This window comes from Cupressus sempervirens, chromosome 9 (assembly GCF_028749045.1).
Source record: "Cupressus sempervirens isolate cs-2001-9-10 chromosome 9, ASM2874904v1, whole genome shotgun sequence".
In the NCBI taxonomy this organism is placed as follows: Eukaryota; Viridiplantae; Streptophyta; class Pinopsida; order Cupressales; family Cupressaceae; genus Cupressus; species Cupressus sempervirens.
This window is the reverse complement of record NC_143126.1, coordinates 179,717,490-179,789,578: the sequence shown is the minus strand read 5'-3', so window position 1 is coordinate 179,789,578 and position 72,089 is coordinate 179,717,490.

Sequence of the window (72,089 nt, the reverse complement as noted above, 5' to 3'; positions counted from 1 at the left end):
TATCTGAAATATTTGTTGATGATATCATATTTGGAGGTCAAGATGCTTTATGTAAGGATTTTGCAAATCAGATGAAGCAAGAATTTGAAATTTCTATGTTTGGAGAGATCAATTTTTTTGTGCATTTGCAAGCCTATCAGACGAAGTATGATATATACATCACTCAATCAAAGTATGTCAAAGAAATATTGAAGATTTTTCCATTAGAGGATTCCAAACTAGTAAGTACACCTATGGTGACAGGACACAAGTTGTAAAAGAATGATGTTTCTACTGAGGTGAACCAAACATCATACAAGTCTATGATTGTAAAATTGCAATATGTAGTACATAGTAGACATGGCATTGCATTATCTATAGGTATAGTTGCAAGATTCTCTACTAATCCCAGGGAGAATCACTTAATGGTAGTAAAGAGAATAATGAGATATCTGAAAGGAATAGAAGAGTTTGGTTTACACTATAAGAAGAATGAATAGTTTGAATTGAGAACCTACACTGATGATGTAGTGCAAGGTAGGAGTATCCCTAAAGGAGATGTCCTAGCCCCCCACAATATAACCACAAAGCAGAAACACAACAACAAGAAATAACAATGCAAGATCTGATACCAACTCACAATAATTTGTTCATAAATATAACTGATTACATGCAATATGCCTAGCTATAAAGCCTTTTGGGTTAGGGCCAAATAAAAAAAACAATTAAAAAATCAGTTCTACAAGATCTAACAAGATCCAACTTACAAACCAATCTCAGCTAGCCCAGATCTATAACATAACAATAATCTGGAAGAAACCACCAAGGAAATATAAACTTGTGCTTGCAAGCCCACCAAGAAATATCCTTATTTTCTAGCCATATCCTTAGCTCTTCTCCAAGATCAAGGATCCAAGTGAATCACAATCCTACTTTAAACTACCTCAAATTTGGTGCTCTGTCCACAGACTCAAGAAAACTCGCTCTTTGGCTACTCCCCACACTCAACTAAATGAATCACTCCATCATGAAAAATGAATGAAAGAATCCACAAGACCCCTAATTATACTAATCTAAGCCAAAAGTTGGTCTAGAACAAAAATTAAATACAAATACATAAATTAAATGCCACAAGTCAACCTGCAACAACAATTAAATGTCCAAAAATTGGTATCCAAGTAAAATCATGATATCTCCTAGCTCTGATTGAATTAGAACTTGTGCTTTGAACTATAGGTATTAATTTAGGTCCTCTACAACCCCTTAAATTTGAAAATGTGGATTCCCAAAGAAAAAGTGTGCATTTGTCAAATCTGCATTTTTACTGTGTCAAATAGCGATAGGAGCCTATGTTTGCAACTAAATATTTTACACCCATAAATGTTTTGTCATTCGCCGCTTTGGGAATATATAGTGTCCATACCCAAGAACCTATGTTTCAGATTTTGAGTTTTTTTGAATCTGTTTGACTAGGTTTGGAATCCCTCAAAGTTGGTCAGTTATCAATGTCACGCTTATGAGAAATGTTCAAAATTCTAGGAAGCCCAGTTTGATGCGTTGAGATTTTGACCCAGTTGACCCAACTATTGAAATTCCTTTTGCGTTCAATTGAAAACATTAGAAAATTGTTATGTTTCAATTTTTAGCTCACATCAAATCCATTTGATATGTTTTCAAACATGATTTCAAGTGGAATTTCTATCTTTTTGTTGTGTCAGCATTTGCAGATTTGGTTAGTACCCCTATTCGTGATATTATATCTTGAGATTTGTGATTTCCTAGGCCCAATGGATTGTACAACTATGTTTATCTTAAAAAATACTTTAAGTGTGCCAAGTTTCAAGTCTTGACAAATCCATTTGCACACTTTTCCAGGTCAATTCCATTTGCAAAAATCACCTTTCTGCCATTATTTCCAGTCAGGAATTCCAAGTAGCCTACTTTAACCGCTCGCCATTTGCACCTAGTTATTCATCATGAGCCCTAATTTTAGATCCATACTCCCCTCATGAAAATGATCTAATGCCCCAATTTTTCTTTTCCCAAGTGTCCATTTTCCCAATTTTCAAAGCCAAATCCTAACCCAGTTTATTACTTTCTAACATATATTCTTGCAGACAGTTTTGAGAGGTCAACTTTGATAGTCAATATCTTTTGACAGAGAATTTTTCATGAGACAAGATTCAACATGGTAAGAGTATGTAGAGAGAGTTAGTGTGTCTGATTTCAAAGCCCGATCAGCTATTTGGATCAGTTTTTAAGGCCAGTCAAAGGACCTCCTAGCACAAACTGAACAATCTGCAAAAAGGAGTTAAAATTAGTTTTGAATTCATAGTTTAGAGGTGGATTTTGATTCAAATCAGTTTTATATAGTGAATGGATCAGTTTAGCAGTTTAGTTGTTTGAAAATGATTTTTTTTTTTAGTTGGACCCACTTTGGGGGCTAGACTAAATTCCATCAGACTGAGGAGGTGTCGAGCTAGAAAGTGTTATGAGTCAGTTAGTTTGACTAGTTTATCGTTGTATTCAAAATATGTTCAAGATAAATAATATGTGTAGAGCAACATGGAGCCAGGCAAGTATTCAATTAACAAAGTTGTCTGATGGTAAGTAGAGTTTGGATGAAGTTACCGATAAAATGGATAGATTAATAGAGTTGGCATTGAGTCATCTAAACATATGTGCTCATGAGGGTCATTTGCCGCAGGTCTACAATACACTGATACATCCATTCCAATAAAAAATTTGGAATATTCATAAGTCAAAGTTTCCTTAGTTCCTTATTTTTATCTCTACTCTCTTACCCCAATAATGTGTGGCACAATTTTAGAATCTTTGCTCTGTGATATTTTTATCACTAAATCTCAAACACCACTTCCAGCTGATCAAGTCAAGCCACTACCCGAACATGAATATGAGGGAGAGGGTTCTCTTCAAAATATGAAAGGTAGAGCTATTTATATCTGGTCTTGTAGATATGTATGCAAAATGTAGGCATTTTGAATATGTTTCAAGGTGTTTGAGAAAGCATTGGAAAGAAATATAAAAGCATGGAATTCAATGATAGGGAGCATTTGCTACCAGGTGTAGAGCCCATGGAAACTTGGAGCTTGGAAGATTGGTTGCAACATGAATCTTTACTATGTTGCATGATGTTGAGTAAATTATCCTGAAGCAATGTGTGTGAGCAAGTAATTTAGCATGAAGAAGGAAGATCCATGCAGCCAAACAGGGGAGAAGCCACATGAAAGGAAGTTGTAGTCAATGGAAGAAAACCACATGAAGAACAAGCTGCCAAAGTAAAGAGGAGCATGTTGAGGGAATTGCAGAGGAAACTTGTGTGAAAAGGCAAGAAAGCATGTGAATAAGAGGAGACCAAGCTACTGGAAAGCTCCACATTTTTCTTAGCTACGCATGTTTTAATATTTTTAGTTGAAAGTCTTTTTTGAAAAGAATAGGTTCATGATCATATCCCTACCCATGTGCTACTAGTCAAATTGGTTTCCACACGGGCCAAGAGAAAAGTAAAGTAAGGGCCCACCTAAATGCTTATCTTTCAATCTTGATGATATGGTTTCACTTTGATTCAGGTAGGTTGTTCTCATAATCGATGTCAGAGGTAGTCCACACTGAAACAGGGGGCTACATGCACCATGCTACACTAAAGCCACATATTTTGATGTTTTTCTTGTTTCACAAGGCCCTTCGATGCAAGCTCAAGAGGCTTCACATGGAAGCCACTTCAGTGAGGGAAAATGTGTGGAGAGGCATGATAGCTAAGAAGAGGAGGTAGCCCAAACATCAAAGACTAGAGGAAGCCATTTCAAAATAGGAGGAAAAAATAGTCACATGAAATAATCCCACATTGGTTGTGGGTTAGAAGATTTTATTGTTTTTATACATGAGCACCACTATAGAGAAATGTCTTCAAGACACACATTGCTTTTAAAAGTAGAGCTTGATGTAAGGAGGGGCTTTTCGGTCAAATATAATTTTGACTTTCGACCATTGGGAGAGCAGAAAGAAAAATGCAAAGCTCTATGTTCTTACATCAAGAGAGAAAGCTTCACCACGAGATCGAAGGTTGAACTTTGAAAGGGTCCCAATGCTATGGGAAAGCTTTGCATGTATGGGCATAAAATAATTTTTGAAGCTCTTTGGTGATATGTGAATGTGTAGGAGTGTAAAGGGAATTCGCTCACGTAAGAACATAAACAAATTTTAAAGGATCTATGATGGTATGCGAAGGCTTCAAGCATATGCCCATAAGTCAAATTTTGAAGCCTTATTCTACTCCACTTAGGTCCCTGAAAACATAAATGATTTTTGCCCCATATGAGCGTAAATAGAGATATGGAAGAGTTCTGATCTCACAGGAAAAGGATTGAATGAAATGATAATAAAATATTAATAAAAATCCCATCGTGGAAACATAAAGGAAAGCAAGGAGCCAAATTTGGAGGAACCAAAGGATTAATTAATTTAATTAATTAATTAATTAATTCAAATTTGGTGACCAATACATGATTAACACATGGTGTTAGAAGATTGGGGAGAGAAGGAGAAATTACAATGAATATAAAAGTGAAAATTCAGATGTTTCAATCATATGGTTTTAAATGAAAAATTTGAATAAATTTTTAAGTTTTATATATTTTAGACTATATAAAATTTTAAAATTTTGAATTTTAATGCCTATTCATAGTGCAGGAGCCTATTTTTCAAAGGACCATAATAGGGGCATTTTTTTAATCCAAATTAGGCACTTCAATATACCGTTGGAACCAAAATAAGCTGAATTTTCTAGATATGAAGTCAGATTGTGCATAGGTATTCATTGGTTCATGTTGTAAGTCAATTTTTGACTCCTAGGGCATTAGTAGCAGAATAGGCAGATTTGATCATGGAGCATTAGAGTTTGTTAAAGAGCAGATTTGAAGACCTTTTGAACCCTAAATGTGGTAAAGATAAGTTGGAAAAGATTATTTGTCATTTTGGAGGTTACATTGAACTGATTTTTTACCATGCATTTAGTTTGACATTAAAAATCAGTTACTTTCTTTCATGATCAAATTTCTAAGATATTTGATGCACTTAAAGGCCAAAATAAAGGGATTTGATTCTGGTAGTTGAAGAGAGAGACTAGAGAGAGGCTTTTTTTGCTTCTTGGGAAGGAATTCTAAAGTGACACTTGTCATCTCCTAATTAGATCTGAAAACCCTTTTTTCCTATATCTTTCTCATTCTTTCTCATTGTAAGGGTTGGCAATTTTCTCTAGGTAATACCAACAGGGTTCTAGTATTTTATTGTGAAACCATTTTCTTTAGCATATTATCTCTTGCATGAACAACATTAGGAAAGTTAATACAGATAGTTCAAATCTATTAGGTATTTTCATGTTTTCATTTTCATGGATGTGACTATATTAATTTCAAGGAAATAAATGCAAAGAGTAGAAGATGATTGAGTTTCAGCTTGAATCTTGTCTCCTTTATTAGCTAATTTTCAATGTTTTACAGTCTTTGACATAGAGCTTAGGTTGTAGTTGCAGTTCCTCAAGGCTATATGTTATTCCATTGTTGCTTATAACCCAAGAGGTTATGTAAATTCTTTAAGGAATCAATAGGGTTGCAAGTTTATTGATGGGGATATCATGTAAGTATGGGATTTAAGTTGAGAATTGATGTCTATTTACAAGTTAAATAGATAGATCAAATATCTGAAGATACACATATGTCTCTGATATCTGTATGTATGTTTGTAATTCATGGAGTTTCCTAATGGTTAAAGCACTGGTTAGTTACAAGATCATTAGGTCTTATTGCTACATATCTGAGGTTTTGTTGAAATCAACATTATTAATCAAATACTTTTCCCCTTTCATGTTGAAGGACCTAAATGTGATGCCCTCACTCAACTTATGAATTTCATTATTTTGCATTTAGCTACTATAGATCTATGTCATTGCATGAGTTATTAGGAGTGATAAGGGTCAAATCTACCTATTATAGATTTAGCAATATGTCTTTGTACTAGTATCATATCGATTGAATTTGAGGTCTATCTACCTAGGTTTGGCAGAGCCTAAAGTGAAGAAGGGTCAAAGCCTTATAGTTCGCTTAGTGTCTGAATTGATATGTTGAAAATGGGAGTTAGCTGCCCCTTGATATGTCATATTCTTATTGGGATAATTGAAAACCCTCCAATGTTTTCAAACACCGACAAAATGGTGACTCTACTAGGTAACATAAGAAAAGAACAAGAATCTTTGCAAAAAAAATTTGCTATAGCAGTAAGGTGCAGTGTTTTTCATCTCTCTACTGAATGTTCATGCACCCGAGTAAGTTTTATCCATTTGTAACAATAACTTCAAGGGTGAATCCAGATTTGTGGTTATTAAGTTTTATTTCCTGTCAATTCATGCAGTTGTTGTTTGTAAAGTACTATTGCAATTTTAGAGTCAGAAGTGATCAAAAGTTTGTCTCTCTTCAAAGTGTTGGATGATTTTCAAGTCTCATAAGTTGAAAGATTCAGTTAAGATCTATCATGTTATAAATCATGCTATAAATCTTTCTCAGAATTGTGAGTGGTGACTCTCTAAAGGATCTTTGTACCAGTGTAGATAGGTTATGTATATATGTTTTCAAGAGTTTTCAATTGAAATAGGAAGATTTGAAAGTTGTGTTGAATTTTTGACCAATAAGTTTTGAAGTTCTTTTTAATCTACTGTCATAAGAGTTTTTGAAATGATAAGAAATGAATCACGACTATGATTTCATTTAGTTCTCCTCAAGGAGATGGTGACTCTACAAAGGATTCGATCAGTGGTGTGAGGAATTGAGATCAAAACCAGGCCAAAGAGCAGATCAAGGTTTCTACAACAACACTAAAGGTATTTTATATTTTCATGTGATTCCTTTTCCATGAAAGTGAATTCTACATATGTGTTATCCATTAAGTGGTATTTCCAGCACTAAGAGGAGGAGAATAGTTTGAAATTTTTTATACATTTCATGAGAATAAGTTTTAGCTTGTTGTATTAAGTTTGTGAAGTGTATTTGAAGAGAATTTATTTGGTAGACGGCTATATAGATCTGCTGCAAGTTGTGAATCTAAGTATTAATGGTGAATGAGTTTTGAAACTTTGAAAGAATGTGAAGTTTTATTTCACCTAATATGCAGCCAATTAGTGAAGTTCCTAGATCCATTTCTACCAAGTAGTATATGCCATTAAGTTTTGATGGTGTTCATGGTTTCTCAAATGTCATTCCTAGTGATGTTAGAAAAAGATTGCCTAAGTTTAATGGGAACTTTAATGTTTTAGCTAGTCATCATATTTAGATATTCAATGATCTAATGGGTGACTATGAGATTTATCATGAGGATGTGCACATGAAACTATTTGTTCAAACCTTAGAAGGTGATGCTAGAGACTAGTTTTCTTTTTTACCAGCACATTCTATTTCATCTTGGAGTCAATTGCATTTAGCCTTTATGGAGAAATTTGGAGAGTGGGTAAGCATATCTAATACTTATGATAAGTTCTTGAAGATTCATATTCAGAGTGATGAACTTGTCCCTCAATTCAATATCAGATTTACAATATTTGTGAATGAAATCCATGAAAGTTATAGACCCAATGATCAAATATGTTTATCTATTTACTTTGATGCATTTGACAAGAAAATGAATTATCTACTAAGGGATAAAGAATCATAGATGTTATATTAGGCTTTTGTAATTGCTAGGGATATTGAGAATAATATGAAGTATGGATTGATTAGAGGTCATTTTTCTATGAATGATTGCCAGTATAATGTGTTTGAAATTAAAGAAAAATACAGTGTTGATTCTTTAGTTTCAAATAAGAATATCAGCACCCCTACGGTAGGTTTTAATCAAGTGGAAAATTCATATTAGAATATGTGTATAAGTAAGGTTATTTTGGTTGCAAATAGAAACACACATGTTCATGATGCTATAGCAGTGAATAATATTTCAAACTTTGATAAGGTTCAGCATTGTGTTGATTTTACGGATCAAATATTAGTTACAGTAGCAAGTTCTTCTCGTGATAATTATATGTATGATTATGTAACTAATGTTTCAAATTTTGAAGTTGCTGCACCTAGGTCTTAGTCTTGTGGAAGTGAGGAGGCTGAAAGTTATCTCTCTAATCATGAGTTTAATGTTGCTGATCCAACATGTCATGGAGAGATAGCACAAGAAGAAGAATGTAAGTCACATTTATCTCAGCCACAATCAGAAGAACAAATTGCATATATTTTTGATGTTTCAGTAGTAGAGGGTAAGAAGCATTTTCTTAATCAGCAAGATAGGCAAGAAATGAATTATCTTACTGAGAGCTTGCATTATGTTGAGAATAATATAAAGGTTGAAGAGGAAAGATATGCATCTCAATGTGGGTACAAAAAAGCTGAAAGTCATCTTCTAAGTGATGACAACAATGTTGCTGATCTAATGTATAATCAAGAAGCATCATATGAAGGAGATGATGAGAGTGCTTACTTGAATCACAGTGAGGAAAATGACACAATATGTTCACCTTCATATAATTCTAATGTTGATTGGGAAGAAGAAAGCTATGATGGCAATGAACATTCATCCAAAGGTGAAGGTATGACTTCTTTTTCTGAATCTAAAAAGGAAAGTGCATCTCAATTTTTGCATCATAAAAATCAGTTAGCCAATGAAGAATTTAAGAGTGATTTGTAGTCAAGGTATGAAGATAAAGAAATGTTGAGTCCAGTTAATTTTAATGATTTTGAAGACTTCAGTAAAGGGTTGTCAAGTTATTTTACGTTAGACGGTCAAATTCCAGCATGTACTGATGGATTTAGGAATGATTTAAGGCCTATTTGTAATGGTTATCCTAAACAAGCTGATGAAGAGGATGTAATTATGAACACTATATGTTTGGTAGAAAAAATAGAAAGGGAGTTTTCAAATAGTTCTAACTTTTCTTAATACGTTGAAAGTTTCCATGAGAATAAAATGGGTAGTGAATTTAAAGTATATGATAACACTTTATATGATGATTCTTGTGAGGATGAGCAACCCATGCTTTGTCCTAATGTTAAAAAAGGATCACTGCATGGAGTCATTAACCCATTGTTTGAAGAGGACATGGAGGTTTCAGGTTTAGCAGGATTAGATGCAAATGGTGATACACTGTCATACTGTTGTAATAAATCAGAATATTGTTCTTCTATTTTTGATATTGAATCTTCTAATGATGTTGCATTTTGTGAGTTTGAAGATGAAGTGTTTGATGGAGTTTTCTTTAAAGAGAAATTGACACTTCATAATAAGTTTTATGATGATTCAAATGAGGTAAAAGTCAATCAACACTTTGATTATGAAAATACATCAAAAGGTTATGAAATGTTTTCAAATTGTGATGATGATGTTATGTGTGAATACAAATTTGATTGCTCATTTGACATTGAACTAGAAACACTTGAGGAAATGTAAAGTCAAGGTGAGTTGAAAATTCATGATATATTTAGCTCTTTCCATGAATTTGAATATGAGCACTTTGTGTTTTTGGTAGACAACATGCATGAATTAGTTAGTAAAGATCAGTTTCAGTTTGATGTTGACATTCATGAGCATGCTGATGTTCTTTTTTATAGTGAGCAAGAGGTTAAATTTATGCCAAGTTTTTACATGCACTATGGAAGTGAGGGTGATGATTTTATTTTGCCAAGTGATACATTTTATGATGTGTATCTAATTGGTTTAACTGATACGAGTGATAATTTTAGTTTACCTTGTGAGAAAATGAATGAAAATCAAGTATATGATAGAGGTAAACAATTTTGTTAAAGTTTAGTGGCGTGGGGTCATCATTTGTAAATAGTAGGAGAAGTTGTTTCCCTGTTCTCAATAAAGCTATTTGAGAGAAGTTTTGTTGTTAGGTGTGTGGTCTGCTTCTCCCAGAGATCTAAATCCTTGCCATGCCTGCAAGGGATATGCATCCCTAGATAGAACCACTATTGAGACTAAAAATTGCATGGTTAATTTTGAGTACCATTGAGTGAATTGAGCTCTATAAATGCTTTTAAATACCTATGTACCCAACTGTACCTTTGAGCCTTGTGAGGTGTTTAATGTTTCTAACACCCTTAATTTAGTGTTTCCACTTTTTTTATGAAGCTAAATTGACATTTCAAATCATTTAGTGAAGTCCTATTTCGAGCATTTGTCAAATCTGAATTTTCACTTAAGTGTCAAACAGTGACAGGAGCCTATGTTTGCAAATAAATATCTTGCACCCAGAAATGTTTTATGATTTTGCCACTTTGGGACTATCTAGTGTCCATACCTAAGAACCTATGTTTTAGATTTTGAGTCATTTTCAATCCATTTGACTAGGTTTTCAATCCCTCAAAGTTGGTAAGTTATCAATGTCATGCTGATGAGAAATGTTTAGAATTCTAGGAAGCTCTGTTTGATGAGTTGTGATTTTGACCCACTTGACCCGAATATTGAAATTCCTTTTGCATTCCATTAGAGACATCAGAGACTTGTTATGTTTCAATTTTTAGCTCACAACTAATCTGTTTGATATGTTTTTGAATGTGATTCTAAATGGAATTTCTATCTTTTTACTGTGTCAGCATTTGCAGATTTGATTAGTACCCCTGTTCGTGATGTTATATCTTGAGATCTGTGATTTCCTTGACTGAATGGATTGTACTACTATGTTCACCTTGAAAAATACTTTAAGTGTTCCAAGTTTCAATTCTTGAAAAATCTATTTGCACACTTTTCTAGGTCAATTCCATTTGCAAAAATCACCTTTCTACCATAGTTTCCAGCTAACAATTCCTAGTAGCCTACTTTAACTGCTCCCCATTTGCGCCCAATTATTCATCATGAGACTAAATTGTAGATACGTACTCTCCTCATGATAGAGATCCAATGCCCCAATTTTCATTTTCCCAAGAGTCCATTTGCCCAGTTTTCAAAGCCAAATCTGAACCCAATTTATTGCTTTCTAACATATTTTCTTGTAGACAATTCTGAGAGGTCAACTTTGATAGTCAATATCTTTTGACTAAGAATTCTTTATGAGATGGGATTCAACATGGTAGAAGTATGTAGAACAGAGAGTCAATGTGTTTTATTTCAGAGCCCAGTCAGCTGTTTGGGTTAGTTTTTAAAGCTAGTCAAAGGACCTTCTGGCACAAAGTCGGTAATCTACAAAAAGGAGTTAAAATGAGTTTTGAATTGGCAGTTTAGTGGTGGATTTTGATTCAAATCAATTTTAGATAGTGAATGGTTGGGGGCCTCACTAAATTCTGTCAGATTGAGGAGGTGTCGAGCTAGAAAGTTTTATGAGTCAGTCAGTTTGACAAGTTTATCATTGTATTCGAAATATGTTAAGATAAATAATATGTGTAGAGAGACATGGACCTAGGCAAGTATTAAATTTGCAAAGTTGTCTGATGGAAGTAGAGTTTGGATGAAGTTATAGATAAAATGGATATGTTAATGGAGTTGGCATTCAATCATCTAAACATATGTGCTCATGAGGGTCGTCTACCACAGGTCTACAATACACTGATGCATCCATTCTAATCAACAATTTGGAATACTCACAAGTCAAAGTTTTCTCAGTTCCTTATTTTTATCTCTGCTCTCTTACCCCAATAATGTGTGGCACAATTTTAGAATCTTTACTCTATGATATTTTATCACTAAATCTCAAACACCACTTCCAGCTAATCAAGTCAAGCCACTACCTGTACATGAATATGAGGGAGATGGTTCTCTTCAAGATATGAAAGGTAGAGCCATTTATAACTAGTCTTGTAGATATGTATGCAAAATGTAGGCATTTTGAATATGTTTGCAAGGTGTTTGAGAAAGCATTGGAAAGAAATTTAAAAGCATGGAATTCAATGATAGGGATCATTCGCTGGTAGTTGTAGAGCCCATTGAAACTTGGAACTTGGAAGATTGGTAGAAACATGAATCTTTACTATGTTGCATGATGTTGAGTAAATTATCTTGAAGCAATGTGTGTGAGCAAGTAATTTAGCATGAAGAAAGAAGACCCACACAACAAAACATGGGAGAAGCCGCATGAAAGGAAGTTGTAGTCAATGGAAGAAGACCACGTGAAGAAGAAGCCATCAAAGTAAAGAGGAGCATGTTGAGGGAATTGCGAAGGAAACCCGCATGAGAAGGCAAGGAAGTGGGTGAACAAGAGGAGACCAACCCACTAGAAAGCTCCACATTTTGCTCAGCTGCGCATGTTTTAAGATTTTTAATTGAAAGTCTTTGTTGAAAAGAACAAGTTAATGATCATATCCCTACCCATGTGTTGCTAGTCAAATTGGTTTCCCCAAGGGCCAGAAGAAAAGTAAAGTAAGGGACCGCCTAAGTGCTTATCTCTCAATCTCCATGATATGGTTTCACTTCGACTCAGTTAGGTTGTTCTCATAATCGATGTCAAAGGTAGTCCACACTGAAATAGGAGGCTACATGTGCCATGCTGCATTGAAGTCACCTATTTTGATGTTTTTCTTCTTTCACAGTGCCCTTCAATGCAAGCTCGAGAGGCTTCACATGGAAGCCGCTTCAAAGAGGGAAAATGTGTGGAGAGGCATGATAGCTAAGAAGGGGAAGTAGTGCACACGTCAAAGACTAGAGGAAGACATTTCAAAATAGGAGGCAAAAAATAGTCATACGAAATAATCCCACATTGGTTGTGGGTTGGAAGATTTTACTTCTTTTATACATGAGTACCACTATAGACAAATGTCTTCAAGACACATGCTACTTTTAAAAGTAGAGCTCAATGTGAGGAGGGGCCCACTGGTCAAATGTAATTTTGACTTTTGAGCATTGGGAGAGTGGAAAGCAAAATGAAAAGTTGTACATTCTTACGTTAGGAGAGAAAGATTTACTATGAGATTGGAGGTTGAACTTTGAAAGGGTCCTGATGTTATGGGAAAGCTTTGCACGTATGGGCATAAAATAATTTCTGAAGCTCTTCGGTGATACACAAATGCATAGGAGCATAAAGGGAATTCACTCATGTAAGAGCATAATTTTTTTTTAAGGATCTTTGACACTATGCGAAGGCTTCAAGTGTATGCCCGTAAGTCAAATTTTGAAGCCTTACACTACTTTGCTCAAGTCCCTTAAAATGTAAAGGATTTTTGCCTTGTATGAGCATAAATAGAGATAGCATAAATAGAGATATGGAAGAATTCTAACTTCATGGGAGAAGGATTGAATGAAATGTTAATAAAATATTAATAAAAATCCCACCATGGAAATGTAAAGGAAAGGAAGGAGCCAAATTTGGAGGAATCAAAGGATTAATTAATTTAATTATTTAATTAATTAATTCAAATGTGGTGACCAATAGATGATTGACACATGCCGTTAGAAGATTGGAGAGAGAAGGAGAAATGCTAATGAATATAAAAGTGAAAATTTAGATGTTTCAATCGTATGGTTTTAAATAAAAAGTTTGAATAAATTTTTAAGTTTTATATAGTTTAGACTATATAAAATTTTAAATTTTTGAATTTTAATGCCTGTTCATAGTCCAGGAGCCTGTTTTTCAAAGGGCCATAATAGGGGCATTTTTATGTCCAAATTAGGCACTTCAATATATCGTTGGAACCAAAAGAAGCTAAGTTTTCTAGATATGAAGTTAGATTGTGCACATGTATTCACTGGTTTGTGCTGTAAGTCAATTTGTGATTCCTGGGGCATTGGCAATAGAACAAGCAGATTTGATCATGGACCATCAGAGTTTGTTAAAGAGCAGATTTGAAGGCCTTTTGAAGCTTGAATGTGGTAAAGATAAGTTGGAAAAGATTATTTTGCATTCTAGAGGTTACATTGAACTGATTTTCACTTTTTACCATGCATTTACTTTGACATTAAAAATCAGTTACTTTCTTTCACAATCAAATTTCTGAGATATTTGATGCACTTAACGGCCAAAATGAAGGGACTTGAGTCTGGCAATTGAAGAGAGAGACTAGAGAGAGGCTTATTCTACTTCTTGGGAAGGAATTCTAAAGGGACACTTGTCATCTCCTAATCATATCTGGGAATCCTTTTTTCCTATATCTTTCTCATTCTTTCTCATTGTAGGGCTTGGCAGTTTGCTCTAGGTAATACCAGCAGGGTTCCAGTGGTTTACTGTGAAACCATTTTCTTCAACATATTCTCTCTTGTATGAACAACATTAGGAAGGTTAATATAGATAGTTCAGATCTGTTAGGTATTTCTATGTTTTCATTTTCATGCATTTGAGTGTATTAATTTCAAGGAAATAAATGCAAAGAGTAGTAAATGATTGAGTTTTAGCTTGAATCTTGTCTCCTTTATCAGCTAAGTTTCAATGTTTTAAAATCTTTGACATAGAGCTTAGGTTGTAGTTGTAGTCCCTTAGGGCTATATGTTATTCCATTATTGCTTATAACCCAAGAGGTTATGTAAATGCTTCAAGGAATGAACAAGGTTGCAAGTTTACTAATGGGGATATCATGTAAGAATGGGATTTAAATTGATCATTGATGTCTATTTACAAGTGAAATAGATAGATCAAATATCTGAAGATACATATATGTCTCAGATATCCATATGTATGTTTTTGATTCATGGATTTTCCCAATGGTTAAGGCACTGATTAGTTAGAGGATCATTAGGTCTTATTGCGGCATATCTGAGGTTTTGTTGAAATCAACATTATTAATCTAACGCTTTTCCCCTTTCATGTTGAAGGACCTAAATGTGATGCCCTCACTCAACTTATGAATTTCATTATTTTGCATTTAGCTACTATAGATCTATGTCATTGCATGAGTTATTAGGTGTGATAAGGGTCAAATCTGCTTGTTATAGATTCAAGAATATGTCTTTGCACTAGTACCATATCGATTGAATCTGAGGTCTACCCACCTAGGTGGTCCAATGTTTGAATTGATATGTTGAAAATGGGAGTTAGCTGCCCCTAGATATGTCATATTCTCATTGGGATAATTGAAAACCCTCCAACATTTTCAAACACCAACAGTACTAATGTCAAACTTGCTATTTGTTGGTTTGACAACTTCTTATAAGATTCAAGTACTATCACTTAGTTGATTGATGAAGAGGAGTTCATCAATAAGAGGTAACAATAACACATAGAGGAAAGGTTGAGTTATGATTTTGTAATGAAGTACAAGGATTAGTTAAGATAGTGATGATATGATGTATTGCTAATCTACTTAAGGTTACAAAGGCTGGCTACACTTAGAAAGTTTAGAAGAACAAGTTACACAAAGTTTGTTTGTCAAGCTTGATCAAGTGTATAGTAGGTGCTAAGAAAAGTTAGTGCATGTTGAGAAAAAAGTCTATTGGATCTAAGCAAATGAAAATTCTAGTGGATGCCAAGCATCAATAAACTTTATTTGTTGCCGAGTGATTTTATAGTTGATGCCTAGCAACGTAGTATGTGCCAAGCATAAGAAGGTTGATAATACCAAGCTATTGTATCATTATAAAGATTAAATATTCACTAAATCTAAGCCAACAAGTTTGTTTTTTTGAAACTTCTAAACTAGGAGGAAGATAAGGTTGATGAGCTCATAGCACAAGTATTGATGTAAACCATTTTTAGGCGAATTCAAGTGGATTCTAGGAGAATTTTCTAGAAGAGACAAGATGTGGTTTAGATACATTGTATCCTACCTAATCCATCCAAACTATAAATTGGATGATGAAAAACGATTGGGAAAATATCCTAATTTCCTATTTATAGGAATGTCTAGTTATGAAGCAAAGTTGTCATGTGTAAGAAGCCAAGAAAGAGAAGAAGTTAAGGGTTTGGCTTCATCAATTGATGTAAGAGGAGAATCTATAATGGCATACTATGAAAGAAGGCTTAAGGGAAGAATGGAGATGAATGCTTGAAAGGTGAACAAGCTATCAGAGCTACAAAGTATGAAAGCAAAGAAAAATGGAGGACTGAACAAAGATTTGTAATTTGCAAGAGAAGTTGTAAGTTGTATTAGATCAAAGCCATACTATTACTCTCTATCAATTATATCAATCTATGGGTAAATCCTTTGGATTAAGGTTGACCTAACAATCATTTTTAAATCCTTTAATTAGATGGCATTCCAAGTGAATGGCCTAAAGTCCTCTAACAAGGCTCACTTCTAACAAGGTGATTGAAATCCCTTAACCGGGCCACATTTAATAGTGTGTATTATAACCTTTAATAGGGTTGGCCTTTCACATGAAATTACTTCAAAAGAGTGAAAAAGAGTAGCATGTTACTAGTGGTTTTTTTCCCAAATTGAGTTTCTACATAAATCATTGTGTCAAGTGTGCTGATGAATTTGTTATGTTTCATGCTTTACATTTCTGCAAGTTGATTTGATAGTAAGCTACAAGTTTTTGTCATTGAATGGGTATGAATTTTTTATGGGTTCACTAAGCTATGAAAAGTTTTATTTATACATCTAGACTTTGGATAACTGATTCAACCCCCTCTCAGTTATTCCAAAGAATTCCAACATACAATTCAGTCTAGACATGGAGAATTGTTTAAGGAGAAGGTGGCTACATATATTAATGGTTTGAGATTTAATATTTAGGATGAGGTTGGTATGTTGAATATTAATTTAGTTGAAGATTATTATTAGTATGCTTTGAGAGAAGGAGAGAGACTAAAGAGGAGACATCAAGGTAATCCTAGAGGAAAGGAGAAGTAGGAACACTTGGTGAAGAATAAACAAATTCCTACAGATGAACCAAAACCTGTTGAACAGAGGAAGAGAAAAGACAAAGGTGAATTTAAGTGTACTTGCTATAGATGTCATGAATAAGGACATAGAGCTTATGCATGTCCTAAGGCTTGTGATAAAAGAACTACTATGGTGCAAGAGGTCAAAGACTTGGTGAATGAACCTAAGAAGGATGAGGACAACTTGTTGATTTGAACAGTGTTTCTTGGAAAGAAGACATTGGAACCTTGCCAAAGGAGAATTTTTTTTTTTGAATTTTTGTAAGTTTGGTGGTAAGATCTATAATGTGATTGTAGATGGTAGTAGTACTTATAACCTAGTTGCTAAAGAGATGGTTCAGAAACTTGGTTTGAAGAGGGTAAGACATCTTTGTCCTTATAGGGTTGGCTAGTTATAAAATGAACATGCTTTAAAAGTTAGGGGGCAATGTCTTTTTGATTTTTAGATTGGGCTTGGTATAAGGATCAAGTGTTGTGTGATATTGTGGACATGAGTAGTTGTCACATATTACTTGGTAGACCTTGGAAGTATGATTGTAGGGTTGTGCATGATTGTGTCAAGAATGTATTTATGGTTGAGAAGGGTGGCAGGAAACATTCCTTGATTCCTTTACAAAATGAAGAACTCAATAGGACCCTAAGTATTGGTATCCAGGTTGAGTTGAAGGATTTTGAAAGGGCTAGAGATAGGCATGGAAAGAAAACCTATAATGTACTGAAGATAAATGTGAAGATGACAATTGCAGAAAAGAAGTTGTAGACGAAGAATACAGACAAGAGTGTACAAGTATGTGTTGAACCCTAAAAAATTCTCTTCCAGCTATTAAGAACATCTTTTCTTCTCACATGGGGTGTCTAAAACAAGAGCATCCTAGGGAAGTCAACAATCCTATATGATGGGGATTCATGCTTACTTTGTGCATTTATGGTTTTCAAGGTTAGGGATGTGTTTGATAAATGTTTTTTAACCTTTCATGATGTGCACATAGAGATTGGAGTTATCATGTTGAAGTTAGAACCATTTTACCTTGTGACTGGAGTTTTATTTCCTATTTTCTATGTGCTAGTTATAGACCATGTATCTTTTGATGCACAATGAATCAAACTTTTCATATTTAAGGGGTTAAAGAGGACCTAAAATAATACATTTATTTTAAGAACAAGTGCTAATTCATTCATCGTTGAGAGATATCACTGATTTCCTTAGGTATTGATTTTTGGCCAATTTTTGTGAAACACATCTTGCACAATTTTGTATGATGAAATGGAATATTTTTAAGTTATGGACATATTATTGGGTCATGTGTGGACCTAAATATAATTTTTTTATTAATTTTTTTTCATATTTTCTATAGTTTTGGTTTACTCTTCCAAAGTGGACCTATAATGTAAATAAATGCTTGACTAGCCAACTTGTGGGTTAGCTAGCTATATAAGGATCTTGAGTTCATGTAGAAATCATTATTGGAGGATTATTATTGTGGATCATGATTTTGAGGATTTGATATCATGAGTAGAGGAGTGGATGAGATAGAAAATTTTGAGAAGAGCTAGTGGTTGCGGTTTATAAATAATGAGGTTGCTTGGTGGCTTGCGAGCACATGTTGAGATCTTGGAGGTTTCTACCTAATTGCTATTATGTTACATATCTAGGCTAGCTAGGATTTGAGTTGGATCTTGAGGGATCTTGCACAACTATTGTAATTTCTTGGTATTTGGATAACTCAAAAAGCCTTATAGCCTGATACATTTCTTGTAATCAATTATCTTATCAATAAAGAGCTTTGAATTAGTATCAAATATTGTATTTGTATTGTTTCCACTATGTGGTTATTTACTGGGGGCTAGGACATCTCCTTTGGGGATTATCCTACCTTGTACTACATCATCTATGAAGGAGAGGATAATGTAAGATGAGCCAAAGTAGAATGTTTAAGAGGCTAATTTGATCAAATGAAGATGAGAGAAGATGAAAAATTGCAAAATATAATGAAAGAATCAAAGCAAGTGTGAGTGCAATTAGAGCTTTAGGAAGAATAATTGATGATGTAAAAGTAATTAACAAGGTGTTAATAAATATTTTTCCTATTTATGCAATTAGAGTTTTAGCTATTCAAGAGATGAGATGTGATCCCAAAAATTATATAATTGTGGATGCACTACTAGGAAGGTTGACAACTTTTGAGTTGGATAACTTTGATAACATCTTCCTGGATCTTGCAACATAGAAGAAGCATTCAAAGAAAAAATAAATCTTGGTAGAAAGGGAGAAAAATCAATAGAAAAATAGTCTTTCAATGAAGAAGAAGAATCTGATGATGACCTTGAAGCCATTGAATCCTTACTTGCAAAAAGGTTACCAAGAGGAAAAGGTAAATATAGAGGAAAAATTCCATTTATTTGTTTTTCTTGTGAATAAGTTGGTCACATTGTTACAAGGTCCCAAAACAAGAAAAGTAAACATGATACAAAATCAATCAAGTTTAAACAAAAGAAAGATTTCAAGAGCTACAAAGACTACAAAGACAAAGTTAAGAAATCTTGTTATATTGCTAAAGATTCTGATAGTAATAATTCAAATGAAATTGTATATATTTCTCTTAAATATGAGTGATATGATAAGAATAATGAAAATATGGCACTTATTTCTCATGCTAGCAAGAATAACACATGGATAGTGGTTTTTCTCATCATATGACTGATGAAAAAACTAAGTTTGAACACTTGGAACACTATAATGGTGGAAGTGTTAAATTTGGAAACAATGAACCATGCTATGTGAAGGGGAAAGGTTGCATTGCATTGATCAATGAAATCAAATGTGATTATGCCTACTGGGTTGAACGACTAAGATATAATCTTCTAAGAATAGCACAATTGAACAAATTGGATTCAAGGTAGAATTCATGAATGAGAAGGTTAAGCTTCTAGGTGGTAAAGGAAACCTAGTTGGAACTAGCAATTAGACAAAAGGTAATCTATTCTATCTAGATCTCGTTGAAGGTTTATACTTTTTGGCACAAGTAGAGGAAAGTTGGTTATGGCATAGAAGGATGTGTCATGTAAACTTTGATAATATGGTTACTATAAGCAAGAACAAAAGCATAAAAGGTATTCAAATCTAATGAAACCTAAAATGGCCATATGCAAACAATGTTAGATAGGAAAGATGAGTAAAAATAGCTTCAAAAGTAAGAATTTCAATACTGAAGAAGTCTTGGAACTAGTTCATATAAAACTTTGTGGATCAATAGGAATTGAAAGCTATAATTAAGGAAAATATTTCATTTTACTTGTAGATGATTCTAGGATGATGAAAATAATGTACTTGAAGGATAAATTTGAAGCTATTACAAAATTCAAGTGGTATCTGGATAGAGTTGAGAAAGAAAGATATAAGAAGTTAAAATGCCTAAGATTATATAGAGGAGTAGAATCCATCTCTAATGACTTCAATGAATTCTACAATAAAAAAGGAATAAAAAGACATGCATCTACACCTCATACACATCAACAAAATGACATAGAAGAGAGAAGAAATAGATCCATCATGGATTGTGCAAGAACACTGATGATAGAGAAAAATGTTACAACCAAGTATTGGAAGGAAGAAATCAACACAACAATTCATACCTTGAACCAAGTTTAACTAAAGAAAGGTACATATGAAACACCTTATGAATTATGGTATGTCTATAAACCCAATGCCTATTATTTCAAAGTATTTAGAAGTAAATATTATATCTTGAAAGAGACAAGAAAAGGAAAGTTTGATGTAAAAAGTGATGAAGGCATTTACCTAGGGTACTCCAACAAGAGCAAGGAATATAAATGTCTAAATCTTGCTACTGACAAGGTTATAGAAAGTGTACATGTAAAAATTGTTGGAATATTCAAATAGAAAGAATGCTTCTGAGAGTGGGGGGGGGGGGGTTGAATCAGAAGCATTAGCTTTTGACCTATTTTTAAACCCTTAACAACATATTATTGAAAAGAACATGCATGCATATAAACATTAAGCAATCATGAGAAACATATATGCATCACCACATAACACCTAAGATTTTGATAACCCAGAAACCCTCCTGGAATAAGAAGGTAAAACTGGGGTGGGGATGATACCCACAAAATTACTGCAGCAATAACGTTTGACCACTTTTGATGGTTTTCCTTGTTAAAGGCCTGTCCTGTTAAAGGCTTTACACCGTGTCAATAGTGACCTGGTTAAAGGATTTACAAACACTTTACATGAAGTGTTATCTTGTTAAAGGATTTAATCACCTATTTAAAGGATCTACAAAATACCTATTAATCTAAACTATCTCCATAGGATTTCCTTTCTAATACAATTGCTAGAGAGTATTAGGTATAATAAACTTGATAGCTTACAATCCTTTGATTGCAGAATATAGACACTTGATCTACTTTCTTTGATTTTGATCCTCTGAGATCTGATATTCATTTGTATCCCTTGCTTTGTTATGATCAACTAAATATTTCACTGCTGCTCTCTTCCTATAAGTCTTTTTACTCTTTACTCTAAACTCCAGTCTAATTTCCCATACACTCCTTCATCCACCTCTTATTCAATGAGATTTTGTCTTCCTTATATAGACATTCAAAGACTTAGGGTTAGATATGGATCTATGATCCATATTGAATCTATATTTCCCACTCATTCCTTGCACTTTTTTTATTGGTTGCATGCCTTCTCCATTTTTCTTATTGGCTGCATGTAGATTGCATAGGAAATACAAAAGATTTAATCTTATCATTTTAATTCTTCAAGATTCATCATATGTCAGCCATGAAAATGGTTTACATCTGAATTAGTGAAGTTACAAGCTTATATGTGCATTCTGTGTTACTCGACACTTACTGATTCTTGATGCTCAACACATATAAAAAATTGGCTTACTCAGCTCTTGTTGCATTTTTGTTTTGCTTGGCATCATCTGTGACTTAGCACCTAAATATTACTCGTCTCCTATATCATGCTCAAGACCTGAAGTCACTTGGCACTTGTTCTTCATTCAACACCTAATCTTTACTTGGCACATGAAAATCACTCAGCACCTAAATGATTTTTTGACTCGACACATGTTATGGCTTGACATACATAGTGTGCTCGGCTTAGATGTAGAAAGTGGTTAAGTGTGTTGGGACTCAAATGTCAAACTATTTTGATACTAACAATCTCCCCCTTTGACATGAGTGACAAAAACACTTAACTAAGCATTATTTATCTAACCTTATGAGTACATTCACTAATCTACTCGGTATATACAGAGGTTTTAAAACCTTGATCAAAATTTTGTAACTTAGAATATATATACCTCAAAATTATTGTAACTCCCTCTAAGTTGATTGTGCCATTATCTGTGCTATCTTGGTAACCAAAATTTTTATGTTGTATAGCATGCTCCCCTTTTATCTTGTCTCCCACTGTTATCTTGTCTCCCCCTTTTAGACACTTATGTCAAAGCGTTTTAAGGGTTAAGACCATATTTTGCCAAAAATGTGTTATTTACCTCCATAATCATCCTAAGAGTGGCATCCCAATTATGCAAAGAAATTTCCAATGACTGGTGCTGGATGGCAGTCTCTGTAGCAAGGTGAACAAGTCCATCTAAAGTAGAGAGATTAGGATCTTTCTTGAGAATAGTTTCTGCATAGACCTGTTCTTTATGGAGTACTTCTAGATGTGGGGTAATGGAGGATTGGAGCTGTATCAATTTTGCCTTAATGGTGGCCTCTTCTACTGTTAACACAACTACTTCTTTCTAAGTGTGAAGCATTTGATTAAAGTGCTTCTCACTTTGAGCTGGACCTTGGGGTAGTTGTGTGCTTGAAATCTTCATATTTCTCTCCAGGATCATTATTCTTTGCCTTGTCTCCTGTGTGAAGTATGAAAAGTCACACAACTTGTTGTACAATGAGAATATATTCTCAAGCACCTTTTTCACTTTGTCAAGCATTTTTGCCAATTCAACCTTGGAAAGTGCAATTTCACTTGATATTTTCTCATTTACTTTCCCTTGGAATTTCTTTTTAGACCATTCCATAAGTTTTACATTTTTTTCTTGGTCTTCATTTGTCACCTGGTCAACAATATCTAATAATTGCTCCATTATATGCTTTGAATCATCTGGTGACTGCAAACATAAAGGCATCCATAAAGATGTCTTTAATCTCATGCAATGTTTGCTTTTGTTTATACTCCTTCCTAAGTATCTCCTGCCTCTTTCATCTATTCAATGCTTCTTGCACCTCATTGATTTGATTAATCCATAGTGAAGTACCCTTGCACCTTTTGTAGAACTAGATCCTAGTGTTGATATTTGTAGTGGCATTGCATCATTGCTTGGCTGTTTTGAAGGAGTTCCCGAGGTAGGCAAATTTATCAATGTTTATATTGCCTCCTACTCTTTAGGGATTTCCTCTACTTTCTTCTCCTATGTACTACCTTGATCAATTATAGAAATTTTAGGAAGTGCACCTTGTGTTTTTGCTCTAGGATCAGATGTAATAGTCTGTCATGTTTGTTTTGTTTCTTTGTCTCCTGCTACACTCAGCTTCTATACTGCGGTGTCAACTATTCCTAATGAAACAATTGTTTGCATTTGAAGTTGACCACATGTAGCTGTAGAGATAATGGAAGGTGGTTCTTATGGATTCACCTTATCTCTAGCTATGTTTTCTACTAATTTTTGTAATTCATCCACATTGACCAATACTCGATCTGTACATAATTTTTCTTGTTGTGTGGATTGGTCAAGGATTCTTTTGAGATCCTCTGCAGTTAAAGGATTGATGTTTTGAGTAGTAGTTTCAGGAACATTTTGTATAGTTACAGTTTTTGTAGGTGTGATGGGTACATGAGGAGGGCTAGAAGGTGGCAATTGTGTGTCTTGCATACTCTGGTCTTGTTGCTGCTCCTACTCAGTTATTGTCATTTCCTCTTGCTTTTGTGTCTCCTCCTCCTCCATTTCTTTCTCTTCATCTTTATTTTCTTCTCCCTTCTTTTCTGCTTCTTCTTTCTTTTCTTCTTCCTTCTTCTCTTCTTCTCCTTTTTCTATGTTCTTTACTTCTTCCTCCTCTTTCTCACTAGGTTCTTCATGTTCTGTGTTTTGTCCCTCAAGGGGGTCTTCTTCACCATCTTTGACAGTAGTCAAGCCATATATCAATTTCCATAATTTTGTTGACTTACTAACTACATTTTCAATCTTGTTTTGTAAAATATCAAAGGCTCTATGCTTTTGTGTGAAATTGCCACTATATTTCTAATTAGCCTTTGTTATTTGACCTCTTGTTAGGTCAGGAATCACCTAAGCTAAGGTAGATTCTCTTATCTCCTTTTCATTTTTCAAACAATGATGCCATTTATTTTCAATTATCTCATATAATTCTCTAGGCATGGTATTGTCTAGCTCTAGAGGTGTAGTCTTCAATTTAGCCATCATGGCATATACTGATTCTTTTATTTTATTTTTCTCTTAAGCTTGTTGAAGTCAATGTTTTTCAACTTAGTAAAGTCTGCACTCTTAATATTTTCACACATTCTATCTAAGGTTAATTTTGGAGGATGACTTACCAGTCTAAATTGGTTGATATCTTCTAACTTTGTTCTTTCCTCCTCATTAGAATCTGGTTGAGCTACATATTTTCTTCTTTTTCTTGGCACTTCACTAGTTTATTCAATAGCCTTCTTCTTCTCTTTGATTTTTTCCTTGGGATTTTGTGAAGATGCCCATGTGGTAGCCCTTGTAACTGGTATTTGTGGCTTGGCTTGAGTTGGCTTAGCACCCTTCTTTGTTTTGGGCTAGGCTGGAGGCTATACTATTGCCTTTCTTTTCTTTGGCTTTGCTAGGGTAGCTGCTTCCTTGACTTCTTCTTTCTCAGCACCTTCCTCCTTGTCTTCACCTAGGCCTTGAGTTAATTCCATTTGGTCTTGCTCTTGTTCATCCTCATCATCATCATCATCATCATCTTCTTCTTCTTCTGCCCTAGCCTCAATTCCTTCACCAAGTTTCTTCTTAGTTTTCTTCACCAATTTATCTTTCTTCTTCATTGTGGGGGTAGTTTTTAACTCCATATTCACCTTTGACCTTACCACATCATAAGTACCAAAGTGTGGGGCACTCTTGTCTATCTCTTTTGCCAGTAATGCAATTATTGCTACAGATGCTTCATCTATGTTGATTTCATTACCAAATGGCCTTAGCCATCTCACCCTTGGAACTGCTACTTGGATATAGGTGAAATCAATATAAACTAAGAAGCATATATCATTAGTATGTTTTTCTACTAAGGAAACTAGCATTCTTACCCTTTGCTTCATGGATTTCTTGAAATCTTCAAAATAGCTTGTCATCAATGTGTCAAAATTGTCTCCCATTTGTTCTATATATTCATTAATTTTGTACATGATAGTTCTATCATTTCTCCATGTAACTTTCCCAAAAGAGGGAAATTCATTCAGAACATAGAAGAATACACAAACCAGAATTGCTCCAAATTTGCATTGAGCACCTTTTGTCCTTCTTATAACTGCTAGGTTTTCATTAATCTGTTGAAGTTGCAGTTTTGCAAGATCATAAGTATGATCCTTTTCCACCAATTTATAACCTACATCTACTGCAATACATGACACACTATTGAGTCTGCTGGATTGATAGAATTTATGGGCAATAAATCTAACAAAAAATTCAATGAGAGGATCTTGTATGGTGTGAATTGTCATTCCTCTTTTATTACACTGGGCACCTATGTGTTTCTCAATAACCTCCTTGGTTTCACTTCTCAAGGTCTTGAACCGATCTAGGGTAGGATATCCAGTTACCCTATGAATGATTCTTTTCATGATCTTGATGGGAACATCTTCTAGCCACAGACTACCATCATGAATTCTACTTAACACAAGTCTGATCCATGCTGTCTTAAATATGGTGGGAAAACTCAAAAATTGTGTTAAACCCTTCCTTTCAACAATTTTGTATTCATCTTTCAAAACTCCATCTACACAAAACTTCTCATAGGCTTCTCTTATTTCCATATCTCCTATGGCTTGTATCTTACAATTATAGCATCTTCTTACATCTTGAACCATTACAACTTTTAGGGGTATGTGAGAAAGGGGTCTGTCTGGATTTTTCTTGTTTGAAACTTTAGGGATAGGATTAAAATTAGGCTACTTAACCTCATTAGATACTAACTAGACTTCAAACGACTCTTTGTCCTAGGTTTTCTTAGAGCTCGAAGCCATTTGTGCAAACTAGGGTTTCCTTTACATAGAAATATGAAACTATGTAGCTCGACACAAATGAAAATACTTTAAGATCGATGAAAATGTGTTGTAAGAGGTTGGAATCTACTTGGAATGCTAGATTCTCTACTATGAAGTTGCTCTACTCTCTTTCTCTTCTTTTCTTCTTGATTGCGATGAGGAAGAATGATTGAAATCACAATAATATACCCTATTTTTGTCACATGAAATGCTCAACTGCTCACTCGGCTTGTGAACGATTTTTAGCATTACTTAGCTTGCACTAAATTTCTACTTCACTCAGCTTCCATTGGAGTTATTTAACTTGGCATCAGCTATCAACTCGGTCATTGTTAGGAACTTGATATCACTAGAGTTTTACTTGGCATCCAAAGACAGCTCGACATCATCATTTAAATTTTTTGTCTTGGCATCTTTTCTTATGCAGATTTATACTTTGCATTGCTTCTTCATAGTTTAGGGCTGATGTATGATACTTCCTTATATGTATCAGCCCTGTAGGCTAATCTTGTGATTAATTGGATGAGAAATGATCACTTGACCTTGTGGGTGAAGTGACCCTTCCATTGGATGTACTTGATTCATTTGTTTTTTCCCATGTCTTCTTCATTTTTGTTCTAATATATTCCACATCAATCTTTTCTTTGCCCTTATTTACTTTAGTTTTTGGTGCCTTGGCCCTTGTAGGATAGTTTTTGCTGATATGACCAGTTTTTAGGCAACTAAAACATGTGGTTTGGTTCAACCATCTTTTATAGTTCCCTTTGAAATGTGTTCGTATGCAGATCTGGGGTATATGTCCATATTCTTGACAATAATGACAGCTATACCTGGTGTTATAGTGCCAATAGTAGTGGTTTTTTTTTTTTTTTTGCTGGTTGATTTGATGTCCACATAGGCTTTGATCTGCATTCAAATGCTCTATGTCCATACTTCTTACAATTATGACAATATCCATCAAATCTTTGTGTCCTTGTGACTTTGGACCTACAATCTTGTGTCATATGTCCTTGCATGTTGCAGTTATGATAGTAATCCTTGCTTTTGGGTGTGTTTGGTTGATTGATTCTTCTACTCCTGCAAACATGAGCAGTATGCCCCTTTTTATTACAATAATGACAAGTGGGTTTAGAATCCTTACCTTTGTCACTTCTTTTCTCACCACTCTTTGATGATTCTCCAACTTCAGTGCTATTTTATCCAAGTCTTGATGTATCATGGGCTGATCTTGGGAATTTCATCAACTATTCAAAGTACTTGATGGCTTCACTTGACTTGTTGAGATTCTTTGCTATCTCTTTTTCTCTATTCAATTCATTCTATAATTGTTCTTTCTACATCTTCAAAGTAGAGATCTCAATATCTTTCATATTAAGTTCATGATGAAGGTTCATCATTTGGACAAGTGTATCCATCTGTATCTTTGAGATCCTTGTTAATTCAATACATTTTTCTTTAAGTCTTTTTGCAAGATTCTTTTTGTCATATTCCATCATGACTCTATCCTCAACTGCTCTTTTCTTTTGTTCAGTGATTTCACATAACATTATGGCCTATGATTCATGTTCCATCTTGAGAGATCTTATCTCTTCTGCTTGAACTTTCTTTTTCTCCATTAATTCTTCTATTGCTGCCTCAAACTCTTTAGTGTCTCCATTGTCAAACACTTGTGTGGTATCAATCTCCCTATAGTTTATATCATTTTAAGCTATGACTATCTCTTTCCTTCTTTTCAAGGATTTTCTTAATGCCACTCTAGCTTCTTCTACCTTGTGTAGAGCGAGATGCACATTTATCACCTAGTTCTCAATGATCTTTCCAAGTTTGAAAACTTCAATCTCTAGATCTTTTCCTCCAAGCTGTTAGGCTTCTTTTTTTGAGAACTTAGCTCTGATACCAATTTTTGGAATATTCAAATAGAAATAATGCTTTTGAGAAGGGGGGGGGGGGGGTTTGAATCAAAAGTATTAGCTTTTGACCTATTTTTAAACCCTTAATAACATATTATTGAAAAGAACATGCATGCATATAAACATTAAGAAATCATGAGAAACATATATGCATCACCACATAACACCTGAGATTTTGATAACCTAAAAACCCTCCAATAATAAGAAGGTAAAATTGGGGTGGGGATGATACCCACAAAATCACTACAGCAATAATGTTTGACCACTTCTGATGGTCTACCCTATTAAAGGCCTGCCCTGTTAAAGGCTTTCCACTGTGTCAATAGTGACCTCATTAAAGGATTTACAAACACTTTACATGAAGTGTTACCCTGTTAAAGGATTTAATCGCGTATTTAAAGGATCTACAAAATAGCTGTTAAGTTAACCTATCTCCATAGGATTTCCTTTCTAATACAATTGCTAGAGAGTATTAGGTATAATAAACCTAATAGCTTACAATCCTTTGATTGCTGAATACAAGCACTTGATCTACTTTATTTAATTTTGATCATTTGAGATTTGATATTTTTTTGTATCCCTTGGGTAAAAGCACAAACCTGTGTCACCTTTTATAAAGAAAAGTGATATCAGAATGTGACAGTTCAACATTAGTGACAAAAAAAAATGGTATTTGTGTTTAAAATATGAAGATGATGTAAACTAATGAAATGTGTAGAATTGGATAAATTTTATGCCTATAATTTTTTTTTTTTTTTTTTTTGAATAAGAATTTATTCATTTTATTTTATTTTGAAGTCCCTTTTTTAGCTGTAAAAAATATAGGGTGTAGTTCCAGTCAAACAAGTATATACAATTCATCTTTTTTTGTTCTAATTTGAAAATATCTTATAGATGACATGTATAGCTAGTGCACAAAAAAATAAATAATTATTTTTTATGTATATTTTCTTTGTTATAAGTACTCAAGTTCGACGTTATCAGAATCCAATAGTTTTTTCCTCCCATCAAAACTTTCCTTTCAAATCTATACATTCTTGAAAAAAAATTATATATTTGGGAAGAGGATTCTTTCCTCTAGAGATAAAAATAATTTTTTGATTTTTTTGATATGATTTACTATTTTCTTTTTCCTTTTTTGAGGGAGCATCTTCTAAAATTTTGAAATATCGACTTATAATACTTTGAGATAATAACATATTATAACTAATCAAAATACTAAAAAATTTATATAATGATGATATTGAATCTGAGATCTATAAAAGGGTATTTTTATTTTTTGAAAAAAATTGAATTTTGATAAAGAAATGAGATTTGACTAAAATAGGTTTTGGTATCATAAACGGTGAAATAGATCTGTGCTTTTACCCCCTTGCTTTGTTTTGATCGACTAAATATTTCACTATTGCTCTCTTCCTCTAAGTATTTTTACTCTCTACTCTGAACTCTAGTCTAATTTTCCATACACTCCTTCATCCACCTCTTATTCAATGAGATTTTGTCTTCCTTATAAAGATATTTGAAGACTTAGGGTTAGATATGGATCTACGATCCATCTTGAATCTTTGTTTCCCACTCATTCCTTGCACTTTTGTTATTGGTTGCATGCCTTCTAATTTTTTCTTATTTGTTGCATGAAGATTGCATAGGAAATACAAAAGATTAAATGTTATCATTTTAATCCTTTGAGATTTGTCATATGTCGACCATGAAAATGGTTTACATCTGAATTAGTCAAGTTACAAGCTTATATGTGCATTTTGTGTTACTCAACACTTATTGATTCCTGATGCTTGACACATATAACAAATTGGCTTACTCGACTCCTGTTGCATTTTTGTTTTGCTCGACATCGTCTATGACTTGACACCTAAATATTACTTGGCTGTTGTATCATGCTTGACACCTGAAGTCACTCGACACTTGTTCTTCACTCAACACCTAAAGGTTTCTCGGCACTTGAAGATCACTCGGCACCTAAGGGATTATCTGACTCGGCACATGTTATGGCTCGGCATACATAGTATGCTCAGCTTCAATGTAGAAAGTGGTTAAGTGTGTTGGCACTCAAATATCAAAACCATTCTGATACTAACAAAAATTGATGAGTTTATAGAAAAAATTGAAGAACCAAACAACAAGGAACCTAGAGATTTCAAAAGCTTTGTTTAGTTTGAGTCTAATACTTTACCTAGGGTTCAACAAATTACCCCACCCAAGTTACTCAGGTTTGGAGTGTCAATCGAGTTGCAACCAGTTCAAACTAAGTCCTGGATAGAGAAACCTGAGACATAGTTTGTGGGAATTAAGTCCTAGACAATAGGAATAGAGAAAAGTTTGGAAATTCATAGAACCTTTGAGCATGATGAGCCAAGTGAATCCAGTCCAAAATTTAGTTAGGTACATGTACTTACTAGATATGTTAGAAGGAATCATGAACCCAAGAAAATAATTGGAGATCAAATAGGAGGCATAATGACAAGGAATAAACTAAAATGTACATGTTTTCTTACTAAATTTGAAGAGAGAATTGTTAAAGATGCATTAAATAATAAAAACTAGATTGATGCAATGATTGAGGAAATTGAAAGGAATACTATTTGGACTCTTGTTCCTAGACCCAAGGACAAAAATGTAATTGGTAAAAAGTTGGCATTTGTAAAAAAATTGATTGAAAATGGTGTAGTATCAAGGAACAAGGTAAGGCTAGTGTGCAAAGGATACACTCAAGAAGAAGTTATAGACCATGGAGAAACATTTTCTCATGTTGCTAGACTTGAAGGGGTTAGGACACTACTTGTATATGTTGCATTAAAATTTTTCAAAGTATATTAAATGAATATAAAATCAACTTTCTTGAATGAAATTTTGGAAGGGAAAGTCTACATTGATTAGCTCGTAGGTTTCACTGATCCAAATAAAAGAGACATGGTCTGGAAGTTACACAAAACATTTTATGGTTTGAAGAAAGCTCTTAGAGAATTGTATGAGAAACTAAATGGATATATGGCAATGATTAATTTTCAAAGAACTAATGATAACAATAGTCTATCTATTAAAGAGGGACAATAGAACAAGAGTTTGTTACCAGAAATATTTGTGGATGATATCCTATTTATAGGTCATGATGACTCATCCAAGTCATTCTCTAAAGAAATGAGGAAAGAATTTGAAACGTAAATGTTTGGAGAAATAAAATTCTTTACTAGTTTACAAGTTCATCAAATGAAGCATGAAATTTACATTATGTAGTCAAAACATGTCAAGGAGATATTGAAGACCTTTAAATGGAAGATTCCAAATTAGTTGCAAAACTTATGTTTTTTGGACATAAACTATCCAAGGATGATGATTCAAAAGAGGTAAATCAGATTACCTACAGATCTATAATAGAGAAAATTTAGTGTGTTGTTCATACAAGACCTAATATTGCATTAATAGTTGGCATATTTGGAAGATTTTCTACAAATCCTAGAGAGAATCATATGATGGAAATCAAAAGAACTAGTACATTCAGTACATTGTTAAATCATAGTGTCAAGTCTTTGGTATTTTATTTCAAAGAGGGAGAGAATCATGTCATATATTCATTAAGGGATAAATTGATTAATTAGAGAATAATCAAGGGTAATAATCTACAAGAGGGAGAGCTTGATCTAATGGAGTCTGAAGACAAGATGGTATAGGGAGAATCTCAGAGGGAGTTCTCATGGATGGATGGAGAATTAGAATGAAACTAAGGATATTATAAAATATTATTTAAATAATTTTGATTGATCTAATTTTTCTTTTCTTAATGACATGTTTTGGTGCCATCAATTCCAAAGAGGGAGATTGTTGATAACAATTATTCAACTATATATTGTCATTGATGTTACACAAATGTTATATTCTATCCATGTAGTACAGGTTGGAACCAAGCTCACACGACTCCATTGTTAGCAAAGAAAAAGTTTAGAAGAAGAAAAGTTCAATGACCAAGAGTAAACCAAGCTAAATCAGTTACTAAAGGAGTTTAGTGCAAACTGAGTCAGGTCAGTTACCATGGAATTGAGTGGTAACCAAGTGACCCATTTTTTAGTTTTAGCTGACTTGCGATAGATTAGTTTTATTTATTAGTTGGTTTATTCTAACCATCTCAATGGATTTTATTTTATATTTTAAAGGGTATTCAAGTCAAATTGACATTGAGTTTCATATATATATATGGCAAGTCAAGATGTTAATTAAAGAGACAAAAAGTGGATGAAGATAAGATGTGAATAAAGAATGATATCTAATTAAGTGTAGACTATCCAAGGAGTTGCAAAGAATATGTTGATTAGGGAGGATCTAAAGGATAAACTAGAATAGTTTTTTAAATCTGCAAATCAATTGCTTCACCAAATAGGTCAATCATTGTTACTCTAACAATTGTAGAAATGAAGAAATCTCTTAACAAAGTTGACTTAACACACATTTTGTAAATCATCTAACAAATATAAAAGTATCTTAAGTTCTCTAACAAGGTGACTCCTAACAGGGTTATTAAATTCCTTTAATAGGGTCACACCTAACAATGTGTTTTGTAGCCTTTAACAAGGTTGGATACTAACTAGGCTCACTTTAGAAGAGCAAAAATTTATAACTAGTTGCATTTGTGGTTTTCCCAAATTAGGTTTACAAATTAGATCTTGTTGGCTTATGTGTTCATGTTATTTTCTTATTGCTTTATCTTTTTACATCTAGGTTACTAAAGGTTAATACAAATCATTTGTTGGAAATATAGATGAAGTAACTAAGAGGGGAGGGGTGAATCAGTTACCACAAAAATAATTTCAAAAATCCCTTAGATGTTTATAATGCTTATTTATTGCTGATACTCAGTAAATAGTGCAAGCATTTGTGGTTTTCCCAAATTAGGTTTACAAATTAGATCTTGTTGGCTTATGTGTTCATGTTATTTTCTTATTGCTTTATCTTTTTACATCTAGGTTACTCAAGGTTAATACAAATAATTTGTTGGAAATATAGATGAAGTAACTAAGAGGGGAGGGGTGAATCAGTTACCACAAAAATAATTTCAAAAATCCCTTAGATGTCTATAATGCTTATTTATTGTTGATACTCGGTAAATAGTGCAAGAATACTATAACTCGGTAGGTTAACTAGTTACTGATCATCTAGCATTCATAGTTATTAATATGCATGCAGATGTTAAATAAATGAACACAAGAAACACCAGATTTAATGTGGAAACCCAATATGGGAAAAACCACAAGTAACTAGTCACCAATTTTCGCTCTTCTGAAGTGAGCCCTATTAGGAGCCAACCCTATTAAAGGTTACAATACACACTGTTAGGTGTGACCTTGTTAGAGGATTTAATCACCCTATTAGGAGTGGCCTAGTTAGAGGTCTTTAGAAAAATTCAATTGAACTGTGACCTTGTTAGAGGATTTACAAAATGCCTGTTAAACTAACTCTGTAAAGAGATTCTAGATTCACTGTTACAATGATTAGAAAGCAACAATGAAGTGACCTGAATGATTTGCAACTTATCTTTTGCTGATTATAGATCTTTGTTTTGCTTTACTAGATCCTTACTGATCGAATATAACTTTGTAGCTCCTCTAGGATATCTGATCCTTCATCAGAATTCACTCAATATTTGCTTATTCCATCCTCATCCATATATTTTTACACACTTTTTAAATTCACAACTTGAACATATATATATATATATATATATATATATCTTTTAGATTATCAAGTCAGCTTGAATATAAGTTACAACAAGTAAAAAAATCATTACATCAGTCGGCTAGATTTATTGCACGAAACAATTGAACTTAATATCAAAACAATAAAATCCTTTGCTGGCCGACCCATCTTGGTAACCACTACTCTAGAATGGTTTTCTAGCATTAACCAAGTGAAGCTTGGTAAACACTGCAAACCCTACAAAAATCCTTTGGAGACCAAATGAACTCGGTTAGCACTGACCTTCCTTTGCTGACCTTGTGAGCTCGGTAGAAGCTGACTTTCTGCCACATTTCTTTTGATGATAGAGTGAGCTTGATAGACATTAATTTTTCTTTGTTAACCTTGGGAGCTTGGTTAATACTAACTTTCTACTACAAAATCCTTTGATGCCCGAGTGAGCCTGGTAAACATTAACTTTTTTGAGTAATGTTTAGAAACATTTGGTAGACACTGTAAATTGCTTTGGTGATCATCTAAGCTTGGTAGACTCTGTCTAATGACTAATATGACATTTGTGTAACATCAAAGACAATACATAATTAACAATTGTACCCAACAATCTATCTCTTTGGCATTGATGGCAACACAACATCTCATAGCAGAATGAAATTTGAAAACAAGTCTAACAAGTCTTTTTCTATCAGAACAACTTTCTCTATTAGATAGAAAACTCTCCCTCTTTCAGTAATCTCCCTCTATGAAGGAATTACATAGAAAACTCTTCCTCTCAAACAAATTTCAAAAAGATATGATAGTAAAACTCTCCCTCTTTGACAACACATGCCAAAGACAACACAACTCAAATGAATTTAAATGTACCTTTAGTACTGATTCATATGCAATATTTCCTAATTATGTTGCATCAACTGATAGATCTTCAACTTGGTATGTGTTGATGCATCACTAAAACTTCATTTTAGTAAACTTCAGATAGGGGAGTGACCCCTAACTTACCTCTTAGATACAAGAATGCATCCTTAGGTAATGGCTTTGTAAATATGTCAGCAATTTGTTCCTTTGTATGGACATATTCCAATCTAATCTCCTTATCTTGCACCAATTCTCTAAGAAAATGATATTTTATTGCAATGTGCTTGGTTTTGGAATGCATCACTAGATTCTTAGATATGTTGATTGCACTTGTATTATCATAGAATATAACAACTGGTTCTTTGATTTCCACCTTCATGCCTTCCAACAACTATTTAAACCAAACAATATTAGAACAGTTTACTGCTACAACAACATACTCTACCTCTGCTGTAGATTGGGATGTACAATTCTACCTTTTGCTTGTTCAATAAACCAACCTCTTTCCAAGAAAGAATGCTCCTCCACTTGTACTTTTTTTGTCATCAAGGTTTCCCACCCAATTGACATTAGTAAACACTTTCAAATCCAGATTACCTCCAAATTTTTACCATAAACCATAATCTTCAATTCCTTTCAAATATCTCATTATTCTTTTGATTGCCTTCATGTGATTTTCTCTTGGTTTTGATGAAAATCTTGCTACAATACCAACTGCAAGGGCAATATTTGGTCTAGTATGAATTACATACTGCAACTTTCCAATCATAGATCTATACAATGTTTGATCTACTTCTTTGGATTCATCTTCCTTGGTAAGTTTTAATCTAGTACACATAGGAGTCCCAACCGGTTTACAGTCTTCCATACCAAACTTTTTCAATATCTCCTTGATGTATTTTGATTGAGTGATGTAGATACCATTTTTATTCTGCTGAATTTGAAGACCAACAAAGAATTTGATCTCACCAAACATAGAAATTTCAAATTCCTTGTTCATTTTTTCTAAAAATTCTTTGCAAATATCATCATTCCCTATGAAAATAGTATCATCTACAATTATTTCTGCCAAGACAATCTTATTATCTGGTCCTTCCTTTATATACAAGCTACTGTTATCATTAGTTCTTTGAAAACCAATCTTAATAAGATAGTTATGCAATCTTTCATACCATGCTCTAGGGGCTTGTTTCAGACCATACAATGCCTTGTGTAATTTGCAAACCATGTTCTTCTTATCTGGATCAACAAAACCTTCAGGTTGTTCAATGTAAACTTTTTTATCCAGTATACCATTAAGGAAGGCTAACTTGACATCCATCTGATAAACTCTAAATCCTTTGTGAGCAGCATATGCAAGTAAGGTTCTGACTCCGTCCAATCTTGCAACAAGAGCAAAAGTTTCTCCATAGTCTATTCCTTCTTCTTGAGCATATCCTTTGCATACTAGTCTAGCTTTGTTTTTTGATACCTTACCATCTCCAATCAACTTGTTTATGAATATCCACTTAGTTTCAATCACATTTTTATCTTTAGGCCTAGTAACAAGAGTCCATGTCTTGTTTTTCTCTATCTTCTCTATCTCTTAATTCATATCCTCAATCCAACTATCATTTCCCAATGCATCTTTGATATTTCTAGGTTCAAAATCAGCAAGTAAACAAGTACCTTTCAACTTACTTCTTGTCATGGTTCTTTCAGATTTGTCTCCAATGATCTGATCTACTAAATGATGTCTCCTAACATATTTAGCTAATATAGGTTCCTTGCCTTTTGAATGAATTTTAGTGTTATCCTCTTGCACTTCAACTTTAGGTTCTGGCTATTCTGGCTCAGTAGATATTGGCTTGGGTCCTTCAGAGTTGGTAGACACTTGCTTGGTAGCATTTGAATGTAACTCCTGTTGTTGTAGCTCAATTTGAATGTCTTGTAACTCGGTTACTGATGAATCAAGAGTAGAAGATTCTTTATTGACTGGTACTGTATCAGGTTCAATGAAAACAAACCTTCTATAATCTTTTGGTTCCCTTTTTCTTTCCTCTTCAGTCCTTTCTGCAAACTCATCAACTTTCACATGTGCACATAGCTCAAAGGGAGTTTCGAATGAGTCCTTTTCTAGCTGTACTCGATTCAAGGTATGAACTGCAGTGCTAATAGCTTCCTTCCAGTATTTGATAGCAATGCTCTTTTCAATCATTAAGTTTCTTGCACAATCCATGATAGATTTGTTCCTCCTTTCAGCTATTCCATTTTGCTCAGGAGTTCTAGGGGCTGATACTTGTCTTTTGATTCCTCTTTCAATGCAAAAGTTATTGAACTCATGAGAAATAAATTCTCCACCTCTGTCTGACCTCAAGCATTTCAATCTTTTCCCCATTTCCTTTTTGCTCTGGCCAAATACCATTTGAATTTCTCAAATGCTTCTGATTTGTTCCTTAGATACATGATAGTCATCATTCTTGAGTAATCATCAATAAAAAGAATGAAGAACCTTTCTCTAGTATAGCTTTCAATTCTAATGGGTCCACATAAATCAGTATGCACAATTTCTAATATATCTTTAGACTGATAGTTTTTACTTTTAAAACTAGTCTTTCCCATTTTACCAATCTGACAATTCTTGCATAGACCAACCTCAGGTTTATTTATATTAGGAATGCCTCTTACTTTTTTGAATTTTCTTATTTTCACCAAATTATCAAAATTGACATGACACAACCTTTTATGCCATAACCAATTTTCTTCAACTTGAGCAATAGAACATGAACATTCACTAAGTTCAAGATAAAATAAGTTACCTTTTGTTGGAGTGCCTGATCCAATCAGTTTTCCTTTGCCATCTAGCAGTCTTGCTTTTCCATGCATGAATTCTACTTTGAATCCATTATTGAGTAGCTGCGCCACAATCAAAAAATTATGTTTAAGTCCTTCTACCCAATAGGCATTATCACATATAATTTCTTTGGTTAGAGAGATTCTTCCTCTTCCATTTATACAACAAGGTTCATTGTTACCAAATCTTACACTACCACCATCATAGTCTTCAAAATATTCAAACTTAGTTTTATCACCAGTCATGTGATGAGAAGAACCACTATCTATGATCCATGTATCATTTGTGCTCATATGAGAAATGAGTGCCATTTCCTCATCATTATCAGACTCATCTTTCATAGCAATGTAGACAATTTCATCTTTTTCTTTATCATTAGAATCATTAGAATCTTTAGCCATAAAACATGTTTTTTTACCTTTATCCTTGAACGATTTGAAGTCTTTCTTGCCATTGTACTTGTAACCTTTCTTTTCATCTTTTTTCTGCTTGTTTGGGCACCTAGTAGCAATATGACCAACTTCTTCACATGAAAAGTAGATTAGAGGAACTTTACCTTTATATTTTCCTCTGGCTCTAGACTATTTTCTTGCTAGTAGAGCTTTAATCACTTCAAGATCACTGTCTAAAATTTGGTCTGATTCATCTTCACTTTCTGAATGAGATTCCTTTGTCCTTTTTCTTTTCTCCTTGAGTCAAAGCTTGGCTTCAAATGCTGATTCAATGTTCTTGGAAGCTGAAACATAGTTGTCAAAGTTCTCTAGTTCAAATGCAGTTAATCTTCCAACTATGGCCTCTAGGTTTATCTTATAAATTGCCTCATATATTATTTCTTGAATTGTAGAGACTGTAATTGCATAAATGGGTAGTAATGTTCTAAGAAATTTACTTATAATTTTCTCCTTCTTGATATCTCCTCCAGATGTTTTGATTGCACTAACACATGCTTTGACTCTTTCAACATATTTGACAATGTTTTCATCCTCTCCCATTTTCATTTGATCAAACTATCCTCTTAGACTTTCTACTTTGGCTCTTCTTACATTATCATCTCCTCCATAGATTTCTTTTAGCTTTTCCCACATTTCAAAGGCAGTTTTGCAGTCCTTGATATCATCAAATTCTTCGTAACTTAGAGCAGATGCTATATCTATCATCATAATGTTGTGGGTCTTTTTTTTAGCAATATCATTGATAAATAGTGTGCCTGCTGGTTCTGCATATTTTTCATCAAGGTATTTTAGTCCTATATCTCCAATACAAGCTAGATGAAGTCTCATCAACCCTTTCCATGCTGAGAAGTTGTCCCTATTAAGTCTTGGAATTTCCCTCTTATAAGACATCCTAATCTTTGTCTTAGATCCTTGAAATCTTATCCTGTAAGCACCAAAAGCTCTGATAGGAATTGTTGGAAATATAGATGAAGTAACTAAGAGCGGAGGGGTGAATCAGTTACCACAAAAAAAATTCTAAAAATCCCTTAGATGTCTATAATGCTTACTTACTACTGATACTCATTAAATAGTGCAGGAATACTGTAACTCGGTAGGTTAACTAGTTACTAATCATCTACATTCATAGTTATTAATATGCATGCAAAGGTTAAATAAATGAACACAAGATACACCAGATTTAATGTGGAAATCCAATATGAGAAAAACCACCAATTAACTACTCACCAATTTTCACTCTTTTGAAGTGAGCCCTATTAGGAACCAACCCTGTTAAAGGTTACAATACACACTATTAGGTGTGACCTTGTTAGAGGATTTAATCACCCTATTAGGAGTGGCCTAGTTAGAGGTCTTTAGAACAATTCAACTGAACTGTCACCTTGTTAGAAGATTTACAAAATGGCTATTAAACCAACTCTCTAAAGAGATTCTGGATTCACTATTACAATGATTAGAAAGCAACAATGAAGTGACCTGAATGATATGCAACTTATCTTTTGTTGATTATAGATCTCTTTTCTACTTTACTAGATCCTTACTGATCGAATACAACTTTTTAGCTCCTCCAGGATATCTGATCCTTCATCAAAATTTGCTCAATATTCTCTTATTCCATCCTCATCCATATATTTTCACACACTTTTTAAATATGACAATTTTATGAATGACTATGGTTATACTCAGTGTGATTCGGACCATTATGTTTATTTTAAGAGTTTAGATGATAAAAAATACATTGTTTTATATTTTTATATTGATTATATGTTGGTAGTTGGGTCTAGAAAAGATCACATTAAGGGGTTTAAAAAAAGTCAGCACATTCGTATGCTAAGAAAGCTTCAATGGCAATATATAAAATCCTTGGTATGAAAATTGACATTATCTCAAGATGATTATATTGAGAAGGTGTTGCAACATTTCTCTATAGAGATTGCTAATGCTATCAGTACAACTTTATTTGGTGATTCAAAATTAACTAAGGAGATGTGTCCAAAGACACCGAAAGTGGAGGCTAAGATGTCAAAGGTATTTTATGCTCTAGTTGAGGGAGCTTAATGTAGGTCATGGTATGTAGTAACCTAGATACTACACATGTAATGGAAGTTGTTAGTAGGAATATAATTCATCCTAGAATTGAGTATTGGAATGCAGTTAAATGGATTCTTAAGTATTTGAGAGGAACATCTTGTTAGTGTTTACATTTTGGGGGCTCTACTACTAATCTACATGGCTATGTTGACTTAGATTTGGAAAGAGATGTTGATACCAGGTAGAGTACTACAAGTTATGTATTTAATATTGGTGGGACAAAAGTGAGTTGGATTCCTTGTTTGTAGATGGTTAATGCTTTATCCACTGAATAGGTAGAGTATGTTGCTATTATAGAGAAAATGAAGGAGTTTGTGCGACTTGAGTTCTTCATGGAAGAACTAGGACACCCACAAAGGGATAACTATTGATTTATAGATAGCCAGAGTGTAATTCAACTTGTAAAGAATTCTTCTCTACATTCAAGGACAAAGCACATACAGTTGCAATACCATTTCATTCGGTTAGTTTTGGATGATGGACAATTAAAGATAGAAAAGATACATACAAATGATAATCTAATAGATATGTTTACCAAGGTAGTGATAAGGGAGAATATGAACTCCACTTTAACTTTGGTTGGGCTTCTAGAGTAAACATAATAGAAGAAAAATAGAGTTTGAGTGGTTTTACATTGTAGTGGGAGTTATAGGTTTAGCAGTGCTATGATCAGTCTCCAAGTGGGAGGTTATTGGTGTAGCATTAGATTGGTCTCCAAGTTGAAGATTTTTGTGTTTTAGAGCCTAATTAGACATGGAGGTTAAGATTTTACCCTTTATTCAACATAATCTCCCCCTAAATTATTACTACAAGGGTTTGGGGGCAACGACCCCAATATGGGGTCAAGGGGTAGTGCCCCTTGCATGGTCCTAAGGTAGTGCCACAAGTGCACTCCCTATCATAGTACATGGTGGGGTCAAGGGGTAACATCCCCATGGGGGGTTTGTTTGATAATGCCCCTGAAGAAAAAACTAATTTGACTATTGTAAAAGGTGTCTTTTGTTATTTTTCTATTGAATGACTTATTCTAGCCATAATTTTGTAAGTGGAAAAAAGGTTGTACAATATGGCTTATAGTTAGGGATTTCGTAATGTATGATAAGATTGTAGCTTCTTATAGTGATATTGAGCTATTAGGGATCATTATAATCACTAAATAATACAATATTGGACTTACTGCTCATGGATGTAGCCTAGGCATTGGGTGGACCATGTTAAGTCAAGATTGTGTCTTTTGTTATCTTCAATGTGATTTATGATTTTTATGATATTTCTTATATTTTCATGTAATTTTTATTTCTATTTATGGTTAATCATAAGAAAATTTGTTTCATTGTCTTAACTCTTACTTCTGATCTAGGCTCAAATCTTGGTTCCTCCTCTCCATTCCACAAATTTAATGTCATTCTACAAATCATTGCAGGTCTCAACATTTTCTTGGATAGACTTTGGATTATCTTCATCATCATCATAATTATAATCAATCATTCTCTCTTGAACTTCAAAATTTTCATCCACTTTGACATTTGTGCTCTCAACAATAGTCTTAGTCCTTTAATTAAAACATTTATAAGATTTTATTTTCAATGAATAACCAAGGAACATACCTTCATCACTTCTTTCATCAAACTTACCAATGTCATCATCTCTCTTGATATAAAACTTGCTTCCAAAAATTCCAAAACACTTCATTGATGGTGCATCTCCAAACCATAATTCATAAAGTTTTATGTTTGTACCTTTCTTGATCTGAACTCTATTCATTGTATTTACTTCTGAATTAACTACTCTCCAAAATGTCTTTGATACATCATTCTCAAACTTCATAGCTCTTTCTACTTCTATTACAGACCCATTTCTTCTCTTAGCTATGCTATCCTTCTTAGAAGTCTTAGGGATGATAGATTCCTCTTAGTACCATTCATTTCAAAAAAAGTATTAAAATCATTTAAGATAAAGTCTCCACCTCTATCCAATTTTAAATATTTAATCTTCAATCTAGACTCAGTCTCAACTATGTTATTGAAAAACTTAGACTTCTCAAATGCTTCATACTTTTCTCTATGGAATGCTACCTGGATAATCATAGTAAAGTTATCAACAATAATTATGAAGTAACTTTCAATATAGAATCCTCTTTTATTTGTGGGACTACTTAGATCTATGTGAAAAATCTCCAATTTTTCTTTTCTATAAAACTCCTTGCTAGGAAAAGAGCTTTTGTTATGCTTATCCATAATACATTCCTTGCACACAACATTAATAAGCTTCACACTTTTTGGTAAATATTTTAGAAGAAATGTACAACCTTTTATTATAATATTATCAAAATATATATGAAAAAATATTCTATGTGACAACCAACTTTTATCAACTTCAGAAACCAAACATGTCATCTCTGTAGGATTTAGCTGAAAAAACATTACCTCTGATTCGTTTGCAATACAAAATCTTACCATTCTTATCCTTGATGATGCATGTCTTCTCTATAAATTGTAACTTATATCCCTTATAAACCAACTATCCAAATCTTAGAAGAATATTTTTTAATTCATCAAAAAAATAAACATCATCCATGTTGGTTTTCCCATCAAGAGTAATAGATCCTGTTCAAGCCACATTGCCACCAACTCTATAAATTACTCTGTCATGGTTTTTGAACTTAAAAAACATATTCATATCACCAGTCATATGATGTGAACAATGACTCTCTATGATCTAATTAAATTTCTTCTCAACCTATGACACTAGGGATTTCTCTTCTCTGACTTCCTTTTCAATATTTTCTTCCCTTATAGAAACAAATCCTAAGATCATCACTTTCACTCTTTTCTTCAGATTCATCATCATCATTTGCATACAAAATACTCTCTAGGACTTCTAGACTTGAAATAATTTGTATACTTTTTTTCTCTTTTAGGACACTTAGAAAACTAATGACCAAACTCATTACAAGTCCAACATTTAAAGAATTTATTACCATCTAGTTCTCTCTTCATAAGAAAGGAAATGTATTCTTTAATCTTTTTGTCTTCCTCAAATCTAGATCACAATATCCACTAGTTATTTCACTCCTTGATAAGGAAGGGTGAACACTTAATGTGCTAAAGGAAGTCTCAATTATAAGAAAATCTCTAGACTATTTCAAACTTACCTCTATTGCTTCCAATCTTCTAAGAAGAGTCTCTCTAGAAAATTTCTCAAAAAAAGGTATCACTTTCTAAATCATTTGTGTTGTGTGCTTGAATGGTGGTGTCAAATTCTTCAATATCTTCCATATTATTTCATCCTTATCTTTAGTTCCATTACAATACTTTATTCCTGCAATAATTTTTGATATTCTTTCAATATAACTTCTTACAAATTCATCTCCCATCATTTTATCTTCTTGAAATAAATATATCCGATTTTACAATTTGATTCTCTTAGCATGCTTATCACCTTTAAAATTAGATTCCAAATCTTTCTAATTTCATGAGATGATACAAAATATTTTACCTAACTGTACTCATATTTTAGAAAGAGTTGAAAAAAGTGCTTCTCTAGAAAATATATAACACATTAAAAAATTTGTTTCAACTTGTGTACATTCTTCAAGTTTCTTTCTTCCACAATGGTCTTCCCATTCTTCATAATCACCCAATATCCCAAAACCATACATTGTAGATACAACTTTTATTAACCTTATTAAACTTCAAATATGTGATCAATATAAACAACAACCATAAGAAGATACACATAGACAATAACATTAGTTATGTTAACTAAGGAAGCTCTTGATTAGAGAGAAAACCTCACTGGGAATGGTACCCACAAAATGATGTACTAATACAAATGTTTCTTGTAAGAGGCTAGATTTTGTTAGGAGCCAATGAAATACATTTATTATATATTAGTCCCTATTAGGAGACTTTGAATTCTTGTTAGGAGATCTAAACCTTACTAGGAGTTGTGATAGTTGGAAATTTGGCTAGGTAGATAAGTTGTAGTTGTAATTTATAGAAACATATATCTCATATGAAGAGAGCATTTGAATATACATCACCTATATGTAGAAAATTGTCTAAGCATAATTTTTTATTTGGTAGAATATATACAGTTTTGATGTGCTTAATTGACAGAGACATTATTGGAATGTGCACAGTTAGGTATGAAAATGATAGAGTGTCACAATGAAATATGCATGAATGCAAGTTAGTATGGTTAGTATGGAAATATATATAATGATTTTACCATTCACAATAGAGAACAAGAAAAAAAGAGCATAACAAAGAATGGGTATTTTGGATTAAGGAATTATTTTATTTAGGAAATAATTACTTAATTAATTAGAGATGACATCCTATATGTTAACTATAGGTTAGAAAGCTATTAAAATATATTTTTAAAAGCGTGTGAAATCTTGAAGGCCAACTAGACAATATTTTGTATTTTTTAAAGGTATAAAAGAAAATAAAAAATAAAAAATTAAGTGTGCTTCTATGGAAGATTGTGCAAACTGTATGTGATGTGAATTTCTATGTATGATTAGATGAATGTAAATATTGGGATGAGAAGCAAAGAATATATCATATACCAAAGATATTAATAAAAATGAAAGAGATTTTTGTATCTATCTCTTTGTATCAAGAAACTACATTGTTTATTGCATGTTTTGGAAGTGGGCTCTTCTTCCATATATTTTGTATCTTTATATAACAACACCTAATATGGTTGAGGCTTCTAACAAGGCCTAAGTGTTAGGATTAAACCATAGACATAAATAATAATTACATGAAAATGTAAACAATATTAGAAAATAATAGATCACACAGAAAATAACACAAGATGCCAAAATTTAACGTGATTCATCCAATCCTTGGGCTATATCCACCAAACAGCAAGTTCAATATTATTACTATTTGGTGATTACAACCTGATTACAATCCATAATCCTTTAAAGCTCAATATTGCCGCAAGAACCAATTTTTGCATCACCACAATGAAATAATTCCTAACCCTAAGTCCTTTTATACAAGTATTTTTACCATTTTAGGGTTATAATTAATAATTACATGTTGGTCCAAAATCTTGATAAAATAGGGCCCAATTCTTTTTTTAGTAAGCCCCAAAGAATTTAGAAAGTATGTACAATACTTTCTTGATCAGTCACCAATGTATAGTACTCACCAATGTATAGTACTTTCCTAATCAGTCACCACAAACTAACAATTTCCCACTTGAGAACTAATCAAACTCCATACTAGATAGAAATCTCCCACTTGGAGATTGATCTTGTAGCAATAACACTACCACATGGGGCTCCAGTGGATCAAACCACCCTAGACTCTATTTTTCTTTTATTCATGTTCAATCCAGAAGACCAATAGAAGCTAAAGAGGAGTTCAGGTTCTCCCTTGTTACTACCTTTGTAAACATATCTATTGGATGGTCATCTGTATCTATCTTCTCTAGCTTTAACTGTCCATCATCCAAAATTGATTGAATGAAATGGTGCCATTATTGTATATGTTTCGTCTTTGAATGTAGATTTGAATTCTTCATAAGATGAATGGAACTCTAACTATCTGTAAACAAATAGTTATCCTTTTGAGGGTGTCTCAATTCTTCCAAGAAGAATTGAAGCCATATCGTCTCTTTTGCTACCTCTGTAGCAGCAACATACTCTGCCTCTATAGTGGATAAAGCATTAACCTTCTGTAACCTACAAACCCAGCTCATAGCTACCCTACCAATACTAAATAAATAACCTATAGTACTATACCTAGTATCAATATCCCCTACTAAATTTAAGTCAACATAGCCCTGTAAATTAGTAGTAGAGCCCTCAAAGTGTAAACACTTATTGGATGTTCCTCTTAGATATTTGTGAATCCATTTAACTACATTCCAATACTAAATTCTTGGATGACTCATATACTTGCTAAAAACTCCCACAATATGTACAATATCTGGCCTTATACATACCATAGCATACATCAAGCTTCCTATAGCTAAATCATAGGGTACCTTTGACATCTTAGCCTCTTCTTCTTGTGTCTTGGGACTCATCTCTTCAGCCAACTTCAAATGACCAAGTAAAGGTGTACTATCAGCTTTAGCGTTCTTTGTAGCAAAATGTTGCAAAACCTTCTCAACATAATCAGTCTAAGATAGTGTCAATTTACTATTCTTCCTATCTCTGCAAATCTTCATACCAAGGATTTGTTTTGCTTCCCCCAAATACTTTATAGCAAATGGATGTGTTAACAAGTGTTTCAACTTCTTAATCTGATCCATGTTAGACCTAGCTACAAGCATTTCATCAACATATAAACATAAAATAATGTAGCTATCATCATCCAATCTCTTAAATTAAACAAAATGATCTTAATGACACCTACTATATCCATGCTCATGCATAAAACTATCAAATTTTAGGTACAATTGTCGAGGTGCTTACTTCAAGCCATATAATTTTTTCTTCAATTTGCACACTAAGTTATCCTTACCTTTGATTGCAAATCCTTGTGGCTGAGCCATATATATCTCTTCACCCAAATCACCATGACAAAAGGTTATTTTAACATTAAGCTACTCTAAATGCAAACCTTCAGTAGCCACAATACTTAAAACAATATGGATAGAAGTCATTCTAATAATAGGAGAAAATAACTCATCAAAATCAATGCTCCTTTTTTGTGCAAATCCTTTCATAATTAACCTGGATTCAAATCTTTTCTTACCTCCATCCTCTTCTTTTAACCTGTAAATCCACTTATTCTATAAAGCTCTTTTACATACAAGCAACTTGAATAAATCACATGTCTTATTTTTCAACAAAGGGTCCATTTCATTATTCATTATAGACTCCCACTGAATCTTAGTATCCATCTACATAGCTTCATCATAACATTTAGGTTCACTAGCATTAGTACGTAAAATAGAATACAAATAGGGAGAAAATCTTTTTGAAGGTCTAATTAGCCTTTTTGACCATCTAATATTCACTGGTGTGTGTGGTATTTGCTATTGTATTTATTGCACATCATGAGGAATGGATGGAACATTATCTTTTGGAGTATCATCCAACACTACATAATCATCTTTTTTCTTCTCATATTGCTGCAACATATCTTTGTACAACACTTTCTCATTGAATATGACATCCCTACTTCTTACAATTTTATAATTTTTAAAATCCAAAAGCCTATAACCAAATTCATTAATGTCATATCCAAAAAATATGCATTTCTATGACTTAGCTTCCAACTTGGTTCTATCTTCAAAATCTATGTGAGCAAATGCTTCACAACTGAAGGTTTTGAGAAAAGAATAACTCACCTTCTTAGGAGTAGAGGGACCTCTATTAATCAAATATATAGTAGTATTGACAGCCTCTGCCCACATGTGTAAGGTCAACCCATCATAAAACCTCATGCTCCTTACATGCTCCATTATAGTCCCATTCATGCATTCAAGCACTCCATTTTCTTGTTGAGTCCTTGGAATAGTTTTCTATCTATGAATACCATTATTGGGGCAATAATATTCAAATTTTTGAGTATAATACTAACCACCATTATCAGATCTAAGACATTTTAATTTCTTACCAGTCTCATTTTCAACCAAGCATTTTCATTTCTTAAAAGTTTTAAATACGTTAGATTTTTGTCTAAGGAAATAAACCCAAACTTTTCTAACTTTGCATCATCAATAAATGTAACATAATAATGAGATCCACTAAGGGAAGATACTTGAGCCAGTCCTCATACATCTATATGCATAAGCTCTAATTTCTCCCTTTCATTTTCCTTCCCAGTCTTCACAAAACTCACTCTCTTTTGTTTTCCATACACAAAAATTTTACATAAATCCATATTAAAACATTTTAGACTTGGTAAAATATTCTTTGAATGAAGTAATTTTATACATTTCTCACTCATGTGCCCAAGTCTATTGTGCAACAATGTTGTATCAAAATCTACAATAGCTATTTGTTCTCCTTACTCAACTGCCACAACTATTGTTGAACATTCATTTTTCTCTGAAACAATTAAAGTAGAAGGAACAATATGAGATATATAAAGATATAAGGTACCTACTTTCACACCTTTTGGTACAAGGGAACTTTTTGAAACCTTCAAATTTTTATCATTAAAAGTAACTACACAACCCTCATTACCAAGTTTCCCTACTGAAACTAAATTCCTACTCAGCCTTAGAACACGTCTTACCTCATGTAGTACCAATGATTCCCATCCTACAACTTAATCTTAAGTTTTCCCTTTCCAGTTCAATCTGAGAGGGTTCATTATCCCCCAAATAAACAAGTCCAAAATCCCCTTGGACATAATCAATGAAATAACCTATATGAGGTGTAGCATAAAATGATGCACCAAAATCTAAAACCCATGAATCATAAACACTTTCTAAAGATAGAAGCAAAGAATCCTCTTTAGATTTGTTACTTACCACATTTTCATCATTGTCTCCATCTAGTTTATTTCCTTCATTTTTATTTTGAGTCCAACAATCTTTCTTTTTATGCCCTAGTTTCCCACAATACTAGTAGTCATTCAATCCTCTCGATTGAGACCTCCTCCCCTTTGACTTTCCTCTTGATTTCCCACAATTTTTGGAATTACTTCCTCTCTTAGTCATTCTACCTCTACTTTATACATTTAAAATACTTCTAGATGTGGATCCACCTGAGGATTTCCTATGAGTTTCTTCACTCAAAATAACACTAATCACACCATCATATTTAAGGGTACTAGATCTAAGAAAATAATTACTTACAACCATTACCAAGCCATTCTAGCTTTCAGGCAAAGAACACAAAATCAAGAGGGCCCTAATTTCTTCATCAAAATTGATACCCACAAAAGATAAATGACTACTAATAGTATTAAACCCATTTAAATGATCTGCAATAGATCCACCTTTTTTCATTTTCGTATTAAATAAATGCTTCATGAGAAATACCTTGTTTGAATTAGAGGACTTTTCATACAATTTCTCTAGGGTTTGCATCAACTCTTCTATTGTCTTCTCTTTTGTAATATTAAATGCCACCAATGGCACTAGACATAATCAAATGCTTCCAAGTTCCTTTCTATCTAAAAGATCCTCATCATCATTTGACATAAGTCCCTGATTCTTGGTTTTTCCTTCCAACAATTTTCATAAATCCTTTTGATAAATATAGTCTTCCATTTGCATCTTCCATAACTAAAAGTTCTTCCCATTAAACCTGTCAACCCTCAACTTATCCTCATCTGCCATCACTTTTACTCAACTATGAGACTTTCCTATAGAGGATAACTAAAAAAAAACTTAGCTCTGATACCACTTGTTAGGATTAAACCATGGATAGAAACAACAATTACATGCAAATCTAAACAATATCAAAAAATAATAGATCACATAGAAAAGAACACAAGACACTTTTTTTTAACATGGTTCACCCAATCCCTAGGCTACGTCCACCAAACAAAAAGTCCAATTTTATTATGATCTAGTGATTACAAACTAATTACAATATGTAATCCCTTATAGCTCAATACTGTTGCAAGAACCAATTTTTACATCACAATGAAATAATACTTTGTTGATCAGTCACCATAAACTAACACTAAGGTCTCTAACAAAGATGAAGACACTATATGGATCTAATAGACTTCTAACATGGTCAATATCTTTAACTAGATACTTTTGATTAGTGAATCATGTTTTTGGGTACCATCCTCGTCGAGGTTTTCCAGTGCCCAGGGTTTCCCTAGTTAACAAAATATGGTATTATGAGTTCCTAAACTACATGGTTATGTTTATTGTTTATCATAATTAGTTTACTTTCTTATGGAAGTTATAAGGTAATTAATAATATCTAATTTAGGGCTAAAATTTATAGAATACTAATTCATCCCTATCAATATTACCTATTTCTAACAATTGGTATCAGAGCATAGTTACATAGAAGAGGCTTAAAAGTTTGAGTGGGGGGGTGAATCAGTATTCTACAAAATTTTGTTACCAAGTGGATATTATTTATTACTTTGAACCATGCATAAGAAAGTAAACAAGTAATGCTGAGTAGTAAGAGTAACCATGCAAAAAGAGAACTCATAACACCATATTTTGTTAACTAGGGAAACCCTACCCAAGGGAAAACCCTAGTGGGAATGATGCCTACAAAGATATATATATATATATATATATATATAATGGACCCTGTTAGGAGTCTATAAACACATTCAATACATAAGAGTCCCTATTAGGAGTTGTGGTACAATGTATGCAAGAAGAGTTCACTACCCAAACAAGTAATTTATCCTCTAATTTCCTCAAATACATAAATATAGATGTTGTACCTTCTTCCCAAATGATCTTTGATCTTAGCTTGATCTCAAATCACAAAAAATTAGGTTAACAAAAATTTGATTTTGTATATGATACAAAACTTCGCATTCACATATATCTTCACAAAAAATAGCTTCTCCAAATTACTTGCACATAATTTTGCAAGATTTCTTTGCATAAATACCATAGCTTTTCACAAATTGGTACTAGATTGGCTAGGATCAAAATCAACTTTCTAATTTAGAGTAAACATCTAGGATGTCATCCCTAATTGTTCAAGTAATTATTTTGCAAATGAAATAATTCCTTTACCTTTCATTCCACTATTATGTGAACCTTAAATATCTCTTTTCCATACTGTCCATACTGATGTCTAAGATTATACATATCACCATCAACATGTATACTATTTCCACATAAATTCTCTCTCAAAAATAACATTGTATAAACAAGTTATACTTTAAATAATGTTCTCTAGTCCTACCTGATAAATACATAACTATATTCACTAGAACATGGATGAAAAGTGTTAGAGTTTGTATTCATGCAAGAAATGCTAACCAGATGTTCAACTAACTTCATTCTACCTCCATGTAACCTTGCTAGTTATAATGTGATATCATCCAAAAATTGCATACAAAACAATACACTAATGTAAACCATTTTCATACTTAGACAATTTTCTAAGTATCAAAAAGCTAAGTATCTTTATTTTCGAGGTTTTCTGCAAGCATGTACATCATTGTTTTTCCATTAATGAAAGTTTTTACATATCTACATATAGCCAATTGTGAATAATCTCCCCATTTGGCATTGATGGCAACAAAGTAGCAAAATTGGCTAAGCATCAAAAACTTTTCCAAAACTTACAATGTTATTATACTTACTATCTATTACAAATAATTCATCTTTATTTATTTCAAATTCTCCCCCTTTTGATCTATGACTACAAAATTCATAACTTACAATTTTCTCATAGAAATTCTCCCCCTTTGACATCAATGAAAAAGGTTAGAATGTCAAAAAATTGTCAAAAAGTTCTATCTAACTACTGTCAAAAACTTATGTCTCGCCACCTCAAGTTGATACCATCTTCATACAATCATCAACATTTTCCTTTAGACTATCCATATCTTTCTTCCATGTGTCCTTGGCTACTTCAGTAGTAGTAAGAATTTTACACAAGTCATATTATTCAATCTCAATTGCATTAAGGTTAGAATTAATGAAATTGTAATAAGTTTCCTTTGTTTTAACGCATTCCTTCAATTATCTCTCAATGGATAATAGTCTTAGAGCTATAGATTCTCTAAAATATGACAGTCTTCTCAAAATTTTCTCTTTTTCAAGTTGCAATTTCCTGATGCCAGTGTGAACACTGGCAAATTTTCCTTCAAAATTATCAACTTTGCTAGAGGGTTTTTGTAAGTGACTTGTCAAAGCTTCCAACTCACTTAGCTTCCCTTCCATCTTATTATCCAAATCTTTAGTCAACCTATGAGATAAAGCGCATTTGATGTACACTACCTTGTCATCTTGTTGACATCTTTGAAGTTCCTTGATATAAGTACCAAGACTAGGAAAATCATTCTTTATGTTCTAACAAATAGTGCTAAAAAGATTAACATCATGAGAAATTTGAGCCTTATACTCTAAAATACTTAACAAATCTATAAATTCATCATCAAAAGATTTTAGTACTACTTTGGCTCTCTATTCGAAGTCTACTTTTATATGTTTGGTTGCTAGAGTGCTATGCAATCTTTCAGTCACCTCCATTAATATCCTTTGAAAACTCTTGAATTTCTTGTTCTTCTCAATCAACTTGATCAAAGATGAGATCAAGTTAGATTGATCATCATCATCACCTCTAAGGTTGGCTAGAGATAGTGGAGTGGATGAGCTAGATGCGTTAGCCTCATCTTCCTTTTGTTTCTTGTTTGCTCTCTCTCTTGTTTTTCTCTCTTTTTCTTCCTTCTCCTCTTTTCCCTTCCCTTCCTATTCTTTCTTTTCTTCTTCTAGATTTTTCTCCTCCTCAAGAAACTTTAGCTTGGCTTCTTCAACCTTTTCCTTTTCCTCTTCTAATTTCATTATCTCCTCTTCAATCAGTTTTATCTTATCTTGAATGTTTTTAGAATGAGACTTAGGCTAATTAAAAGGATCATATTCAATATTAATAGTAATATTAGTTTGATCAATTTTCATTGTATCACCACTTACTATCACTTCCAATTTTTTCTCTGTAGTGGTAGGTGTTGTCTTTAACATAAATATCATCTTGTCGATAGCTACAACTATTTCACTTCTATGAAATTCTTCTCACCTCCTATAACTAGAAATGGACTCATCTTACTTTGTAAGTAAGGTGCTAGATTGTTCATCAATTTCTTGATTACTTCTTCATCATCAATTTTGGACATAGTTCTTATCATGGATTTCCAAAGTTCCATGTCTTCTTTATGAACTGGTGCCTTCTTTGCTATAAGTCTATCATAGACTTTCTAATTCACAATGCATTCAATGTCTTCAAGTTCAAACTGTTAAGAATTATATGTCTCACAGTACAGATATCAATATGCTCTTTCTCAATATCACTTTATAAGTCATAAAACTTATTCATTTGCACAAAATTTCCTTCATTGGCAATAGATGTGTTAATCTTTTGTATCTTTAGTTTCTAGGGTTGCCTTGTTTTACCTACTGGCTGGTTAGAAGCAATAACATTTTTAGGCTATTTAACTTCCTATTCCCCATCATCTTCCTCACTAGAATCTTCAATTGTCAACAATGTTTTCTTCCTTTTATTAGGTCCAATAGCTTGCTACTTAGCTCTTTTTAATTTGAGAGTCTCAACTTCTACTATCCTTTCAAACTTCCTTTTGGGTTCACTTGGTTTCTTAACTGATACAAAAACATATGGGATGTTTTTCTATGTAAGAGTCACTTCAATGGATACACTTGATGCTTCACAAACTGATAGAGGTGTCACACACATCACACATTGTTCACTAGTTTATTTCAGTCCAAAGATTTTTTTTTTCTGACCATGTATGATTCTCTTTCTATCATACCAACCTCAATCAATGCTTTCTTCATCATAGTCTCAACTTTCTTATGATATGAATTTTCTAAAGATACCTGGTAAGCTGACTGAGTTATCTCTTCATATGTTCTAAATCTATATGAGGCTTTATCCTTTCCAAATTTCAACAGCATATCAATGTAACCAATAGCTACATCATCACTCAATTCATAACATTTTTTGAAGTACAATTTTTCTCAAGATAACTTTGACAAATCACTTACGAGTGCTCTAAGCTTTTGAGATAATTGCAATGTGGAAGTAATCAAGCTTGTACTCTATTAATTTATCCAACTTGAACTTGCATTAATTGCATACATTTCCAAATTGAAAAAACTATTAGTTTCATTATGAAATCAAACATCTACTTTAAATTATCTATTTGATCTTCAAATGCTACCCGAGGTTAATCATAGGGTCCTTTCATCATGAAAATGATTCACAAAACTTTGCTCCATGAATTTTTTTGTGAAAACATAGATTTCATCTTCTATCAGAGAATACAATTTCTCTATTGTAATAGTAAGTCTTATTTCTTTCATAACTTATTCTGATAAGCTCCAAATTGCAAGCGAGCTTAGATATGATCCAAAATCATCTAGATACATCTTTTCTGAACCTTGCTACTCATAGTTTGATCTCTAAATGATGTTTCAAATTCTAGTGCTATGAACAAGCTTAATTCAACTTGGTTGAATCAAACTTGATTACAAACTTCAATTTACCTTTTGTTGCATCATCTAAGTTTTCTTTAGATCCAATAGTTAATCCCTTTACAAATGTCTCATCAAGTTCTTCTCAAAGTTCACTAACTACATTTCTTTGATCATTATTATCTTTATTAGTTTTGAAGTTCCTTTCATGATTCCTTCTATCATTTTTGAAGTTTCTTTCATTATTCCTTATGTTTCTGAAGTTTACTCCATTGTTCCTTCTGTCCATTCTACAATACTTCACTATATATCCAAAGTTGTTGCATAACTAGTAAACTAGGGTTCTACTTCTAGGATTCTATTGATCAATAGGTGCTTGACAATTTTGGGCTATGTGTGGAAAGTTGTTCTGCTTATAGCACACAATCTGCTTTCTTTCTTCATAAGGTCTTCTTTCTCTAGATGTCCTCTCATTAGATCTTCTTCTATCTATAGGGTTAGTATTTCTTGATATTCTACTATTCCTTTTATCATTATCATATTGAGGTTTCTTAAAATCAATTTCTTTATGACCAATACCATGACAATTATGACAATAAAAATTCAAAACATGATTAAATGACTTATTTGTGCAATCTCTTTTCATATGACCTATCTTATTACATGAAAAAACTTACCTTGAAATTCATAACTTGCTTAGGTTCATCCAATTTCTAAGTTTTCTTCTCTTGTCCAAATTCTTTAGATTTATTAGAAGATTGGCTAGATTCAATATTATCATTAGATTTATCTTTTTCTTTTAGATATGATCTTCTTTCAGGTTTCTTTGTAGACATGTTAAATAGGTAACCAAGACCAGTCTTATCATAGGTAGGTATTTATACTGGCATTTGTTCATCAAGCTTTTCTTTGCTAGAATAAAGCTTTTCAAGCTGTAGCTTGCTCTGAGTTAGTTCACCTTTCATAATAGTGTTTTTCTTTTAAAGTTCTTCATGATTTGCTTTTAGTGCTAGAAGTTTAGATGTCTTCTTTGCTAGATTGGCTCTAAGATCTAAATTTTTAGTCTTCAAATCAAATTCAACTTTGTGAGGATCATTCTTCAAACTCAAATTTAGATTGGTAATCTTCAATTCATGCTTCAAGATCTTGTACTTTGTCTTTAGTTTTGAATATTCATCATCATAAATTTTAGATTTTGTAGATTTAGGCTTGGATTTGAGATGTTTAATCTTTCCCTTCTAGTTGTCATATGTATACTTTGGAGTCTTCATATCTATTTTTCAATTTATCTCTTTCTTTAGTAAGTACATCAATTTGTTCAAGTGCATCTTCAAAGTTCTTCATCAACTACTCCATATCCATAGGGATCTTACTCAAGCTATTTAGCTTCTTCTGAGTAACTATGCTCTGATACCAATTATTAAAAATAGGGAATACTGAGAGTGGGGGGCAGGGGGGGTGGGTGGTGGTGAATAAGTATTCTACAAAATTTTGTTACCAAGTGGATACTATTTATTACTTTGAACCATGCATAAGAAAGTAAATAAGTAATTATACTGAATAATAAGAGTAACCATGCAAAAAGAGAACTCATAACACCATATTTTGTTAACTAGGGAAACCCTGGCCAAGGGAAAACCCCAATGGAAATGATGCTCAAATATATATATATATATATATATATATATATATATATATATATATATATATATATATATATATATATATATATATATATATATATATATATATATATATATATATATATATATATATATATATATATATATATATATATATATTCCTTGTTAGATGATGGATCCTATTAGGAGTCTATAAACACATTCAATACATAAGAGTTCCTATTAGGAGACTTTGAGTCCCTATTAGGAGTTGTGGTACAATATATGAAAGAAGAGCTCATTGCCCAAACATGCACTTTCAATTACAAGAAGAGATCACTAACCAAACAAATAATTTATCCTCTTAATTTCCTCAAACATAGAAATATAGATGATGTACCTTCTTCCCAACTAATCTCTAATCTCAGCTTGATCTCAAATCACAAAAAATAGGCTATCAAAAATTTTCTTTTGCATATAATACAAAACTTTGCATTCGCATATATCTTCACAAAAAATGAACTTTCCAATTTAGAGTAAACATCTAGGATGTCATCCCTAATTGGTCAAGTAATTATTTTGCAAACAAAATAATTCATTTATCTTTCATTTTTCTATTATGTGAATCTTAAATATTTCTTTTTCGTACTGTCCATACTAATATTTGAGGTTATACATATCACCATCAACATGTATACCATTTCCATATATCTTCTCTCTCAAAAATAACATCATATAAATAAGTTATACTTCAAATACTATTCTTTATTCCTATCTGATAAAAACATAACTATATTCACTAGAACATGAATAAAAAATGTTAGAGTTAGTATTCCTAAAAGAAATGCTAACTAGATATTTACCTCACTTCATTCTACCTACATGTAACCTTTCTAGTCATAACATGACGTTGGCAACAAATTGCATACAAAACAATACACTAATGTAAATCATTTTCATACTTAGACAATTTTTTGAGTACCAAAAAGCTAAGTATCTTTATTTCTGAGCATTTCTACAAGCATGTACATTATGTATTGGCATTAATGACAACATTTACATATCTACATATAACCAATTGGCAACAAGAAGAACCTAGACGATGCTCTTGAGTAGATTGACATGCAAAAGACTACATTGGAAAGTTGAAAGACAAGTCTAATCATCTCAAATCTAGAAAAGATCCTAAAGGTTAGATTAAAGATAATGATAAAGTTTCAAGATTGAAGAAAGACAAATGAGATCCTAAAACATGAATTGAAGATCACTAAATTGAATTTGAGCTTAAAGAAGGATGATTGAAAATTGAGCCAGATCTAAAATCTCATCATACCAATCTTAGATTTTATCTTACAAATGTTACATCTAAACTTGAATCCACCAAATTAGAATATGTAGAACTTGAGACATACAACATTATTGTGACAAAAAAAGTAACCCAAAATAAATAACAATTAGAGAAGTTATATTCCAGTAGTGAGAAAATTGATGAGAAATTATACTTTTAGAGACCTTATTATGATAAGATTGGTCTTGGATAGTTATTGAAGAAAAATCAACCAATAAATATGAAGCTAGAAAGGAAACTAATCCTAAAATTCATCAACTTATACAAGAGAAAGAGGATCTAAACAAAGTTGAGCCAAATCAATCTGATAAATTGCCCAAGGATATTTAACAAGTTGACCAACCTAAAAATTTTGATGAACCTAATAAACTTGATCCTATTGAGTCACCCAAGGAAGTAAGGTATGAATTCAAGGGTAGCTTCTTTACATGCATTGAAATTGGTCACGTGAAAAGGGAATGCAAAGGTAATATATTTAAACATGTTATTGATTTTTATTTTTATAATTGTCATGGTTTTGGTAATAGAGTAGTTGATTGCAAGAAGCCTAAATTTTACAATAATAGTAGCAATAGTAGAATGTTTAAAGGTACTAACCCTTGAGGAGCAAGAAAGAGATATAAGGTAGGAACCAATGGAGCAAAGAGAAATATTGTGTGTTACAAATGTAACAACTTTGGAGACATAGCCAAAAATTATAGAGAACTTGTAAACCAACTAAGAGCCAAATTTGGAAACAATACACCAGTATATTAGTTGTGAAATAACTTCAGGCATATAGAAAGATTCTATAGAATTAACATGAGGAATCCAAAATTTAAAAGGCATACAAAAATAAATGTCAAATGGAATGATAACAACAATCACATGCAGAAAGAAATCTTGAAAGAATGTGTAGAAGAATTCAAAGAGGTATTTGTCAAAGCCAAAGATCTAGCTAGTTCACATGTAGTATTAGAAGAAAAACCATTTGATGCACCTAAAGGAAGACTGAAGTCAACAATTATATTTGATTCATCCTATTTGAATTAATTACTTTAGATAAGAGATTGAGCATTAGAAATATAAAGGCTATGCTTAAAGAGAGTTAAGGTTTACACAATCAGTATGAGGTACAATATGATGATGTGAAGCTATGGTTAAGAGTGCAAATAATTTGGAGATCACATGTGAATGCATAAAAGAAAGTGAGTTTCCTAATAACCAGAAACAACCTTTTGGTGATTGCACACTTACACAATTAATGAAGTGCTAAATTGGGACTAATTTAAGCATTGCATATAAGATTTTGTATTCCATTTGATTGTTTAAGAAGTTAATGAGCAACTTAGAGTGAATTGAAGGAAATTGAAAGAATATTTCAAGAGTGAGAAGAAGAAAATCTAGTTTTGTGAAGTTGAGGTATTAAACAAATTTTGAAAGCTTTATTTGTAGAATTTCAATAGAGGAATTATGGTTAATATGGATAGGATTTTCATTCATAATGTTGAGATTGAGACTAAAACTAAGATTAATATTGACCCCATTAGAACTTTAGAGGAAGATCCTATGATAATTTTTTTGTTATCTTAGACAGAGTATTACATTTCAAGTATGTAGGAAGCTATCTAAAAAGAAATTTTGAAATAGTAGGTGAGGGAAGCATATCAAAGGAATTTGATCACATTTACAATCAGGACATGAGCTTTAAGAGTGGTTATGAATACCTAGAACATAATGAAATGATGGAGATCTTATTTTTACATGACTTTGATAATGAGGATTGGGAAAAGAGCATACTAAGTAGTATCCATGATGGAAAATTTTGGTGAGGAGATAATTAGTAAAGATATTAGCCATCCTAATTCATGAGGTGGTCGGTCTATGCAATGATATATAAAATCCATGAAATGAAATATAAAATCCATTTAATGGGAACAATCTTAAGAAAGTTGTGGTAGAAAACACCAAGTTTGAGAAAAATGGTGGAGGTTGTAGATATCAATTATTTAATTGTATATTGTCATTGATGTTACATAAATTTTATACTCTAGCTGAGAACTTCTAGTTGGAACCAAGTTCAAAAGACTCTAGTATTAGGTGTACAAGTTTAGGAATTCCTATGTAAATCAAGTCAAGTTGGTTACCAAAGGAGTTCAGTGTAAACTAACTTAGGTTGGTTACTAAGGTTCAACTTAGGGGTAATCAAGTGATCTAGTTTTATCTAGCCTAAGAGATTAGTTTTATTTATTTGTTGGTTTTTTCAAGCTGACTTAATGGATATTATTTGTTTATTTGAAAAGGTATTCAAAGCAACTTGAAATTTTATTTCATATATATGAAAGGTCAAGTTGTGGATTGAAATATGAGAAGTAGAAGAAGAAGATAAGATGCAAATAAAGAAGGATATCTGATTTAGAGTAGAGTATGGGCAAGGAGCTACAAAGAATATTATGATCGGGGAGGATCTAGAGGACAAGCCAAAACAATGATCTAAATTTGAAATTCAATTTATTTGTTAATAAGGTTAATCATTTTCATTATCTAATAATTGTAGTAGTGAAGAAATATCATAATAGAGTTGACTTAACAATCATTTTGTAAATCCTCTAACCACGTGGTATTTCTAGATTGAAGTTTCTTAATACCTTTAACAAGGCCACTCCTAACATGATGACTTAAATCCTTTAATAGGGTCACACATAATAGTCTATTTTGTAACCTTTAATATGGTTGGCTCCTAATAGGGCTCACTTTAGAAGAGTGAAAATAATAGGGCTCACTTCAGAAGAGTGAAAAGGTGTAACTAGTTATATTGGTCATTTTTCCAAATTGGGTTTCTACATTAAGTCTTGGTGTTTCATTTGTTTATTTTATTTTCTTAATACTTTAACTTTTTGAAACTAAGTTACTAAAGTTTAATACACATTAATATATCAAATTTCTTTGTTAACCGAGTTGCAGCAAATATCTAGTTCTAACCGAGTTGTAAGTTTAAAGAAAGTTTGTATTGACATCTAAGGGATCTAGAATTATTTTACTGGTAACTAATTCATGCCTCCCCCTCAGTTTCTCCTCTTATATTTCCAATAATTGGTATCAGAGCTATTAGTTCTTGTAGAAAAGGTTTCAAGGACCTAAGCTAAAGATCAAGATTTCTTACAAAATAGAGATTTGCAAGTTGAACAAAGAAAACTTCAAAGCATGCCAAGAACCCATGAGGCTGCATTTGGGAACCATTCGAGATACAAGTCTAAAACTCCTAGAGAACCATTATGGTAGATAAAATGAATCACAAAACACTGATGATTGACATTGATTCTACTCTCAATTATACTAAATTTGATGAAGTCAAGGATTGTCCTACTAATCATGAAATGTTGAACAAGTTGCAAAAGATCTATGTAGGAGATGAAAATGTGAGAAGAGCCAATGCATAAAGTTTAAAGGTTAGTTTGACCAGATGAAAATGAGAGAAGATGAAAACATTGCAAAATATAGTGAGAGATTTAAAGCAAGTGTGAGTGCAAATAGAGCCTTAGGAGGAAAAATAGAAGATGAACTAGTAGTCAGCAAGGGATTAAGAACTCTTCTTCCTATTTATACAATTAGAGCTTCATCTATTCAAGAAATGAGATGTGATTCTAAAAGTGATATAACTTTAGATGCACTAGTGGGAAGGTTAACAACTTTTGAGTTGGATAATTTTGATAACTATCTTCCTAGATCTCACAACATAGAATTTGCATTCAAAGAAAAACTAACCCTTGGTACAAAGGAAGGAAACTCTCCAAATAGCCTAATAGTAAAAATGAAGAAGAACTTGATGATGATCTTGAATCCATTGAAGCTCTACTTGCAAGGAGGCTACCAAAAGGAAAAGGTAAATATAAAGGTAAAATTCCAACAATTTATTTTCTTGTGAAGAAGTTGGTCACATTGTTGCAATGTGTCTGAACAAGGAAAGCAAAGATGACAAATTTTTTTAAAAGTTCAAAGGAAATAGGTACAAACACTATAAAGAGAAAGCAAGAATGACACATGGATAATAGATAGCGACTGTCCTCATCACATGACTATTGATAAAACTAAGTTTGAACACTTGGAGCACTATGATGGTGGAAGTGTTCAACTTGGAAACAATAAACCATGTTATGTGAAGGGAAAAGGTTGCATTGCATTGAGTGATGGAATCATATGTAATAATGTTAGATGAAAGGTAATCTATTCTATCTTGGTCTCACTAATAGTTCATGCTTCTTGGCACATGTAGAGGAATGTTGGTTATGGCATACAAGGATGTGTCATGTAAACTTTGATAATTTGGTTACTATAAGAAAGAAAAAAAGAGTAAGTGGTATTCCAAATCTGAGGAAACATGAAATGACCATGTGCAAACAATGTTTATATTGGAAATATGGGTAAAAATAGCTTCAAAAGTAAGAATCTCACTACTGAAGAAGTCCTAGAACTAGTTCATACAAATCTTTATTGACCAATAGAAACAAAGAGCTACACTGGAGACAAATTCTTCATTTTTTTTGTTGATGATTATTCTAGGATGATAAAAGTAATGTAATTGAAAGATAAATCTAAATATTTTCAAAAATTCAAGTAGTTTCTAAGTAGAATTTAGAAAGAAACATGTAAGGACTTAAAATGCTTAAGATTAGACATAGGGGGACAATTCATCTCTAATGAATTCAATAATTTATGCAATGAAAGAGGAATCAAAAGACAAGTATTTATACCTAGAGCACCTTAGTAGAATGATATAAAAGAAAGAAGAAATAGATCTAGCATTGATCGTGCAAGAACATTGATGATAGAGAAAAACATTCCAACCAAATACTGGAAGAAAGCAATAAGCACAACAATTCATACCTTGAGTAGAGTTCAACTAGAAAAAGGTACAAATCAAACACCTTATGAATTATAGTATGGCTATAAACCTAATATCCATAAATATAGAAGAAAGAAGAAATAGATCCATCATTGATTGTGCAGGAACACTAATGATAGAGAAACATTGCAACCAAATACTGGAAGGAAGCAATAAGCACAACAATTGATACCTTGAGTAGAGTTCAACTAGAAAAAGGTACAAATAAAACACCTTATAAATTATAGTATGGCTATAAACCTAATATCCATAATTTCAAAGTATTTTGAAGAAAATGTTATATCCTAAAAGAGTGAACAAAAGGAAATTTTGATGTGAAAAGTCATGAAGGCATTTTCCTAGGATACTACAACAAGAGAAAAGAATATAAATGTTTGAATCTTCCTACTCACAAAGTTATAGAAAGTACATGTATAAAAACTGATGAGTTTGCAGAAAAGAATGAAGGACAAAGCATAAAGGAAATTGAGGATTATAGTTTGTGTTCTTTTTTTTTTTTTTTTTGACTTTGAGCCTGATACTTTACCCAACATTCAACATATTACACAACCCAAGTCACCAAAGTTTGATGTGTCAACCATGTTTCATCTAGTGTCAACTGAGTTACTGCCAGTATAACCCAAGTTGGAGATAGTTTGAACAGAGTCTTAGGTAGAGGAATCCAAGTCACTATCTATGGGAAGTGAGTCTCAGACAATAGAAATAGAGCAGAATTTAGAAATTCATAGAACCTTTGAGCATGGTGAACCAAGTGAATCTAATCTAAAATCTAGAAGTAAGATACCTATACTTTCTAGATATGTCAAAAGTATCATGGACCTAAGAAAATAATTGAAGATAAGATAGGAGACACAATGACAAGGAACAAACTAAAAGTTACACGTTTTCTTACTAAACTTGACCCTAGAACTATTAATGATGGATTGTAAAATGAAAGTTGTATATAGGAAATGAATGAAGAGATTGAGAAAATTGAAAGGAACAATACTTGGATTTTTGTTCCTAGACCCAAGCATAAAATTGTAATTGGTACAAAGTGGGCATTCAGAAACAAACTAAATGATAATGGAAAAGTACCAAGAAATAAGGCAAGGCTAGTGTGCAAAGGATACACTCAAGAAGAAGGCATAGACTATGGAGAAACATTTTCTCCTATTGCTATACTTGAAGGAGTTAGAACACTAATTACATATGCTACATTTAAAGAATTCAAAGTAATCAAATGGATGTAAAATTAGATTTCTTGAATGGGATTGTAGAAGAAGAAGTATCTATTGATCAACCTAAAGGTTTCATTGATCCAAAAAAAAGAGACATGGTATGTAAGTTACACAAAACTTTATATGGTATGAAGCAAGCTCCTAGAGCATAGTATGAGAGACTAGATGGATATCTAGTAAAGATTAGTTTTCAAAGAACCAATTAAAATAGTAGTTTTTATATTAAAGAGGGACCATAGAATGATATTTTGTTAGCTGAAATATTTGTGGATGATATCCTATTTAATGGTCATGATGACTTATGCAAGTCATTCTATGAACAAATGAGGATAGAGTTTGAAATGTCAATGTTCAGAGAAATAAAATTCTTTGTTCATTTACAAGTTCATGAAATGAAAGATCACATTTACATTACCCAATAAAAATATGTAAAGGAGATATTGAAAACCTTTGGAATGGAAGATTCCAAACTAGTTGGAACACCTATGTCTACTATGTTGAAAATAATCAAGACTAGCTAGGTTACTAAGAGGGGAAGGGTGAATTAGTAACCTCAAAGACTTTGAAAAAATTCAGCACTTAACAACATAATCCATTCTCCATTTAATTCATCTAATCTACTGCGTGCATGAGAAACTAAAAGATAAACATTCATGGCACATGAACACAATATTTGGTGACCCAAAAACCTTCCAAATAGGAAGTAAAATTGGGGTGGGGATGATACCCAAAAAATTTAATACTACACTATAAAGTTGGCATGTCAAGGCTTACAATGATCAATTCTGATGATCTGCCTTGTTAGGAACAATTAGGACTACTAGGTCCACCTTGCTAGAGGTTTTACAAACACACAATGAAGTATGCAATCTATTAAGAGATTTAAAGAAATAATGTTAAGTCTACCCTATAAGAGGATTTGAATCTAATTCACCTATTAGGATGAAATAGTAGATCTGACTTACAACTTGATTGCTAATTAAATCCTTGAAGTACAGATCACCTCTTGTGATAGATATAACTTTACTGCTCCTTATAGACCTTGTTGAATACTCTACTATGCTACTGATTCATATTCACTCTTCTCAAAACATTATTTCATCATATAAACATACATACTTTGGGTATGATACAATTTATTACATATATACCATTCCAATTCTCATATTTGCAAGTTTGTCCAAAACATAACATAACACAAATATTACTAAGTCAGCCCAAATCTAGAAACTCAAGTTTTAATTAGATGACTTGGTGACCTTCTTATACTTAGCATCCATTGCATTACTCAGCATTGTCATGCATTATGGTAGAAGTAGAAGCTCAGTCCATACTAATCAATCAACATAGCTTCAAACTTGGTGAATGTTGGAGACTTGGTAGATATAGTGTAACTTGGTAGAAATTGATTTCTATGTTTACCTTGCTTGCATTTAGTAAACACTACTCATCCATCACTTGGGTGACACTGGCTTCACATCACAAAAATTGATGACTTGATAGACATTGCAAATCTTGATAACCACTATCTACTAGATCCAAATTTCTAGATTTCACACTACCTATTTTCACTCGGTAGCCCCTAGAATGATTGGTGTGAACTGCTAAACTGCTGAACTTACTTGGTAACCACTAAATGCTCAGTATGAACTGGAGACTAAATGATGAACTCGATAACCATGCAAAATTATGAATAAGTGTTGTCATTTATGACAAACATATCATTAATGCCAAAAATATCCCCCTTTGGCATTAGTGACAAAAACATTTATTAGCCAAGACTTATGTACAGTGTCATGCTAATTTTGATTTTTGATTTTTCAAAATTTGTCTTTGTAATGCTGCTATATATATCTCCCCCATACAATGTACATACCATGTAATATCATATCATACTGAGTGCATATAAAAATATCTATCCTCCTTATATACATATGTCTCTCTCTCTGTACATATGTTTCTCCACAAATATCTCTTTCTCCCCCTTTTTGACAATAATGCCAAACTATTATGCATCATACTTTAAAAAAAGACATTGAAATGTGAGAGAAAATTAGAATGTACCTTGAGAATAAGAGCTAATGTCTTATTCTATTTCTCTTGTAAAATTTTGTAGGTATGAAGTGCCATTTGAACTTCTGCTAAAAGTTCAATCATATGATCTACAATTGAAAAATTGTTATCATGGATCAATAATTTTGAATAGGCCATATGTTTTGCATTGTGTCCATGATTGGAAGGATCATGTTTTGGATGTCTATTATTGTAGACCTGATCCTTTCTTCCTCTCTCAACAATTTAGCCTACATGTCTAATAAAAATATGACCTTCATGTGATGTGCCGAGTTTGAGCTGGGGTCAAACTGCAACTTTTGAGCACTGGCCTTTAGATCCTCATCAATTTTATTCACTTTTCCTTGATTTCCTTAGTGTACTAAGTAACATCACAAAGTTTGGAAAAAAGAGATGTTACATTGGTAAAAGAATTTTCAAGATTAGCCAAAATTGAGGAAACCTCTACCTGATGAATAGCAATGTGCTAAGTAATGTGGTCAAGCACCTTATTGTCAAACTTCTTCTCAGGTTTCTCTAATAACTTTTCTTGACCAGTAGAGTCCTCATTGAATTTATTCACTGGTTCTTCCAACTATAGCAAAATATGTTGAGATGAATCAAAATCAACACCTATGGCTTTTGTCAAAATGTTCTTTGCAATTTCAATTATTCTAAACTCTTTGTCCCTTTCCTCTCTGAGTTGCTTCTACCTAGATTTTTATTCTAGAAGTTGGCTTACCAATCTCATTTGTTCAATAGTTGCATTATCAAAATCCAACTTAGGAATTTCGATCTCTTTGTCCAAGTCAATATTTTCATCAATTTCTTTTCTATTAATCAAAATTTTGAGGGGTGTCCTTGCTTCTACTTCTGATATTAATTCTTTAGAATTAGAAATAGAAACAATTGTAGAAATAGTAGGGCTTTTTGTGAAAACTTGAATGGGCCTACTAAAGGAATACTTATAGAAGTGCTAACAAAATTGAAAAATTAAGTGCTACCAAAAATTGAAGCAATAATAGGTGGAATTATAACTAAAGCACATACAATAGGAGCACTACTAAAAGTATTTACAAATGAAGTACTTATAGGAGCATGCAAAATTGAAGTAGACAAAATTGTAGAACTTGATGTTGTACTCAATGCTGATGTCCCTAACTCAAGAGTTGAAACATAGGAGATCTCTAACTTAGTAGATGAAGTGGTAGAAAAATCCATTAGAGATACCTGGAGCTAAGAGGGAGCAAACAATGATTGAGTAGATGATGTATCTATTGAGGTTACAATCACCTTGCTAAAGTTGTCTCCATGCAAGATGATGTACCAGTCTTTGGTGGAGAGTGAGGAAGGGAGGCTATAACTTGTGTAGCTCTCCTTATTAGATCATTTTCTTCATCTCCTCCCTTATCTTCTCCATCAGCTCCTTCCTCTTTCTCTTCTTTTGCATCCTTCAATGCTTGATAATCCTCAACATCAAAAGTGACATAAGGTGTATTATCTTCTTCATTGTCACTATTATCATCATCATCTTTTATTTCAACTGGGTCCTCACTAGGTTTATGCAAATGACAAACATTTTCCCAAATAGATGTAGCATCCTTAACTACATGCTCAATTTATTTCACCAAAATTAAACAAGTATGAAATATCATCATCATCTTCTCTTCATCTTTCTTCATTGCTTCCTTAACCTCACCATTAGTAAGATTTGGTAACAACTTTCTCAAAGTTTTCTCAAATATATCTTTGGCTATCTACATAGCTACTTACCATCTAACCTTGACTTTGTCTAACAAAACTGTAGGGATTTGTGAAGCAAACTGATCAAAAGAGAATTTCCATCTTCCTAATTTGTCTGTGATTAGATCCTTAGCCTCTTTCTATTCAACTAGAGTCCTAGTTTCATATTTGAGTTCTTTGATGTTGTTGATTCTAGTACCTACTCTTAATTAGCCAAGTCTTTGCTAAAAAGTCAGAGGAGGCTTAATAAGTGCAACTTCACTATATCCTTTCTTCTTGGATCTTCTTATGAACAAACTATAGAGGCCTTAGGTAGCTTGGTGATAATCACCTTGCCTTTCTTTTTCATAGGCTCTTCCTCCTTTTTTGATTCCTAGTCTTCATCCTTAGATTCTTCTTCATCTTCTCCTTCGCCCTCAATAAGCATGAGAGGAGCATTTGTAGTTTTTAGCTTTGCTATCTTCCTCTTACCTTTACTAACCACCTGAGGTAGCTTGATATCAATCTCTATTCTAGCCTTTTCTTCTTTATAAGTTCCAAAGATGGGTAACTTTGGATCTACTGGTTCATTCACTAGGACTTTAATTATTTCTTTTGTTTCATCAATATTGACCTCATAAGGAAGAGGTTTCATCCATACAATTTTGGGCCTAATTGCCTGAATGTACACTATGTCATAGTCAACCATGAAAAAAACATCATCCTTATAGCCTTCAATTAGTTTTGGTGAAATTTGGAATCTATTGTTCATCTTTTCCTTGAAGACTTCAAAATAGTTATCCATTATGCTGTCAAAATTCTCAGCCATTTCTATAATAAACTCATTAATTTGGTACAAAACTGGAGTATCCTTTCTCCATACTACTCAACCTTTAGAAAAGAAAAAAAATTGTACATAAAAGAATAGACAAGTTAAAAGAGAACCAAATTTGCACGGATTATTCTTTGATTTCCTTATGCTTTCCATGTTTTTGTTAATCTGTTTCAACAATCTGCCAAATCATACTCTAAACTCTTATTTACAACTTTGTAAGCTAAGTCCATAGTCTTACACAACACATTATTCAATCTGCTAGAGCTATATATTTTATGAGAAATGATATGAAAACCAAACCTAAGTTCCACATCAAATAGATTGCTAATCTTCAATCCTCTGCCATCCCACTCAGCTAGGGTTTTCTTTTGTAGCTTATCCTTGTTGGATATAATTGTTCAATTGTGTATTGTCTTTGATGTCACACAAATTTCATATCAGTCATCAGATATAGTCTACCAACTTAGAAGGTCACCAAGGCAAAGGATAGTGTCTACCAAGCTCAGAAGGTTAGCAAGGCAAAGGAAAATGTCTACTGAACTTAGAAGGTCAGCAAGGCAAAGGACAATGTCTACTGAGCTTAGAAGGTTAGCAAGGTAAAGGATAGTGTCTACCAAGCTCAGAAGGTCAGCAAGGAAAAGGATAGAGTCTACTAAGCTTAGATGGTTAGCAAGGCAAAATGATAGAATCTACTGAGCCTAGGAGGTTAGTAAAGAAAATTTTTAGTATCTACTAAGTAAATAGTTCTTACCAAGCTAACTCGATCATCAAAGGAAATGTGGCAGAAATAGTTCTTACTGATCTCACTCAGTCATCAAAGGAAATGTGGCAGAAGTAGTTCTTACTAAGCTCTCATGAAGGAATTTAGTTCTTACCAAGTAAACTTGGTAGCCAAAGGATTTTATGGATATTGCAATGTTAACCAAGTCAAGAAGGTTAAGTTAGGAAATTTTTGGAAGCACTATTTACTAAGTAGGGTCAGCCAGTAAAGGATTTCATTGTTTTATGAAATAACATTTATTTGTTAAAGTAATATTTTTAGCTGACTAATGTATGGTTTATTGGTAAATGCAACATGTAAATGGGTCGACTTGACAATCTGAATGGTATAATTAAGAGGTCAAGTTGTGAATTCTAAGTGTGACAAGGAAGTGTGTGTTGAATTAATGTAATATGAAGACTAATTATTGCGGAAGCAAATTAGAAGGATGATCAAAGATCATTGAGGAGTAGCAAAGCTATACTTGATCAAGGAGGATCTAATAATGTTGAATAGAGACCTGTAGTTAGCAAATTCAGTTGCATCTTGTTCAGGTCAATTCGTTGTTTCTTTCTAACCATTGTAGTAGTGATTTCAAATCTCTTAATAGAGTTGGTTTAATAGCCATTTTGTAAATCCTCTAACAAGGTGAAAGTTCTGTTGAATTGTTCTAAAGACCTCTAGTAAGACCACTCCTAACAAGCTGATTAAATCCTCTAATAGGGTCACGTGTAATAGTGTGCATTGTAACCTTTAACATGGTTGGCTCCTAATAGGGCTCAATTTAGAAGAGTGAAAAATTGGTGACTAGTTAATTGGTGGTTTCTCCCATATTGGGTTTCCATGTTAAATCTGGTGTCTCTTGTGTTCATTTTGTTTTCAAATTGCATGCATGTTTGCTTGAAGATAAGTAATAGTTTAATTTATTGAGTTACAACATTTTTGTTATGTTTACTGAGTATCATCAGTAACTAGATCTTTAAAAAATCTAAGGGATCTGTGGATTAATTTTTGTAAGTAACTAATTTAGCCCCCCTCTCAGTTACTCTACCTTTAATTCCAACAATTGGTATCAAAGCTTTTGGTGCTTATAGGAAAATATTTCAAGGATCTAAGCTAGAGATTAGGATGTCTTACAAAAGTGAAATTCCAAGACTTAACATGGACAACTTCGCAGCATGGCAAGGATTGATGAGGCTTCATCTAGCTTCTATTGGTGATACAAGGTTAAAGTACCTCAATGAAAAATATGAAGAACCTTTTGGTACATTATCTGTTAATGATATTGCTGAAAAGAAGACTCACAACAACATGATGATAGATATAACATCTGCTTTGAGTTATGAAGAATTTGATGATATCAAGGATTGCAATCCTACCTTTAAAATGTGGAACAAGCTGAAAGAGATCTATGGAGGGGATGATAATGTGAGAAGAGCCAAAGAAAAAATTTTGAGAGGACAATTTGATCAAATGAGGATGAGAGAGGATGAAAACATTGCAAAGTATGTTGAAAGAGTTAAAACATGTGTTTGTGGAATCAAAGCATCTGGAGGAGATATCAACGATGAGACAGTTATAAGTAAAGTTCTTAGAACTCTACTTCCCATTAATGCAATTAGAGTCTCTACAATTCAAGAAAGAAGATGTGAGGCAAATCATAAAATAAATTTAGAGGCCATAGTTGGAAGATTGACTATATTTTAGCTAAACAACTATGATAATTATGTTCTAGTTGTCAAGAACATTGAATCAACATTTGAAGCCAAGCTTTCACTCAAAGAAAAAGGGAAAAAGATGAAGGATCCACAATCAGATAGTAATGAAGAATCAAAACAAAGTTTAGACAGTGATCTTGAGGTGGTTGAAGCTCTACTAGCAGGAAAATATTCAAGAGGAAAAGGGAAATACAAAGGTAAGGTTCCTCTAATCTGCTTTTCTTGTGAAGAAATTGGGCATATTGTAGCTAGGTGCCCAAATAAGAAGAACAGAGATGAGAAGAAAGGTCACAAGTACAATGGCAAGAAATACTTCAAATAATTCAAGGATAAATGTAAGAAAACATTTTTCATGGCTAAAGATTCTAATAATTCTAATGATGAAGAGGGAGATGAAATTTTCTACATTGCTGTGAAAGATGAATCTGATAATAATGAAAAAATGACACTCATTTCTCATATGAGCAAAAATGATACATGGATCATAGATAGTAGTTATTCTCATCACATTACTAGTGATAAAACTAATTTTGAATACTTTGAAGACTATGATGGTGGCAGTGTAAGATTTAGTAACAATGAACCTTGTTGTATAAGAGGAAAAGGGAGAATCTCACTAACCAAGGAACTTGTATGTGATAATGCATATTGGGTAGAAGGACTAAAGAATAATCTGTTGAGTGTGGCACTACTACTCAATAATGAATTCAAAGTAGAATTTATACATGGAAAAGAAAGATTTCTAGATGGCAAAGGAAAGCTGATTGGATCAGGCACTCAAACAAAAGGTAACTTATTTGATCTTGAACTTGGTGAATGTTCATATTTCATTGCTCAAATTGAAGAAATTTGGTTTTGGAATAAGAGGTTATGTTATGTAAACTTTGACAACTTGATAAAGATTAGTAAATTCAAGAAAGTAAGAGGTATTATTAAGATAAAGAAACCTGAGGTTGGTCTATGCAAGAATTGTCAAATTGGTAAAATGGGAAAGACTAGTTTTAAAAGCAAGAACTATCAGACTGAAGAAGTTCTAGAAAATGTGCATACTAATTTGTGTGGAACTATATTCTTCATTTTATTTGTTGATGATTATTCAAGAATGATGACTATCATGTACCTAAGAAAGAAATCAAAAGCATTTGAAAAGTTGAAATGGTATTTGGCCAGAGTAGGAAAGGAAATAGGAAAAAGACTAAAATGCTTAAGGTCTGACAGAGGTGGTGAATTCATTTCACATGAGTACAATAACTTTTGCATTGAAAGGGGAATCAAAAGATAGGTTTCAACACCTAGAACTCCTAAACAAAATGGAATAGTAGAAAGAAGGAATAGATCTATCATGGATTGTGCAAGAACTTTAATGATTGAGAAAGGCATTGCTATCAAATTTTGGAAGGAAGCTATCAACACTGCAATTGATACCTTGAACCCATTACACCTGAACAAGGACTCATTCAAAACACCTTATGAGTTGTGGTATGGCTACAAACCCAATGTAAGTTATCTAAAAGTATTTGGAAGAAAATGTTACATTTTGAAAGAATATAGAAAAGGTAAATTTGATGTAAAAAGTGATGAGGCGATATTTTGGGATACTCTTGCCAAAGCAAAGCATATAGATGTTTGAACTTATCTACTCACAAAGTCATAGAAAGTGCATATGTGAAAGTTGATGAGTTTGCAGAAAGAATAGAAGAAGAAAGAAAAAAGGAACCTGAAGATTATAGAAGATTTGTTTATATGGAACTTGATACAATGCCAAGTATACTTATTAATTAGGAATCCTCAACTCCAGAGTCTTCATTAAATGAGTTAGTACCTACCAAGCTACAAGAACTCGAGTTGAAAATAGAAGCTACTGAGTTAGCATCTACCAAGCCCCAACAACCAAAATTAGAACCATAAGTTGAGAGATAAAAAGATAAAAATGAAAGTCATTCAAAAGGCAAGGAG